The sequence below is a fragment of the Magallana gigas genome, chromosome 1, assembly GCF_963853765.1.
Source record: "Magallana gigas chromosome 1, xbMagGiga1.1, whole genome shotgun sequence".
Classification (NCBI taxonomy): domain Eukaryota; kingdom Metazoa; phylum Mollusca; class Bivalvia; order Ostreida; family Ostreidae; genus Magallana; species Magallana gigas.
The window spans coordinates 11,333,031-11,388,338 of NC_088853.1; the positions used below are offsets into that span (position 1 = coordinate 11,333,031).

General features: G+C 32.1%; 1 protein-coding gene across 9 annotated transcripts; it reads right to left on the reverse strand.

Annotated features, from left to right (window-relative positions):
• Nucleotides 1-1,538: 1,538 nt before the first annotated feature.
• LOC105341257 (chitin synthase chs-2) lies at nucleotides 1,539-49,810 on the reverse strand. 9 transcript variants are annotated; one of them, XM_066082774.1, is made up of 27 exons: nucleotides 49,617-49,810; nucleotides 47,184-47,303; nucleotides 39,760-39,781; nucleotides 37,091-37,475; nucleotides 31,950-32,332; nucleotides 25,791-26,975; nucleotides 24,621-24,866; nucleotides 24,009-24,174; nucleotides 16,588-16,700; nucleotides 16,413-16,509; nucleotides 15,448-15,638; nucleotides 15,071-15,238; nucleotides 14,668-14,923; nucleotides 14,449-14,564; nucleotides 14,209-14,362; nucleotides 13,712-13,909; nucleotides 13,394-13,481; nucleotides 11,322-11,356; nucleotides 10,728-10,769; nucleotides 9,451-9,492; nucleotides 8,742-8,815; nucleotides 8,389-8,556; nucleotides 6,004-6,154; nucleotides 4,901-4,954; nucleotides 3,408-3,566; nucleotides 3,010-3,135; nucleotides 1,539-1,889 (listed from the first exon to the last, which is right to left on the reverse strand). In XM_066082774.1, the coding sequence occupies exons 4-27, from the start codon at nucleotides 37,458-37,460 to the stop codon at nucleotides 1,648-1,650; spliced, it is 4,824 nt and encodes a 1,607-aa protein (XP_065938846.1). In that variant the 5' UTR covers nucleotides 37,461-37,475; nucleotides 39,760-39,781; nucleotides 47,184-47,303; nucleotides 49,617-49,810; the 3' UTR covers nucleotides 1,539-1,647. The 9 variants fall into 9 exon arrangements, 8 of the variants coding, with proteins under 8 accessions (XP_065938846.1, XP_065938851.1, XP_065938837.1 ...); XM_066082779.1 differs by lacking the exon at nucleotides 47,184-47,303; XM_066082765.1 differs by lacking the exon at nucleotides 39,760-39,781.
• Between the last annotated feature and the right edge of the window lie 5,498 nt (nucleotides 49,811-55,308).

A 55,308-nucleotide genomic window follows, 5' to 3' on the forward strand; every position in this document is an offset into this window, starting at 1 on the left:
TTGATATATATCATATTAGCATTCAAAGAATACTATGTTTATAATTATCATATTTTAGAAATGAAGTTTTGAACAATTTGTTGTTAATTAAAAAAAAAACTTTTTATGATAATCATTCAACATCTTCTTTGTAACCTTTACCGTAGCATGTTCATAAATAATTAGAATACTAAAATGTCCTTTCATAAAATCAAATTTGATAATACACAGTAAATAATAGTTGTGTTTGCTCGGAAAATACAATGTAAGAGTTTGATACATTATTTTAAAACCATGAATATACATTAGAAATGGATTAAAAATAAGAGAATAAGTATTTACCAAAAAACTAAAGGTATATGTGGCGTATTTTTAGTGAATAACAATAATAAAATCTGATTATTTGCTTCATTAATTACTGTATTTAAAATAAGACGTTCACATAAATTAGGCTGTATAAGTCAATTGAAAACAAGTTACAAGAAATTAGTAAAATATATATTTTATTTTTTTGTGCCGGCAAAAAGAAAAAAGAAAAAAAAAAGATTAGAATAACCCCGCTTTAAATGGGTCACCTGACATACATCTTAGTCTACCAACAACAATGGCGGCAACGAGGAAGAGGGTGAAACCGCTAGGTATGATTTGGCAATGAGAAAATAGGGACAGACTGACAAGATAGCAACAAAGGGACGATCGCCATCGAAGATCATGTAGATTAATGAAATAGGAGTTAAAGCCGAATTAAACTTTAGTTTCCATCATAAAGTTTCAGGAACTTTGCTAGTCAGGTGCACGTGTTCTGGGTCTTTACTTATTAGTTATAAACCACAAGTTGATTTTCTTGTTGAAGAATTTTTGAATGAAGAATAAATAAACAATCTCAGTACATGCATCCCTCAAAGAGAGGAGTATTTACTCTGTTTACCGTGTCAATGATGCTGAAATTGTGTTTTATCTTTATTACACATATTTAACAATTTATATCGTGCTACATTAATGAATATCGGAATTATATTCATAATGCTAATATGAGAATTATATAAAAAAAAATATATCAAAAAAGTAAACAAACTGTTCTAAATACACCACATACATGTATACCTTAAATTTGAACTTTACAAAACGTGAATTGTGTTTCTTTCATTTTTCTATTTATGGCTACATCTATTGACTCAAAATCTAAATTTACATTTAGTTATGTTCACCAACCATCCTATAAAAAACCACAAAACAATATTTGTTATTGCTTGACACTTCTACATTCTCTATAAACTGTCTACTGACAATGCAATCTAAGAGAAAAAACTTTTAGTTATCTAAAGAGTTTAAAGTTAACTCAAAAATATATTTATTGTTATTTTTTAACTGCTCATCATTTTTAAAAATAACAATAGAAATCAATATAAAAGGTTTCAAATACCATATGCGATTAAACTATTGATAATAGCAAAATGGTACATGTATATACATAGTTACAGTTCAAGTATACGGGAATAGAATGTATGAAATGTGTTTCGAATATTAATTTATAATCATTAAGTGTAAAGACAAATGAATTAAAATTTTAAAAAAAATGTTTATCATATAAACCAACTTGTAAATCTTTTGCTTTTCTTTTTTTTTCTTCTTCCTTTTTTATTGATAACTTTAAGACATCACTATTTCTTAAATACAACTTCTAAATTCTTTCGTGTTTATTGGTTTTGCAATAGTCTTCGAGCTTTGTGAGCAACACTTTCGTTTCTCCTGAATGCAACGATCACATTTAGACTCCCGCTTCTTGGTACTGTCGACCCATCTGTATTGCGCACGCGCAATTAAATGGCATAGCGTGGTGAATCTGTGTATAATCATGCATAGGAACTGGAGAACGAAGATGAATCCAAAAACCACCAGAAATAACAAACCTTGAACAAAAAGATAATTATATTTTTAACAATTAGACACGATCTCGTTGCGAGCAACTAGTAGGTATTCCGTTTGATTATGACTTACTGATAGGGTTGAACTAAGATGATGACATTTGGTACGAGTTACTATATTAACTTCCTTTTAAACTAATATTTGTATACTGCAAAATTAAGATTTCCGGAAAAGGTCATTTATAAACTTCAATATCTCTGCAATGCAGTTTTTAGTTTTGTATGCAGTACAACTTCTGGGCACGACCGAAAGTGACGGACGACCTGATCATATAAAAATTTGATAGGTTTAAAACATATTCTGATAGAAAAAAATGTACTTTTTTAAAACAAAATTTTCCAAAAATTCTGTTTGAGTGGACCGGAAGTGACTGACAATCAAGGTTTCACCTGACCGACCCTAGGAATTAAAAATCTATCATTCCTGAAACTTTTCTATCTTTAGTTGTTTTTTAGAAAAAGGGAAGACAAAATCACTTTTTACAAAAAATAAAACCTAATATATCGACTGACTGAAAGTGATGGTATCAACAAAATTGTACGTAATAAAATACCTTGATAATTTTTATTATTCCTGAAAATTTCATAAAGGTCCGTTGAAGCATATTTGAGATATTTAAGTTTAAAGAGAAAAGTTATATAGAAAAAGAAACTCTAACTTTCTTTAAGGTCCGTGTTTGCTTTGAGTTTTTATCTCGCAATATTAATTTTCAAACAGTTGACAGTTTTTTATCGTAATTGTTCATGATGAATATTTTCAATAAATTAAGCAAAATATAAAATTTAAAAAATAACAAAAAAATGCAAATTCTTATTTCATTATAATAAGTCGATATAAAACCATGTGACTGATAGTAGATAAAAGGAAACGCTTTGGTAATTTTCTTACTACATTATAATTGCGTTTAAAAGCAGTTATATTGACATTCTGGCTGACTTATGTCGACATATAATATTCGCAAAAAGGTTAAATGACTGTTGAATGAAAGGTCTTGAAAGGTAACTGAATGGCACATCGATACAATTAAGAAGCATATCAGTTACCATCAATTTACTCTCAGTCATTTATTAGTACACAGCCCTATTCTGAGGATTGATAACGTACTGAGCGGGTCGGTTTCGGCTATTTTGAGATGGATGCTTCCGCTGAGTGTCATGATGGTGAAAATCCACAGACAGTTGACGATTCCGGAGATCGTCAGCCACCTGTTTCTTAGGCTCTGTAGTTCACCTAACAAAATAAATTTACATATATTAACATAACATTAACATTTGTACAGCCCTATTCTTTGATAAAAAAAGAAGGGGAAAAAATGAGTGAATATATAATGAATACGATAGCTTAAAATATAACAACATTAAAACTGATGAAGAAAGTATTTAAGGCGCACGTATAAACAAATTGCACATACTGTTTTAAGTAACACCAGTTTAATCTGTTATATAATCTATTTATATATCACATATTTACCTATTTATTTATTGTATGTGGCGTTTAGCTACCTTTTAGAATTGTTTCCAAGCTAAAGGCACCAGAACTTGGTTGTAGACAGGCCTGAATAAGATCGTTCCAGAATTTATTTTCTTCTCCATTAATATTTCTCATATCTTTGTCATATTGCTTTCTTATTTGTTCCTGTATTTTTGTAATAATTCTTTCCTCTGAAATTACAAGCAAATTACATCATACTTGAACAATTGCTAGTAGTTTATGAATGAATAAACCAACGTAATGCTTATAAAATACTCTGAAAAAATCACAAAGGTAACCTTATTTGTATTTCTCATTTATTTTTGTTGCTCGCTATATGTGCCGTTTTTTTGCTGTTTATTGCTCTTACTGAGGTTATACGAGTATAATTAAGGAAAATTAGATACTGAGTTCATTTCTTATTATTTTGATTATTCTGTAATTTACTGTACAAATTAAGTGCATTTTTCGTTTAAAAATGATTTTAATCTGTTCAAATTTCAAACATAACGTCATGCGGATTAAAACAGTGTTTGACGTTGTTGCGTTTTCACGTGTCTTGTGACGTGCAAACCAGGTTATACAAATTTAACTAAATTTTTACATCCAATCAAATGTTACAACAAGAAAAATGTATTTAACCAACTAATTTTTCTTTCAAACCAATTAATTTAGAATGTTATTAACGTTCGCCTTTTTACACCAGCAGAATCTCCTTTTAAAGTTAAAAACATTAAGAATAAATAGGAAAAAAATCTGTATGGGCTATGCAAAACAAAAAATCAAACAAACAAACAAATCAAATGCTTCACCGGAGATTTTTGAAAAGGGACTTGTGTGGTTTCTTCTTCGGAATCTTGGGTTTATTCAACCTGCATGTCATGCAATGATTGTCAACAAACCCATTCTGTAATTTTTTATCGTTGGAATATGGCTTTACTCGTTGAATGAAAAGGTACTGCATTGTATATTGTTATAAACATATGTTGCACAACCATTGTTTAAAAGCATACAAAAAAGTGAAATATATAGGACTAAGCATTCTTTTCATTCTAAATACAAAATCTGCTCATTTGTAAAATAAAAAAAAGATTATTATGGTGTCGCATTTTCCCAAATCAAATGATTGGTCGATTGCATTAGGAACAAAATATTACGTTTGAAGGGAATGAGGAAAATTATTTTTTGATTAATTATAATAAAATAGTTATAGCCTTTTGATGTCGTAAAATACCAGTTTTATAGACCTGATAAGAGTATATCAACCTTGGACTTCGTCCTCGGTCGAAGTATATTTTCAACAGGTCAATAAAACCATGTACTGACCTCATCAAAAGGCTATGTTCTTGAACTGTTTGTTTAGTTAAAGAAATTTAAGATTGAATTTATTCCACATTTAAAGTGAAATGTAACATGCATGCATATATACATTGTGATATTATTTTTTTTTTAATGAAGTTATAAATTAAAAGTTTTACAGCAACTTAATTAAGTAAAAAACGATGTTATAAGAAACAGGTTCTACCGTGTGTTGGAATTCGTAGTCGTTTGATAGCGTTAACAATCATTCGTAGGTGACCTGTAAATCAGAACAGAAACAGGCATTATGCGATAGACAAACGGTTCGACTTATGTTTATATGGTGATGATGACAAATACTATGTATCATTGTCAGCTACATCTCATAGACTTGTCCAAATCTAAACTATTTTAAGGTATTCCGCTTCTAAAGTTTTTCTTAAACTATTTTTACAATCGACATGACAACAAAGTAGTGCCTTTAAGCAAACTTGTTCCGGTACTTGCAGAGTGTGTATACATCTATTGGGACATTTGGAATCAGAATGCTCGACATATATTAGAAAAGAGGATTTGCAATTTTAAAGGGACTTGGACACGATTTGAGCTCAAAATTGTTTATATAGAAATTGTAAATGCTTTAACAAAATTTGAAACTCAAAGATCGAGTAAGAAGCGAATTACAGAGGTCAGAATTCTTTGTTTTGTAGACAAAGCTTGAGTCCTGTTAAAGTTTTTATATATTGTTGTATTAGTATAAGTTTCAATCTAATGTTGCTGTTTGTTGTGATAAAATTATTTATGAACCCATTGAATCAGTCTATCATGTTTCCCCAAGTTATTTTGATAAAGAAATGACAATTTCTTTACTTTACAGTAAAGGTAAATAATATAAGACTCGAACTGTGTTAATGTAACAACGACTTCTTTGCTCTGTATATCGCTTGTAACACGACTTTTTACATTCAAACTTCAATGAATCATTCAAAATACAAAAATAATCTATTATATATATATATATATATATATATATATATATATATATATAGAAATCAATAAAATCAATAAAAATCGTATCCATGTCCCTTTCAAAGCAAGTGTCAAAATTGAATTATCATTTAAAGGAGAGAATTTAAATTCCAACTAAAAATAAAAAGAAAATATAATAATATGATAATATGATAAATTACCAATATATTTGATAATAAAATAATAACACTAATGATAAAGGGTCTATTTCATCCTTTTCTCTTATAAGAATGAATCACATTTAAGTTTGATTACTAATTAATATAGATAACATCTATCCTTAAAATTAGTACACCTTACCTGTCTTTTTTATTCCAAGCTCTTTTTTAATATCTTTTTTACTGAAACTCTTTAACGCTTCCATATCTTGCGCCGACTTGATATGGTTTCTTTGGAAATTTGGTTTATAAATTTCCAAACCTAACTTTTGTAACCATTGGTATGGGTCACTCTGGAAGATACACACAGTTTTGAAAGAATATCAAAATCAATGTTCTGAAAGCAATGTCGAGAGTTGATTATTAACCGAGTGAAAAATGTCTGCCCAAGCAACAGGTATTCAGCTACTGTATATATAATGTGACTCACAATTTAGAATTAAACGCATCCGAAGTATTTTGGAGCAACTTCCAATCTTAACAATTTTATATCCATATGAATCCTTTAATTCGCATTAAATACTTATACATATATGTCAGCTTTTATACTGAAAGATTTTAAACATTGCTTTTAAGAACTGTGACATAAAACATAATCTTAGTTTATTCGGGATTCTTTCGCAATTTTCGGGTTTTTCCGAAACTACTTCCGGACTACAATCTGATTTAAAATTAAAACTCCCATGGAACTTCTAATTTTAAAATATGTAAGGATACAGGGTGAAGTTAAGCGCTAGCAATCAACATATACTTTTTATTTTTTTAATTAGCGGGGAAACAGCTTATTGAAGTATGCCGTAGCAATATATACGACTGCATTAAACTAACTCAATTGTTTGTAACGTATCGAATTTGAATAAGTTTAAGTATTTATAAATATGTTTCGTTGTATATAATGCTTCCAGGTGCATCGAATTTATCAATTATTACAAGTATTATATTTTTTCCATAGTTATAATATGATTAGATCCAAACATGGTTCTTTCTTCATTTTGCTAGAATAACTCTCTGAAAATGCTGCTCCGATGAAATTTTTGGGGGAAAAAAATGTGTGGAATAAAAATTTCGGAAAAAAATCGGGCTCAGTATACCAATAATTCAACATGTTCTAATTTTAAATGGCTGCTTGACATGTGGATTTCGTTTGATTCGAGTCATGGTTGTTAACAGAAGGATGCAAATGTCCTCATGCATTAACAGTTAACTTAAAATAAAATGGATTTAAAGGATAGAAATTGGTTTGTTTACTCCTATTAGCATTAACAGTTTTAAAAAAATAGAGCAGTTGTTATTCATAGAAAATGGACAGTGAATTAGATTCGTCTAATATTTTCTAAAATAGCAAAAATACACGCGTTATGATTTTTTTCTTAGCGGGGGGTATAAATTGTGAGCTTACTCACAGTACCTCTAGTTTCATTTTCCTATATATGAATCATGTAGATAACACTAAAGTACCGAAGTACATCCTAAATTCCCAAATGTACAAAATTTGCAGAAAAAAACTTTGAAAGTTTGACATTAAACTATTGTTTTCCAATCAAAGTAGATATATCAAGATAGTAATAACAGTGGAAGCGTGGATTTTTAAATCAAATAAGAGAAAGACAAATTCTGAACAAAGCATGTTTTCCTCATTACACGTACATGTACATGTGTATCATTGTGGGCATCTAATGTATGTATTATTATGCGTATGGTTGTTGTTAATAGTTGCTATTCTATGAAACATTTTAAAGGCAATTTAACTACAAACATTTTGTTTTATAGATAATATATAATGCATTTATCAAAAATATATTTTTTCAGATCTACTTACCTTATATCTACATATTTAGCATAGACTTGTTCCTTTTTAGTTTTCTTCGTGTTTTTTTTATTGATTAAGAAATTGGTCCCAAGATATTTGAAACCATGTAAAATAAAGAAACAGGATCTTTCATACCAAGATTTTTGCAACAATTCAGTTTTTCATTTCATGTTTCAATTTCATTCAATTTCTTTTCTTCAACTCATTTATCACCGAATATTGTTTACATTTTTAGATTTTGTGGGATTTCGTTCACCAGTTTGGCCAAACAATTTCATTTTTAATTTTTAGTTTCATATTAATGTGGATTCCAATAAAAATCATACAAACTTCATCCATGATTATTTTGCTTTTCATTTCCAAACTTTATAACAATTCACTTTCAGAAGAATAAAAAACAGAAATATGTTTACAATATAACAAAAAAGGAGTTCTTTTGGAATCAAACTGATATTTTAAAAATTCTCTAGAAAATAGAGTATTTTACTTCGACGTCAATAATTGTTGAATACTGCCTAGTATTAGTAACAAATGTATGCAGCAAAAAAAATCTTCTCCACTTATTTGGTGTAGAGATCCACTGTATAAATTAAAAAAACCTGTAACGTGTTATCTGGTGTATTTAAATGTATAAAATAATCTATTTTTTTCAGAAATAAAGCTCTTTAACACAAAATAAACTACAATAGATGAGAATTGTTATTTAATAATACTTACTGGTACGCAGACTGGTATTATGAATTTAGGAATATCTTGTATTTTCCGCCATAATATTTCGCGATGCGCCAGCATCTGGATCCCTAAGCTTTTCAAATCTGTTTTTGTCAGCATGCTTAGAAAACGAGTGTTGTCAAAGCCATTGTCCTTAAAAACCCGAGCATAGTTCTGTCGAATAAAATATTCCGCGAGTTTGTATGAATTGATCAGAAAATACAGGCTCATATATATATTCGTGTCCTAATCCTGTAATATTGTATCACATGTTCAATTTTCTCTGTAGTTATATTTCATATATAAATAACTTCACTGTTATACCTCCCTTTTCCCTTTTCCAAGTATCTCTAACTTACCTTCATGTCTTCAGGAAGCCAATTTTCCACCTTGTTTTGACTTTCTTCATCACTATTTTGTGGTTCGGTATAACCTTGAATAAATACATTGTTGCGTACGTAATTCGAGCGTTTTTTTAAATATTTACATTGTAAATTTGATAACTGATCCAATGTACTTAAAGCATAAGTTTCATACATAGGTGTTGTTTCGTGATCAAAAAAAAATCAAGTTATTTTTTTATCCTGTCCTTTTTGCACTGTCTGTTTTCACCATCATTTATCTATCAAGCAATGTTTTCAATGAATTCATTTATAAAAATCCTATAACTTACTCCCGTTGAATTGCATTGGATAAATAGTGATTTTCTTTCAAAAGGTATCCCAAAACCTACCCCTGACATCCGTTTCATTTGATATATTTTGGTGCAAAATTATAACTTCAAGTTAGATTCAGAACAATAATAAATTATAATGTTTATTAAAGTATTTTTTATGTAAATTTACAAAAAAAAATCCTCAATTCTGAAAATAATAAGTCATGATTATTTGATGAAAACAGAAAAGGTGAAACGATTTTGGCTGGTACCTTCCAAATATATCCTGCGTTATGTATCTTTCATATTCTATTACAACTAATTTTACTTCTCTGATATTGGAAATGTTATATCAAAGAAAGTTTCTCTTATAAAGGATTTGCATTAACATCAAACTAATCTTATTTCTATACCTGTATCCTCTCCTATGCTCTCAGAGTTGTCCTGTTGAATTTCTGAAGAAAAAAAACATTAGTTGACAAATTATTTTCGAACAAAAATACAATTTTTTCACCTAATTATTTTTTTACGTTTAAGACACATTTGTTTCAATAGAATTGAAGAAAAGCTTTTTTTTGTTTTACTTCATTATAAATAACATGAAAAAATTTACGACTTTTTTTTTCAAAAATGATTTTGACTTTTGATTTTTATGTCATTTTAATTGGCCAAGGTCAATTTTTGAATTTGAAGTGGTCAGATGTCTTTACTTTGATTGTTGTTAATCTTTAAGCACGATGTAAGAATATTTCAGGGGCATTAATAGCTTTACAGGGTTTGATAGATGTGGCCATTTTTAGACTGCATCGATTTCCATTGGAGGGAGAGCTCTATATACACACTCAGATTTAAAACGTTTAATATATATATTTTTTCCTGACTAATAGATTAAAGCAAAGCAGATCATAACTTAAAATTTTAGGTATTTCTAAGTTTGAAATGTGTTGAGCATTCAGCCACCTTATGGGAGACATTCGGTATCGGGTATGAAGAGATTGCAATAACCTTAAAGGCAACTTAAGGTCATTGCAAGTCTTTTCTTTGTTTAGCGTCCACCCAAAACTCAATAACCTATCTTTCTATCAGGAAAAAAACCCACAAACTTTAGGAAAAAAAACACAACTTTAAAGGTTCAACAAAATAAAATCTGTTATATATTTTGAAGTAATTTCTTCATTTTGTAACAAAAATACAAAAATTACAAATGCCTACTATATGATTTCCATTTTGATTGTATTTCTGATCCGGATTTTAAATTGCGATCCGTCCGCGGACGCTAAACACAGAAAAAACTTGAAATGGCCTAAGATAGTGGTTAGATTACAAGTTTCTTTTTTTTAACTGTTTAAGAGAAATAGTAACAACATGCATTTAGTAAAAGGAGCAATAATTCTCTCTCTCTCTCTCCTTCTCTCTCTCTCTCTCTCTCTCTCTCTCTCTCTCTCTCTCTCTATATATATATATATATATATATCAATTCAGGCTGGGGTGAAGGAAAATATTTTACAAAGTCTTTTGAAATTCTACACCATTCATTAAACGTTTCCTTATAACACAATAAACAAAAGAAATAAGACCTCTGAATAATTTCGATAAGCCAAGGTAGCACTTATGTCCTAGGTGGTCCGATGTAGTGGTATCTTAATCACATGCATTGTTCTTTCTCAACTTGACACTATGTTTTAGTTACCTGATTCAATATCTTCGTCAGAATTGCCTGGTGAAACCGAACCTTTATCAACAATTCAACAACAGTATTAAAAGCCTTGGGAAATCAACAAACATATAGTAAAATTCAACTCTGCATAAAATGATATTTCTGCATAAAACATTATCAAAAACCTAAAGAAAGAAACACACAACTCTCTCTATTACGAAAAAGAGCCCGGACTTATATAAATTAATCGGACACCAATTATCTGCATTGCAAAATTCAGTATTTATTTGCACAGAATTTTTTTTTAACACCCCAGCAGTTCTCCGCTTTAAAGTTGTTCTTTTATCTTTTTCCATGATATTTATTTTTTATACAATGCCATTCTCAACCTTTTCATTGTGTTATAATGTGAAAAATACCAATGTTTAAAGACTAAATTAAGTGGGAAATGTATTAATATTTTTCATGCATGATGGGTTTCGCAAATTTATTATGACATGTTTTTTTTTTCAGTGCAGCACTTGAATTTTTTGCCTAAAATTGCCTATATTCATCCATATGGAATGAAAATTACATGCACAAAGAAGTATCAATATTTTCTACTATTTTCTTCTTTGAAAACCTTACCAGAGTCCTTTGGAGTTTCTTTTCTACCAAAATACCTGAATACAAAAGTCGTATATAACAGTGCACTCAAAAATTTAAAATAGCATACATATTCTCAAATCTGTAATTGTTTATTACAGATTTACATATATAGATATACTGAGATAAAATAAAAATGAAATATATTATCTTAGATATCACGAATGTAATCATATGTACATAAAAATAGGGTAGAGTGACACGTTTCGGACGGTTCAAAGTTTCAGAGTAAAATTCAAAGCAAATACATGTAGACAATCTTGTTACAACTAGCACACAGTCAGAAGTAAATAAAAAAAAGCGTAGAAGCTTCTGCTTTACATAATTGTCACATTAAGAGCCGTCGTTTTTATATAGTAATTGAGAGTTTGGATTGCCAAAATAAAATAACGTGTTTTTTTAAATACATGTATGTATATTGAGGATAAGAGCATTTCGATCACATAAACTATGTCCATGGAGTTTAATTTTTATTTTACAAAGCCTTGGTTATTAGGTGCATATCGAAAACATGGCTGATTGATTTCATTAATCTTTCTAAATAAATGTGCTTTTAATTATTTTACTAGACAGACAAGTTTTGTTAGCTGCTAACAAAATTCGGTCGCTCTCTTACGCGATGTCGACATCAAAAGCATACCGTACCAACAACGATCGATTCATTTGATTTAATACAACAGCTCTATAGTCTTTACAGACATTTCTGTACCATGTTTAGGTTAAGATCTAGTTGATTATTCAAACATGTCTGTTTGGTGCTAGAAAAAAAACTTACGTCATTATTGATTTGATGAAAATTGAACTTTGCAGCTTCAAAAATATATATAGAAATTAAGACGCATTTTTCACAATCTCTATCAAACGACGGAAAAAAGAAATCCCGGTACCTATAACAATTTTTACTTCATTTTCAAGAGGAAGTTAAGACATTGTTTAAAGGGGCATGTTCGCGATTTTAGTCAAATTCTATTTTTCTGATTTATTATTTACAATGCTTTTGGCATGCTTCCCTAATGATCATCTAAGAGCCAGTCATAAAGATAAAAGCAGGATACATATCTTACATTTATTCATGCATTTAAATAAGAATCGTGCCTTGTTTTTGTTTACAGAGGTTCAATTTAGTAGCAAATATTCTGTTTTAAGCTGATTGATTTGTCTTCTTATTCAGTTTAAGCATGTAAAAAGTTCCTAACGGTTAATACATTCATATTAGGTTTAAAATTGTAATTGTCTCTTCACCACAAAGGCCTTGTTTACATGTACACAACAAAACATTTAAATTCTGTAATTCGCTTACTACGAAAGATCCTCACATTTTAATTGCCTATTAAAAATGCCTTACTGAAGCATTGTCAGCATTTTAATAAAGTTTTGACCCGACTCGTAAACATGTCCTTTTAATACCTTTTACTTTCATACTTCTTATACATTGACTGTTGAACCCGTGGTTGTTTTAAAGCATCACTGAAAGGGTTATTTGCTTACGTAAAATTTAGAATAATCAATCCCAGCTTCCAATACTTTAGTACTTTGATTGTGTTTTTCATAATCAATATGATGAGCTATATATAGTTATCACACAATGCCATAGTTGCAGTACTGAAGCTTCAGGAAAAATTTGGACTGATGGACTATGGAGCTATAGTGCCGCCCATACAAAAATGGTATGTTATTGCGCACATGATTAAAAACTGACTACCATGGAACTAGTTTAGGATTGTTTCCCTGTAAAATGTTAATATCTAACATTTAACGAGATTTTGTCTTCATAAAGTGAAATATAGTAAATCTCAAAGGATTTTTTTTAGCATTAACGTTTTTAAAAAATATAGTTTTAAATTCAACGCTGTTTTTCGTAATAACAATAGATATTTTTGTATTAACAGAACTGTAGATCAAAAGCCCGTTAACATGTGGAGCTACAGCTCTGCAGCTGATAATGTCATGGTACGATTCCTTCAGATTGAATATAATATAAAAACTCGTAAGCAAAACTATTCGCTCGTTATGTCTAGGATACTTATACTTTAAAAGATTTTATGTTAACTTACCATGATATCCCTTTAATGAATTTCACAAAGCTTTCATACCAATCGCTTTTCAGTTTTACACTGTTGGGCTTTTTTTCTTCTCGTGTGCCTATATATTTCAGCAAGCAAATAATAACAATAACAATAAAAGTTAAGACAGGTCAATCTATAAAAACATTTCCTAATTACTGTCTGACCAAGTATTAAAAGTAGTCAATATATTCTGGATGATTGACAGATGTACTAAATGTAACGTATACTTAGATATTTCGGAGTTCATTTTTAATGAATGTAAAGAAAAAAAAACCAAACGAAATATAAAAGACATATTTTACTTACCCCACGATGAATCAATAATGTTGATTATGCTATATATATACAGCAACACATATGCGGATGGCAGACAAAAAAGATAAGATAATCCATTCAGCAAACAAGTGAAATCATAGGGATGAAGTAGAGTAGTAATCAGAAATATTGCACACATGACGCCAAGGTACAGCGTTAAAAAGGAAACTGGGAAATGATCGCTTATCACTGTAAAAAAAAAAAGACTCTCAATGTGAGTCTGATATCATTCTGAAATTGCTCTGTATCTGACAACAAAAACGTTTTAATGTATGAATTAATTTTTATATATTTAAAATAAATATATTTTGATTAATTAATTAGCAGTTATATGCATTTATTCTTATATTATTAATAAGCCATTGTATAATGGGCATGCATTAATTTCAAGGTTGTGTGAACTGCTAAATGTAATCTTAATGCATTGTTAATCATATGATGTTCCCATAACATTATTTATGTGTTGGATTAAGTGGTTTTTGTTTTACCTCCCGAAGGAATCGTTGATATTTCTGTACTGTCTGAGAAGTTTTCCCCAATATCAGAGGTAATGCCGATAATCTCCTTCGCTGTCCGTTCTAACAGGCCGATAAACACAGCGGCCATGATGATAGAATACAGGAAAGTAATTATTTTACCAGACTGAACAAAGTAAAGAAAACATACATTGTTTGATATTTTATCGTTGACATAAAATATCATCGTCTTTTTATTGCTGATAATTTTACCTTCATCTCCCATTTTTCGTTTCCGAACAAACATATCCCGGCATAGATAAGACAGACAATAACTTGTAGTATCACTGACACCACAAAATTGATATCCCAAGTGTAAGACAATCCCCCTTTAAAAGACATGAGCAAATTGTAAGTTTTAGCAAATGATATAAGAAGAAAAAAGAAACAACAAAAGCTATAGTGATATTAAAATAGTTGCATCATACTAACCAGCAACAATACATACAACTGTGCTTGGTCCAATAAACGTTGAAGCAAAAAGAATAATCTGATATAAACAAAAGAGAAAGGAGACTTGATAGTTTGAATCTCGAACAAGGTGCCAATGTGTAATTAAAGAATATAAATTAGCTAAAGTTGAAACTATCCAGCGGCGTCTTTGTTTGTAGAATTCCTCGAATTTCTCTGGACAAAAGGTTTCGTTCTCTGATGCGGCACAGTAATCGATTCTCCAGCCATTCTGTATCTGATGGTTTTCGAGTAGTAACCAAAGAGAACGTTATATAAAATATGAATGGCAATTATATGTATTTATCCGGTTTTAGCTTGAATAAAAATGAAAATACAACATATCAAATGAATTACAATTTTGTTATTAAAAAAAAACTTGTACCATTAGTGTGCACAGCCACCTGTCTTCACCCATGTCTTTCATAAGGAAGTCAAACGCTCTTTCAACATTGGATGCATACTCGGGTAAAATTTTCTTTAAAGCTAAACATCTGTACATGCTAAAGCATCCAGGGGCACACAAGACAGACCCTAGTACGTGTTCTGCAGCCTACGATTTCATTAGTACATACACCACTTTTATAATTTCAATTCTTATCTTTTTTTCTTTTTTTTTCTTTTGTTATCATACATTAAAATGTGTTGTTAAATAATAAGACCCGTTTACAAATATAATATAATTTTGAATAATACAGTTTTAACTTTTATAAGTTTTGTATACATAGCATAATATAATGCACATCACACTGTCAGACAAACCTTTTGGAACCAATGGCCAACAGCGTATTCGAATTTCTGATACCACACAACAGGCCCACTACCAAGTGGATAAGTGCGGGCGCACACGGCTCCAACTGAAGTATCCCTTTTCATCAGATCAAGCAGAGCTTCGACGGATTCAGGGGTAAATCGAACATCAGCATCCGTAGTCAAGATGAACTTGTTGGCAACTATTATTCAATATAACAATCTTTTCATTCGTTATGGTGATAATGTACATGCATTCAGAGGCGTAAGTAACAAATGCATTTGCTTAATGCTTCTCTACGACCCAGTGCCGAAATCAGCTTTATCATGTACCCATACGCACAACATTATGTTTATAAAATAATGCTTGGTTATATATTTCTGAAATAATACTTTTATATTAAAAGGCACCATTGAATTTTTTTTTAGAATTTGCAGTTTGTATGTAGTTATATTTGATATCCTTTACGAAGTTCTGGGAAAGGGATTGTCTTTTACGAAATTTTTTTAAATTTTATTTCCTTATATTTGTTTATTATTTTTTTATTTGTTCAGAACTTTGACTAAGTTAGAAAAAAACTCTAAAACGGACATCTTACTGCTTCAATTAATGGTTGAATATCTCTGTAATCAAATATTGGATAAAAACGTGTGCGTTTGATGTTCAATCACATATATTTTCTAATGAAATGCTCATTAAGGCACAGTGTCATATAAAAAAAAAAACTCATCAGAAGATTATAACAAAATAATGTTGATAATTTTCAAACAGCAATTATTTACCTACATGTATTTTATATTTGGTTTAAATGGGAAGTGAAAACCTCCAATATAAAAACTTTCTACATAAAAAGAATATATATAGCATGTAGCATCAGGACTAAATAAATAAATGTCTATACAAAACTTTGATATGTAGTCGTGCTAAGCTCACAATTTTTTTTTAATTGTGACATTCACTGTTGCATTATACCTACCACTGGGATTCACATCGCGGTTGGTGTGTTGCTTGCTTAGGAAATCGAGAATGTACGACATATACATTATCTGACTCCATCTCTTCTTTTTCTTTACCTAGTTATCAAGAAGTTTTAGTTAAAAGTTTGAACACTTACTTGCTCATAGATACTCTACTTTCCTCTTATTTTTTACCTTGGCTGAATCTTTCAGATGAATATACAATTCCATTTTATTTGGACCTGTAAGATCCATTTTAAGCCTCAGTCCATAGGGTGTCCATGTTTTCAGTGCTAATTTGAAATCGCCTTCAATGAAAATACGAAAGATTCCTTTTTAGCTCACCTGAGCTGAAAGCTCAAATGAGCTTTTCTGATCACATTTTGTCCGTCGTCCGTCCGTCTGTCCGTCTGTAAACTTTTTACATTTTGAACTTTTTCTCTAAAACCGCTTATCCAATTTCAACCAAATTTGGCACAAAGCATCCTTATGGGAGGGCGAATATAAATTGCAGAAATAAAAGTCCGATCTGTATTCAAAGCGGAGAAAACCTTGAAACTGTAGAAAAAGGGGGGTGCATTTTTAAAAATCTTCTTCTCAATAACTACCGAAGCAAATTCAATGTAGTTTAGCATAAATTATCCTTATGGGAAGGAAAATATAAATTGCAAAAATTAAGGTGTAATTCTGTTTCAAATGTGAGTTATTACGAAAATAATAATAAAGGAAAGGCGTGTTTCAATCAGTTTAAAAGCTTCGGGTTCGGCATCCGGTAAAATAATTCCATACTTCTAAAACGAGGTTCTTTGTTTAAAGCAGCCATGACATTATGCGAAAAAAGGTCGATCTGACTATGATGAATTTGCTTGTTGTGCAACAGTTCGCGTATAAAGGGAAATTTTGAAACATGCAAAATATATTGGTGCCGATTTTGTGAAGTAAATGACGTTGGTGTTAGCTTGTTCTGATTTTCGTTTCGTTTTCATTATTTATGCTTTGTAACCTGGAAACTATCGTCTGTATTTCGTGATTTAAACGTATCAAATCAAACAGAGACTTCGGTAAATCAAACAGTTAACTGTTTTCCTGCGCAAATTAAGCAAAATCTGATGTAGGGGTACTGAAATACAATTCATTCTATCGGTAATTCGGCATTATCTTTTGCGTAATGGAAGATTAATGCAATAGGTTTTGTTGAGATGCTCGGCATTTTCTCGAGTTTATTCAGTTTAAATAGAGTTTAATATCGCTGACGGAAATATGTAATTTCGAAAAAATAAATTGTGTTCTTTATTTGCTAAACATGTAGTGCATGTTTCTTGTGTTTAATTGTTAAGGTCTTCCGTTTCCAACGGAAGACCTTTCTATTATTGTGCGGGAAAAAAATTAAGATAATTCTTATTTTTCTTTTTTTTTTTTGTTTCCTAGACGCGAACTTTGAGGCTTTATATCTTGCTTATTTCTAAACGGTTTTTGCTCAAATTTTCAGGGCTAATGTACTTTACAAAACACTATCTTAAGCAATTCATAAAATGTAGAATTCCCTTTCCGTTAAAGAGTTATTCCCCTTTTAAATTTTTTTTAGGGCCTTTTGTTTCCAGAAAAAGGCTCCGAGACTATGATAGCAGGGAATGGGAATCCAACGAATTTGAATAACAGAGACATTGTAGTTGTGCACATCTGTTTATGTTTTTAGATTACGTTTTTTATTTAGGAAAAGGTAGGGGGTCAAAAAACAGGATTCAAAAAAGTGCAAAAATTTAGACATGTTTTCCTTTATATCTTTTGAACGAAAAAAATTTTGTAAAGACATGTAGAATAAAAGTTGTGCAAAATAACAAGGGCTTTCATTTGACACCAATAAAAAGGGGCTGGCCCCTTAAATTAAGGGCCAATGGCCCCTAAAAAATTTTGCTTAATAACTCAAAAACGGTTAGGATTTTGATATGGCTGTCGCTGGAAAAGTTGTTTGTTGGGATCTCATGAAGGTCGTTTCAATGTTATTTTGTAAGTGGTTTGTGTAGTATGAGTGTAAAAAGCTTTACATGTTAGCATGTACCTGTTTTTATTTGACAAGTTAACGAAAGACTTTGTGCGTACAACTGGCATGAAGTTACCGCAGAAAGTATGCTGGTTTATACAGGAGGCATTAATTCATAAGAATTTTTTTTTTTTAGAATACATGCTTTTTTTTAGGAGTTTAAGTCGTTGTTAAGTTCTTATAGTGCACAATCCTTAAAAACGGGAATTGGAAAACAAAACATTCTTTTTCTTTTCTAGTAAAACACAAAATATGGAATGAAAAAATATATGCATTACCTTTTTAATATAAACATCATGCATTCAAAATCTACCTTGAATCAGAGCTGTGTGTGTACCATTACGTAAGCTCTCCCTCGCCCGCGGCCGAGAAAGTCGGTCACCGTGGTCGCGGCTGGACTACCTAGCGGTCAGTGGTTATCTAATACACGAGAGTTGCGTCTCTCATATATGAATTTATTTAGCCGCGAACTCAAGAATTGTTTTAGTTTTGATTACACAAAATCTTTTGTGGATTAAACGATTGGATGTCAAGTAAGAAATACATGTAGTTCATTTAATTAATAAAAGCAATGTCATTCTCTAAAGCAATAATAGACATAGATCAATTGTGGGTTTTTAGTTTAAAATAAAGAACTTCTATTTGATAGAGTAAGGTCATTATACTGCAAACTTTTCAAATCTTCCTTGGTTCTGAGCTGTGCGTTTCTGTGCGTTGTACCTTTACGTAATCTATCCTTCGCCCACGGCCGAGGAGATCAGCCACGGCTGCATTACCTAGTGGTAATTAAGCGGGTATTTAATACACAAGATTCGCACACCGCGACTTACACTTGCATGCATATGAACGTGTTTGAGTTAATATAGCCGTATATACAAGAATTGTTTTAATTTTATGTTATAAAGGTTTGTCCTACTTGTATATATTTAATTAAATATTTGAGTGTAAATGAATATTAATGAACGATGTTATATCGGAAAAATCGTTAGACATAAACCAATGGTTGGTTGGTTTATGTAAACTACTTTAAAAACTGTACAATTAATGTTTTAAATCAACACCCCCACCCCACCCCCCTCAAATATTAAACCTTTAAATAATGATCATCCCTCGCACATGGCTGAGGAGATCCGGCGCGAGTGGTTAAGTGATCCGCGGTCGGTTCGTGTTCTTCTACATGTACCTTATGACGCGTTTATGTTTCATATTTTGCAAGGACACAACTTTATTTTATTATGTTTTCAACTATTATATTGGTTTAAGATAAAGTTATTTTACTTTTACAGTTGATTAAGCATTGATTTATACGATAGCGTACAAGGTAGTTTAAAAATAAAATCAAATTATAATCAAAGTTCCATGTTACATGTTTGCGGTAGGTGCTAGCACGATAAAGGAATGCCCTGAATTGAGGCATTCGATGATTATTTTAGAAAATATTCACATGAGTTTAAACAACTTTAGATTAGATTCTATCGGTCACATATTAATCACTTCTGTAGTTTCATTGTGGAAGCGAACTCATTGCTGCCCCCCCCCCCCCCCCACTCCTCCCGCCCCGCTGACAGGTGCTCGCGCTGGATTTTTTTTTAATTGGAGAAAAGATATCAAGATCTGTCGAAAAACATTTTTGGTGGTTTCTTCTTATGTGTAACATTTTGTTTCACTTTCCCACCCCTTTGTTTTTTCGGCCAGTCTGTGTTAATTCAATTGCCGCATGCGATTGAGAATCTTGTGCCGCTTCAGCGCACACAGCTCAGAACATTTATAGCCCCAGGTCATCAATTGTTATGTAATTGAGTAACAGTTGGAAGGGTGATTTTACTACATAAAATAATAAAATCATAATATAATCTATTTTAATTGAGTACCATGCGTATAGATTCCCATAATAATTATTTTTTTTTTTCCTTTCAATGTTTACATTTAATTTTGTTCAAATAATTAATAAATTTTCTATCATTTAAATTGTGTGCTTTATCAAATTCTGATTCCGATTACCTTGAATTCATTAATTTTCCATTGGCTTTTGACAAAAGAGAGACGCCTGACCATCCAATGAAAACAAATACACAGAGTTTGATTGACAGGTTCAGCCAGGTGCAGGTCTCGCCCGATGTCCGAGGTTATGTGTGCTGCTTGTACACAGCCGAATGGTCTCAGTAAGAGTTATCGATGTAAATAGATAATAAAAATACATGCTTATCAAAACATGATCGTGCAAGTTAAAGTTGATTTAGGTTTGTTCCAATAGAAATCATGTTTCGCTAACTGTATTTAATATTTTTTATGTATAGCGAATTTTAATATTGTTTCAGTACTGAAACATCGCATGAAAACGTTAAATATACATGTACTCTGTAACTAGTCGTCGTTTAATACATATACCTTTCTTTTGTTTGTTAAAAATTCGTTCAATTTTGTTAAAGTAATGTAAAACACGCGCGCCAGTTTGAAACAATTAACTTGTCAGAGAGTTCCGAATGAAATCTGATGAACGTTTCAAACGGTTCTCGCACGCTTTGCTCGAAACGATTTACACGCTTTGCCCGAAACGCTAAACGGTTTACATGAAACTCTAAAAGGTTTACACGAAACGTTTCTCGCACGTTGGCCGCACGCTTTTTTGGTGTAGTAGTACGTTTTAGGGTCTGTAAATTTTGTCAGCACGCAATTCTAAACTTGCACATAGTCTTCTAAAATTTAGAAATATTTTAATATAGAAGTTATCTTTGAGAAAAGTTTACGTGTTTTGTAGGCGAGTTCAGTTTAAAAAAGAAATACAATTCCTGACATGAATCATGAGTACATACTGTTTAATGTTTATAGCAATGCTTGCTACCCTTTGAAAATTTAACTCGCCATTAAACATGATCTCATTTTTTAAACAATGTTTGAAACGATTACATAAACTCTGCTCGACAAATAGTTTTCCTAAAATATTTTCTTTCTTTCTTTTTTCAAAACACGTTTTATATACAGACTTTCAATTACAACCCATTTTTATAACAAAAGCAGAACTGAAAGTATAGTCATTATAATCGTAACATATATTTTCAACTCGCAGCAACAACGGAAGACCTACTCGGGGCTTTGCCACGAGCTCTGCTCTAGTTTACAATTTCTATTTACCAACCATATTTGAGTGTTAAGCTTCGAATTATAAGCAAGATAGATAGATTTGCTCACAATTCTATGTTTGTACACAGATCTTAAAAACTAAAGATTAAAAAAGTAAAAAAAAATGTCAATATTCATTAAGAAAATTTTCAAAGTCTGTTATTCCAGAAACCAATTTTAACAACTTATTGTATTGTAAACTTAACACCTTTTTAGCTCACCTGAGGGTGGGGCCACAATGGAGGGTCGAAGTTTTACATAGGAATATATAGAGTAAATGTTTAAAAATCTTTTTCTCAGAAACTAATTGGCAAGGAAAGCTGAAACTTGTGTGGAAGCATCCTCGGGTAGTGTAGATTCAAATTTGTGAAAATCATGACCCTGGGGGTAGGTTTGGGCCACAATGGGAGGTCGATGTTTTACATAGGAATACACAGAGTAAATCTTTAAAAATCTTCTTCTCAGAAACTAATCAGCCAGGAAAGCTGAAACTTGTGTGAAAGCATCCTCAGGTAGTGTAGATTCAAAGTTGTGAAAATCATGATCCCCAGGGGTAGGGTGGGGCCACAATGGGGGGGGGGGGTAAAAGTTTAACAAAGGAATATATAGGGTAAATCTTTAAAAATCTTCTCAGAAAATAATCAGCCAAATGATTCTTAATAATTGTTAAGACTTTGGCCTCCCGAGAAGGTTCAGAAACTGATGTACGTTTATATCCCATATATAAACTATATTGTTAAGGATCTTTTTGAGAACTGCAATACTCAACATATTATATGACTATAAAATCATCCTGTTAGAAAAGGGACTAATGATTATAAACATAAGAATATCCAGGGGAAAATGGATTTTAGTTATACAGGATCTACATGTATTATTGTACATTGTCCAGATAGTTTGTATTATGACTCCATTAAGCTGATTTTATCATACCTATTGTTCCTCAGGTGAGCGATGTGGCCCATGGGCCTCTTGTTTGTTTTAAAATGTTCTTGCATTTTCTTCTTATTAAGTCCAAAGTTTTCTTTCTTCTTTAAGTTATTTCTACAGTCATTTCATGCATATCTTTTATAATTTAATGATATGCAATGGTATGCGATTTTAATGATATGGTATGAGATTTGTATGGTATGCTATGAGATTTGTATGCTATGCTATGAGAAATTAAAATGAAGGGCTTAATGATATGGTATGCTATGCTATGCTATGGTATGCTATGAGATTTGAACAAAAACGCCTCCATACACAGAAGAGTTCCACACATTTCGAAGTGAAATAATAAGAAGCCAAAGTTTACAACAAATCTATCATGTAAACATTTATTTTTTCAAATAAAAACATTTAAAACCGAGTTAAAATAATGTTGTATGCTATGCTATGGTATGCTATGGTATGATATGACGAATGTGATTCTATGAGATTGTATGCTATGCTATGAGATTCCAAGGTTATGCTATGAGATTCCAATGCTATGCTATGAGATTTCAATGCTATGCTATGCTATGCTATGCTGTATGTTGTAAAAGATATGCTTGAACTGACTGTATCTTACATTATCTACTAAATTACCTTTGTTCTACATTTAAGGTAAATCGCGGAACATCATTAGAGTTCATTTGATACTCAACAGCGTATATTTGGATAGCAATTGGGTTCATTGGGAGTGACGATGGGGTTAAACAGGATTTATCTTAGTATTACTGAGTTTCAAACGTGTATCACTGGCGTTCAGTGGGTTTCCTGATTATTATTTGGGTTCATACTGATATATTTTCATCCACCAAGAACATGTTTCATTCCCTCTATTTCGTACGAAAATGATTGTACATTCACTGCTTTCTTGAAACTAAAAGGACTGAACTCAATACGCCCCGATTGTTTTGTTTTGTTTGTTGTTCTTTGTTTTTGTTTTTTTTTTGATTGGTTGAAACCTCCAGCAACCTATGAAAAATCCCGGACTTCGCGAAAATAATCATGCTTCAGACCCAAATTCCTATAGAAGACAATTTAGCTGTGTCTTTTATCTAACGTACTGATGTACGTTAACAGTATTTTAGTTAATTTTTCAATTTTACGAACAATTAATTAATTTTAAAGGAAAAATTGAAATATAAATAATTAAATACTTTCTTTAATGATTAATGAGGATTATGAAGGTAGCGAGTGTTGCAAAAAAAAATTGTTTTTTTTCTGCAGAGTCGCGACCTCCATTTTTTTTTAATGTAAGTAATTCAGGTTTATATCCTTTGTTTTGGTAATCATATCTTTTAATGAAGTATCAACAGATTTTAAAAGCATCAGTAGAGTTTACTTTGGTGAATCATTTTGAGTTCACATAGGTACATGTATTATTTTAAATTCCAATGTCATTTAGGTAATATTTGAAATTATTTTCAATTATCTGTATCATTGTTATATAAGGTAATTTTTTCTGTCTTTATATTTCGGTACTTACGTAAAGTATCATTCAGTAGACCAATTAGCTGTAGAGCAAATTCAGTCATTTCTTTTTCTCTGACAGCTCCGTCCACGAAAATATGAGACACAAAACAGATCTTGTCTGATGTGCTTTGACTGATCTTTTGGATAGACTTTAATAGTTGCTGCATTTCTTCTCTACTCTGAAAATTTGGTTTAAATAAATAACAGTGTCCTGAACAAATAATCTAAATGCGTTTTGCTATCAGACGATGGTCATCGAATTATTATCGGATTAATTAATAATATACATGTACAATGCATAGACCCATATTGAAATAAACTTTATGCTCAACAGAATATTGGAACCGATTCGAACGCTCACATGTTCATATGAATTCCGCTTCAAAATCCAGAATTGTTTTTCTATTAGCCAATTAGTGGACGCTAAAAAAATGGCCCCAAAGGCAGAATTAAGTTTAAAACAGTTTTTAACATCTAAAACAACTGTCAGTCCTCAATCGATTTACCTGCATTTAAGCACAAATAAATTGAGTACATATTTAAATGGCATTGACGATAATACTCTGCAAAGTAGTTCAATTAAATAATTAACTTTTCTGTCTAACATTGAATAAACAAATATTACCTCTCTATACATGGTTGTACATATGTAAACCCATAGCGTTGTCTCGTCACTTTTTGGCGTTGTCTCGTCATTTTTTGGCGTTGTCTCGACACATTTTGGCGTTGTCTCGTCACTTTTCGGCGTTGTCTCGTCCTTTTTCCCAGATTCCTCGTCGTTCCTGTATGCATCTTGTTCTATGTTTATTTTTTTATTGAGAAGCATCCATTGCTCAAGCATCACACTGTTATATGCAGGGTACCAGAAAAGCTAAAAAAAATGTACCAAAAGCATACATATATATATATATATATATATATATATATATATATATATATATATATATATATATATATATATAAAATGAAAGCGCTTAAAGCTGAACACCGCTCGTAAATAGGCACCGTCACACAGATACCTGGTATATAAACCCTTCGATTTCGTTACATCCGATTGCACACCTGAACCTCGTGGCCGACATGTAGTATTCCTTTCGTGGTCTTTAGATTTTATGCATTTTTTTCTTATCTTATGTTCATTTTCTGTTCGTAAATAATGCATTGACCAATTTATTTGATGTTAGTATTCTCCTGGCTTCAAAAAGTGCGTAAAATTTGATAATTTCATCGCGACCGGGTAACACGGCGAGGCAAAATGTACGTCCACACAGGTGAGACCTCTACAGCGAAGTACTTTGAACTGTTTAGAGGTCTGTCCCTTATATAAGGGTTGTAGGGACAGCAGTGATTAAAGAGAAATATGGCGGACAGTGCCTATTTACGAGCAGTGTTCAGCTTTAAGCTATATTGAACGTTTTTCGTGTTTTCTTATTGAATTTATATATATATATATATATATATATATATATATATATATATATATATATATATATATATATATATATATATATATATAGCCAACCACTTTTCCTAGTAATTTAGATTGACTCTCGTAGTAAAGCTTAACATATAGACTCAGGAGGAAAAACTGAACTTAAATGGTTTCAGAAAAGTAAAACATCCCTTCAGGAAAAAGAATGATTACTTGTATAAGGATATCAATCGAATTTTTCTGGTGTGGATGGGGAAAATAACAGCAAGAAATTTAAATGAATTCAAGATAAAGGATCGAGAATGTGTGCATTTAGCCTTTATTTGTGTATAATATGTGGCGATGGTATAAAGTGATTTTTACCTGAGTTTCTTTGAGTAAAACTTCTCCTTTTAGATGCCAGAGTAGTCTTCCATAAACCAAAAAGATCGACAATGTGGTACACACCATGGCCAACACACTGTACTCATTGTTTACTCTGTTTGCACAAAACATTGAAGGTTGGTCTTGAAAAGTAGCATACCACTCACAAGAGTAAGATAACACCATCAAAGTATAGACAACAGGCGATGAGAGTAGAATGGGCACTAAAAACGCTCCTCGATGTATACAAGTATGAAAGGCAAAGACAGCGGTGACGTAGGCAACTAAACTCGTAACAATGTGAGCAATAAACAAACGGTATGATCTGTCACTTGTACTCCAATTCCAGCCTAACATCAATGCATCTTTCAAATCCATTTTTCCCACCGCAAAATCTATAAAAAACGCACTAGTTGCAATAATGCTAAAAAGTATTTTGAAAACAGCAGAAATCAGTTGAATTTTCCAAGCACTGGCATTATCAGGAGGAGTATATTTTCCGTCTTCTTCGCCATTCTCAATTCTAGTAATGCAACAACAAGAGCTTGAGTGAACGGAATCCGATGAATTATTACAGTCAGGGTTGTCTGATCCTGACTTTATTTCAGTACTAAAACAATTTTTGAAAACAGCAATAATTTGTTGAACGTTCCAAGGCCGGTCATTAACAGGGGGTCTGTCGATTCCGTCTGGTGCAACAATCTCAATTTCAGGCATGATACTACAAGGGCTTGCGTGAATGGGATCCGACGGATTAGTACTGTCGGGATTATTTGATCCTGACTGCATATCAACACTGTCTGGATTGTTTGATACTGTCTTTGAATCAGTATAGTCGGTATCACTATCTTTGTTGTTTGTATCTTCAAATATTTTGTTGTTTATATACGGGAACATTGACAGAAAGGCAACAAACACGCCTACCAAAGCCCATACTTCACGTTCCGATTCTTTAATGTAAATAAATATAACCAATCCTGAACCTGCGAGCATGGTGATTATCGACACAAATGATAAGTGTCGAAAATATGGCAAATCATTTTGTCCTTTAATGGTGTAAAATAATATTGGAATAAGGAATCCGATTTGCAGTGCGCTGACACCTGCAATTGCTGATCCCGAGGTCAAAGTTTTGAATAGGACAATGCAGAGACCTACTGATTCCATCGCTGCAGACAAGGCAATCTAATTCAATAAAAAAAAACAACGTCTTTGCATATTAGGCAAAAAAAAAAACCAGGGAGTGTTGTTCTGTTTCATTTTATATTAAGGAATATAGTAAACTATTTATAGTTATCGCGTGATAATTCCCTGATGTGGCTTTGATGTACTACCCGATTTAATTGCACTTACTTAAGAAATTAAGAAATGAAATTAATATGTTTTTTTCTATTGATCGACTTATAAAAGGAAAAATTGACTGGAAAATAATGTAAGCAATGTAAATGAAGCGGCATGTATGCATACAAAACATTAACACCTACAATATTCAAAATGGATGCGCCTTAAACCGATGCCGAGCTATTGAGCTGAATTTGATAAATTAAACACAAAAAAGAAAGTTGAAATTTTATCCGGCTGAATGGAAAACGAAAGAGAAATACATGCGATGGCTCGTAATATATCACTTTGCAGCAAAATGTTTTATAAAGTTGTATTTTGTTTGTTTAAAAGTTAAAAGACACAACCTAACAGTTATTTGGCAGTGTTTATATCGCAAATATGAAAAGTGTTAAATCTGGGACCCGTTTCACACAAAGGCGTAAATTTGGGCCTAAGTTAGTCCGACTAACGAAGTTACGCCAATATTTAGTCGGGTCTAAGTTGTGTTTCTGAAAAAGGCGTAAGTTAGGGTTTAAATGTCGAATAACGTAGACATCCCCGCTGAGTACTAAACATGCGCATATCGTATTTTGTTTTGCTTTGAGGCTATGATTATATGTGGTGGATCAATTTTCCAGTTCATAGTACATGTACCCGAAAGTACTCATGTTATTGTGCATAGGTCAAGTTGCTCATAAAAGTTTATATTAATGAGAGTAGAACAAATGCATATACAATTCATAACATAATGAAATAATTGAAAAAAACCCAGATGAAATAAAAGAGGCAGATAGAAGAGGTTTCAAAAACCATATAAAACAATTACATTTAAACGCATTGTAGACGATATTGAGGTACAATTGTACATTTTTATTGAACGAAACAATGCATAGAAATTAACTCCAATGTTCGTGTAAAATTCAAATATTTATAGAATGCAGGGACAGGGTACATTAGATATGCCCGCATACATCTGCAGAATGATAAGTATGCTTCATATAGTATTTAGACACTTTCAGATGCTTGGATAAGGTTTGATTTTTTTTATCATATTACTATATTATTTATAGAAAATAATATGACCATGAGATAAATAGCAACCAACTGAAATCGAAAACACTCGCATCTACTGTATAAATAACATATACAAGAACCTTATCCATGTCTACAGAAGAAAGAAAAGTTCCATCCTCTGTTCCAATATTGGAAGAATGTGGACAATGACATGGAAACAATTCTTGATTTTTCTGAGATTCAAATGATAATAGTTTTGAAAGATATTGTCAACAATTAACAAGACATGAATTATCAACATTTGAGGCCGGGGTCTCGACAACTCCCTTTCCTGTTTTTGGTTTAATCTATTGATTGTTTTGTTTTGGGTTTTTTTCGGGGGGGGGGGGGATGAAAGTAATATATACTGTATACAGGGGGTTATTTGCCCCCGTTTAATTTTCAATCATTTCACCCTCGTTGTCAGCGGGCGAATTTAATACTTAATTGCTGATTTTCAATGTCTAATATATTAAATTAACTTAAGTAACAACTGTGACTGGTCGAATTTACGACAGAGCGAAACTGTTTGCATTTGTAGAAGGGCGGAAATTACACGGGACGAAAAAAACCTTGTATACTGTATCTTGATTAAAACATAAATATTAAAGCAGTCATCTAAGAACACCCTACCTACTTGAAAAAAGTTTTATAAATAAAATGTTTAATGTAAAAGGCATCTAAAAAAATGCCCTTTCCACCTCCGGATAGACATTTTGCATCTTTGCGGTTTTAACAAGTACATTTTAGTCTTACTTTTTTCTCCCTATTTGCTTTGGGTTATTGAGGTGGGGGGGGGGGGGTATTCAATAGTTTATACAATTAGTATGACAAATGCAAGCTACATGTAGTTAAATTTGTAAATAATGCACACTGTTGTAAAACTGCTAAAACAACGTCTTTTGTATGGCCGGTCAACAACTTCAAAATAAAAAAAAAAACATGATATACTGATATACACACATCGTAAATACAATGAAACAAAACTAACATGAATTCAAGTAATTAAAGATCACTTCAATTAAATGAATACAAATAAACAACACACATGCATATGCACGAAGATCATTGATAGTACATGTAAACCATACCTATTTTAAAAGAATTACAATCGATGTTAAATATAAACGCAATTTATCACTTCATCATTAGAGTTAATAAGATGAATGAATTTGATTTCCGAAAATTTAAAGTATGCACGTGAAATTTAAGAATCTTTAAGAACCTTGACAAACGATTTTCAATAAATCTAAAATTGATACACACTCTGTACACTTCTAAAACATATGTTTAAGTTATATTTTAACAAACAAAAATTGATTGTATTTAAATGCGAGTTCATAAACATTCATAATACATGTAGCATGTTTCTTTCTTACGGTTTTCGTAAAGATACTAGGAGTAAAAAAAAAAATTAAAATGAGAATGCATACGTGTTGTTAATTTGTAAGTAATATAGGTAAGGAACATACAACCACACACAAGGACAAACTACACTCTAAACGTTTTGCGTTGCTCCTATTTAAAGAAGTATTCTCAATATTTTGAAACCAGTTTCGTTTCATAAGTGCAAATTTGATTAAAAACATTAAATTCTAGTCTAATTTGCTTACTTAGTATTGATTTAAAAATCAATAATCTATTCGTAGTTATATACATCTATCTTGTTGGGAATACATGTTTCATTTAGATATATACAGCATCAAGTATTTTTATTTCAGTTATTTATCGGGGTAAATCCATCTTTAATTCTTCATACTTCAGGTAATATTCTTTAACGAGTTGTAATGTATATTAAATACGGTTCATAAAGTACACGTAAGCCCATTATTTATCAAGTGGATTTTATCTTAATTTATTTAGAAATAGGAACAGTTATCGAACGATAGGTATTTTTTTAAGTTAAACATTCATGTACAAATATTTAAAACAAACCAAAAATTAAAATTATCTGTTTATTCTGCCTCAGAAACAAATCACTCGCCATTTTGTGCACAGACTTACGCCTACCCATTAGCAGGCGTAGATTTAAACCCAAATTTAGTCCTGACTAAGTTTTCGCCTTTTTGTGAAACGCAACTTAGTCGGGTTTTGAGGTTTAGTCTCTGATTAAGTCCGGACTAAGCTTACGCCTGGACGTAGGCCTTTTTTGAGAAACGGGCCCCAGGGGCTCGTTTCATAATGGTAGTACGCCCAGACTTAGCGCTGCGCCGTTGTTAATATGGGTCTAGTTCGAATGTTTGCCTTCATTAAAGGGCGCATCTTTACGTCCGACTAAAGTTAAGCCAAAATATTACGTCCACTCATAGGTAGGCGTAAGTTCGGACGTAAACATTAGTAAGCCTATATATTATGAAGAGACAATTGTATTTTTATTTTTAATTTAAAATACATGTATTGTCACATTCAGATACTGAGAAAGAACAATTTATACTTTTAATTCTGGAAAATAATTTAACTTGATTATTACGGGAGTTTCTCCGGAATTAATGTGAACACAGGGGTTTCTCCAGAATGAATGTGCACGAAAGAAAGAGAGAGAGAGAGAGAGAGAGAGAGAGAGAGAGAGAGAGAGAGATCATAAATTATATTAAAAGAGTGCACTAATTTAAATTTTATGTGTTGCATTTTATAAACTTACATAATGATTGTTTTTTTTTGTGAAACCATTTTTTTCTTTCTACAACATTTACCATGAACAAGTTTGCATCACATTTAGTAATACATTACCTTTTAATTTTTTTTTATTAACATTGATTACCGAAAAAACAGCTAATATTTTGTTTTTGTAATTTATACATGCATATTAACAGTATATGTTTATAACCTACGATGTATTTGCCTGTATATGCATTATTATTGAATGCAAATAATAATGAAAATCGAAGCCGATTAAACTCGCTTATACTACTGCACAATCATAAACTTAATTTGTGGTTCTCTTTTTAAAGTGAAGATATGTTATTGATACCGAGTTTTTAACTACAAAAATGATGATATAACAGAGTAATAGAAACAATTTTATGCATGTGCAGTGCAGTGTTGTCAAAGACTAATGCAAAAGCTATAGTCTAAATTTTACGCCTCTAGTTATGCCGCTTTATGAAATGCAAAATACGCCCGACTAAGTTTTGGTGCAAGTCTTCGGACTAGACGAAAGTTAGGCCAAAAATTTAGGCATTTTCATTAAACGAGCTCCTGAACAGTAGAGAAAAGTAGACCTGGCAATATTGAAAAAAAATTATTGATGCCGAATCGAAGAAGTTGTTCGACCAATCAGAAGCGCCAATATCTCGTTAAACTAATAAATCTTAAAGAATATCTATTTCAAAGAATAATTCTAATTATTTGGTCTGATCCAAATCAGTAGTTTAGTATTCCAATTTTGTTAATAACAGTCATTAAAAGACGCTAAATTGCCCATATCCTTCCATAACCAATTCGCGAACAGATAAATTTTCTACTTTGGTTTCATCAATAGTCGTTAAATACCACTTTTCGTGGATTTATTGTTAAGTTGATTTATGAAAATAATGGCCATTGAGTTACAATTCATATAAACATTAATAATGATAGGATCAGAGGCCAAGAGTTTACGTATCTTTGAATATGTGATATTTTCACTCTATCTGCAAACATTGATATTAATGAAACCTCAGTATTTAATCTTAATTCAGATTAACATCTCATATTCCGATGTCACTCGCAACTGTAGAAGGTCACAGTGAAATTAAGAAACGTTTCATGAACATCGATGAAAAATATTGCAGGAAAAAAACGCACCCATCCTACAGCTTTCAGGTCAGGCCAAGGCAAATCAAACCATCCAGTTATGTTCCAAAGGGATCTCAAGAGAGAAATGATGTTTGGTGCCAATAGTAGGACAAAACACATACAATACGTCTGGTAATTGAGAACTGTAGCATCCTTTCCAGCCTTCAAGCCGTTAACAAGACCAAATAGAGTAAGTTTGCTCACAACAAGGCTTGCTAAAAATATCACAAAGGATATTACGGTTATGCCCCATTTAATTAAAACAACTATTTTCAAAGATCCCTGATGTGATGAACTCTTATCTTTAAATTTTTGCTTCACAGTCAAATAGGACAGATCCTGTTGTTGATTCTCTGTTTCAGATTCTTGTCCTGTCATTCTACTTTCATTCCCTGTAAAAAACAATGTGATTTTTTTATGTTTTGGCGCTTACAAAAATTAAAATTATTTAAAATCAAATTGTGTTTAAGACAACAAATTTTAAATAATTTAATTTTATTTAAAGGGCAGTGACCTGACAAAATGAAACGTGAAAATATAAATAAAGAAAACCATGGGATGAAAAAATGAAACAGTTGAATTGCACTTTTTAGGCTGCATTAAAGGTCGTTTATTCAATGAATTACATTTGTATTGTTTTAAAATGAAAACAACAGAGTAAATAATAAAAAATCATTGAATAAATGACAATAATTTTGCAAAGGTGGGGTTAAAAACCGCCACCTCACAAATGAACAGTGTTCATATGAAAATATGGGGAAGAAAAATTCATACTATATCGTATGTTTAAAGGAATGTGGGTGGGTGGGTTAAACAAAGTTCATGAAAATTTCTTGCGTCCAGCAGCCAGAACAGAAAAAATAGTAATGAGATAATATTCACATCTGACATGATATATAACGACAATAATTACATTAAGATATTCGATGCTAGACGTGTTAATTGAACTCTGGTGAAAACATACTTGACACCTAACACTCGATGACCCTGTTGTGCACAAATGCAAATTACAGACTATCAAACAACCTGGGTAACTTGACCATGGGGTGTTAATGGATATACCCCCTGCATGCGTACATCTGCTTATTATACATTTATAATGCCAGCTTGATTTACAAAGAGATATAAAGTTGACACATACATCCCATGAATAATTACAAAATTTGTTCCCAAAAATTTTTTTATTTACAATAAAATTAGTTTTTTGACAACCAAATTTTTCCAGTAAAGGATATCCACCATACACCAGAAAAACCTGTACATTATCATAATCCAATGAGTCCAAGTTTATTTGCAAATTGAACAAGTTATTGCATTAAAGGTCGTTTATTCAATGAATTACATTTGCATTGTTTTAAAATGAAAACAACAGAGTAAATAATAAAAAATCATTGAATAAATGACAATAATTTTGCAAAGGTGGGGTTAAAAACCGCCATGACCAAAAGACCCCCACCCGAGGACTCATTGAAGGAAAAAAGAAAAAAAAAATGAAAAATAAAAGAAAAATAAAATGAACACACAAAACAGAAATTTTGCTTTAACCTATCGTTCGTAAGGTGCGGCAAATATAAACACATCTGAAGATAATAAAGTAGAGCTAACACGTATACGTTATCCATACAAAACTAAACACAATATTGATAATTTTTATAATCATAACCTTGAAAATTTAATTAGAACAAGCCTTGTTGACCTCTAATCAATACAATATACGTGATTAAGTGTACAGTGAAATTTCTGGTAGAGCAAGCCCTGTTGAACTCTAGCAAAAATTCCGAATAAAAAACAGTCAAACATTAATTCAAATTACCTCTAAAAATCTAATAAAAAGCAAGCCTTGTTGACCTTTTTGCAAACTATGTAGACTTTGAAATGACAGAATTTTTGATAGAGCAAGCCTTGTTGAACTCTATCCTATTGCTATGGCATGTATAGGGGTACTATGAGAAAATAAATGTGAACACCTATTGTTAAAAATTGTTCATACGGATGTAGTTTTTAAATGCATTAGATTTCCATCTACCCATTTGTTTGATTACTGTTTGGGGTATGCCTTCAGCTGCAGCACTCGTTGCCGCCCCTATTCTAAAACTATGACCTTTGTATATTTGTGTATTTAAACCAATGAATGTCAAAAGTGATTTTAGTGATGAGCTGAAAAAAGCATAAGAAACTGGTGTACCACATGTAAATTGAAATAGTGGGCCCGCTTTGTGTTTTGATAATGTAAGGTACTTTGTGATAGCATTTACTGGACAGAGTGGATTTTGTTGATTTGTTTTTATAAATATGGATTTTGTCTGCATGTCACTGTGTTTATAATGTGTAATTTTCACTTTCATGCCTGTCGCCCTTTTGCTTTCATAATTCACCACAACATCCTGCACCTGAAGAACTTTGCCTTTTTCACTTCCAGACTTAAGCGCCATTTCGCCGACTCGAAGAAAACAATAGAAAGCCAAGGACATCATAGCTTTTAACAAAAATTGATAAAAGTGACTTTGAATTACAGAAGGTACTGCTGTCATGAGTCTGGACAAAATTTGTTTTGTTATTGGTAACCTGTTATCTACTGACCCTCTTAAATTCTGTGCACCTTTCATGACCTTTTTGACCAAAAATGAATCTGTTGGGTCTGAATAGAAGTTTATTTTGTGCATGTAACTGATAGCTGATACGTATGAGGCTATTGTTGATGGTTGGTAATTTTTGATAAACAAAAATGAGATAAAATGAGCTATCATAATATGGTTGGATGGCAATGCAGGTGAAGATGGAAAATGTTCTTTACAAAACTGGTCATAAGAGCTAAGCATGCGAATGTATGATGCTCTTGTTGACCTAGACAAAGCTGACTGTAGAAGTGTGTTCATTACAGACTCAAGAGATGTTCCGGAACTGAGACTGGTGTTTGGCTTAACCATGGAGCAACCTGCCGAGCCTTCTGAAAGGAAAATCGAGACAGGAAATCAGCAACCACATTTGATTTTCCTGCTATGTGTTTTGCTCTAAAATATATATTGAATTTCATTGATGCCAAAACTAATCTGCGAACTAGCTTCATCAAAACCTTGTCTTTAGAAGTACTTGAATTGATAATTCCTACCACCGCTTCATTGTCTGTCATGAACAAAACTTTGTTGTTTTCTAGAGTCTTGCCCCAAATTTCAATAGCCAAAACTATAGGATATAACTCCTTTATTGTTATATCTAAATCCTTCATGTCTGGAGGCCATTCACCTACAAACCATTTTGACCCAAAAGCAGCTGCAAAGCCCCCATGAACTCCAGCTGCATCTGAATAAAATTTTAGAACATCTGAAGAAATCCATTTTTGAAATAGGAAGCAGGATTTTCCATTGTAGTTACTAACAAAATTGAACCAGGCTTGTAAATCAGCCCTAGCTTCTGAGTTGAGAGTGATTCTGAATTTTGGACAACTGTGACCTTTTGTTAAATCATGAAGTCGTCGCAGGAAAGCCCGACCTGGAACAATAACGCTGAATGCAAAATTCAGTAAACCAATCAGCGATTGTAATTCTCGCAACGTGACCTTTTTCTTTACTTTAAACTCACCAAGCAACCCGACAATTTTATCGATTTTTTTCCTCTGGTAAACGTGCCACCATTTTCCGAGAATCAATTTCTATCCCATAAATAACAATACATGTAGTAGGGGCCTGTGTTTTTTCTGATTTTATGGGAACACCCAAGGAATTTGCCAACTCTAAAAATGTATTCAAGGCATTTGAACACTCATTAGTATTCGCCTTCCCAACAAAAAAGAAATCATCAAGCAGGTGTGATATTCCTCTTATGCCAAACTTTGTATTCAGAATCCACTGTAAGGATGTTGAAAAGGATTCAAATAATTGACAAGATGCTGATGCGCCCATTGGCAATGCAGCATCATAGTAGAATTGCCCATTCCATTCAAACCCCAGGAGTGGATATTCAGAGGCATGTATGGGTATAAGACGAAAGGCATCTTCAATATCCGCTTTGCTCATTAGGCAATTGAAACCGAAATGTTGAACTAATTCAATGACTGTTTCTATATTCTGATAAGAGACCATTGTGTATTCAGGAGGAGTCCAGGAATTTACAGAGTCCCCTTTTGGGAAGGATAAGTCATGTATCAGCCGAAAAGAACCCTTCTCTTTCTTAGGAATGAGACCCAAGGGAGAGCAAATGAAATTATCAAATGGTGGTCTTAAAAATGGGCCTCTAATTCTACCCTTTAAAATTTCTTTCTGAATTTTTTCCGCAACAACCTGTGTGTTTTCCATAGCACTTCTATGGTTTTTTGAGACTTTGCGGTTTTCTCTGCAAATGGTGGAATTAATCTTAAAACCAAATGTAAAGCCTTGAACAAGTTTTTGTCTGAGATGAGGGTCGTAACCATACAGGAAATATTCCAACTTATCTACTTTTATTTGTGTAGGTAGCTTTGTTTCGCTGCCATCCTCTGCATGTGGAAGTGGCATGCCCTTTTCCACTTTTGACACACTGGTGTTTGAGTTTACAATCTGAGAGATTTTGGCAACCCCCCGTTCTGCAGTAGGCCCAGCAGTATCCGGAAGGGAATTGATTTTGGTTTTGCTGGGCCCGCTTTTGAAAGGGAGAGATTGAATTTAGTTTGTTTGTTTTTTGAGGGATAACACCTTGATTGTGGGTAGCATTGACATTCTGATAAAATGCAGAGCGCCATAATTCATCATTAATTATAGCCCAATCAAACCTCATCATTTTGCGCACCTTACGAAAATTTTCGTCATAAGACTTAGCCATGGGAAAACCAAATTGTTTTGACATTGCTCGTATGTTGTAAGCATACTTAATCAACCCTAAGGACGACTCTCGAGATTTCACAATAAACAATGACATAAAGATGTCAAAAGCTGCTGTCCATTGATAAATGGAGAAAAACTGTTTAGATTTGACATTTGTTGAAATTTTCACTGTTTGTGATTTAAACAAAATTTCATCTTCATGTTGATCATTAAAATTTGGCAACAAATGTGTCAAATCTACAAAGTTGTCAGCCCAAATATCTCTTTTTGTTTTTCCACTTACATTAAAACCAAGAGGCAAAGAGTTATTCAATAAGTAGGTTGTTGCATCACCTAGTGGTGAATTGTCAATACCTAGAGACTCTGGGTTTGCTGCTGCCACTGTTGATGAGGAAGGAATATTTGCAGTTGGTCCCGGTACCAAGTTAATGACTTCTTGCAAAGAAGTTGATGCTGGGAGTTGTCCTACATCAGTGGCTCCTCTTAGCTGCGGAATGATTGATGACGCGATTTCATTCGCTGACGGTACTCGTTGGGCTTCATTTTGTGTTGTCAGAGGTAGGACGTCATTCTGTACAGTCAGGGGTTGATTAGGGCTTGAGTTTGATCTCTTTGGTCTTGACCGACGTGTTGAACTGGTTGTCGCAGTGGAGTCTCTAGCTTTCGCAGTGGAGTCTCTAGCTTTCGCAGTGGTGTCTCTAGCTTTCTTCCTTTGTTTTGGCATGTTTCTTTCAATTAACTACAAATAGGGATATAATGAACAATAAATGTTAAATGCCATACCTGATTATCGAATTATGCACTAATAAATAGATGCAAGGATATCTGGTTTTAACATATCAGTGTCTTATTTCTATCTGACAAGACACCATTGTATAATCCTGCAATAATGATGCTTGAACAGCAACACATTAAATAATACCATTATAATTAGAAAAGACCATAATGTCAGTCAAATACCAATATATTTGTACTATGAAATGGTGTGCATGGTGTCTTATGAAAGAACTAAACCGATGAACTTGTTTTTCAAAAATGTGAAGAAGTTATAGAGCATAATGATTGACCTCGACCACAAACTAAAACTTAACCATACCAAACGTATATTATATTAGCATGAATGAACCATAATCAAAATGTGTGCTACAACCATTAAATTGAAATACTTTTAGTAAGGATGCCTAAAGTGAGGATTTGAAAAGCTATATATGAATGATAGCCTTGAAGAGAATGATACAATATGTATTGGTAAATGTGTCTTGTGGCTTATATGTTGTCATCTATAAAGAAACCATATGCATAATGATGCAAAACCAGGTACATGTTGTACCGTGTATGTACATACAAACACACTAATGAGTGTGACCATTAATTATAGAAGACCACATATATGCCCCTGATAAAAGAAATAAAATGTAAATACACAACTGTATGTGTACAATAGGCTTATATGTTGTCAACTATAAATAAACCATATGCATTATGATGCAAAACCAGGTACATGTTGTACCATGTATGTACATACAAACACACTAATGAGTGTGACCATTAAGTATAGAAGACCACATGTATGCCCCTGATAAAAGAATAAAAATGAAATACACCATTGAATGTGTACGGTAGGCTTATATGCTCTCAACTATACTTAAACCATTTGCATAATGATGCAAAACCAGGTACATGTTGTACCGTGTATGTACATACAAACACACTAATGAGTGTTACCATTAAGTATAGAAGACCACATATATGCCCCTGATAAAAGAATAAAAATGAAATACACCATTGAATGTGTACGGTAGGCTTATATGCTCTCAACTATACTTAAACCATTTGCATAATGATGCAAAACCAGGTACATGTTGTACCGTGTATGTACATACAAACACACTAATGAGTGTGACCATTAAGTATAGAAGACCACATGTATGCCCCTGATAAAAGAATAAAAATGAAATACACCATTGAATGTGTTCGGTAGGCTTATATGCTCTCAACTATACTTAAACCATTTGCATAATGATGCAAAACCAGGTACATGTTGTACCGTGTATGATGTTATATAAACACACTATAATGAGTGTGACCATTAGGTATAGATGACAACACATATGCCCCTACTAAAATGAATAGCAGAATAAAAATCTAAAAGCACAACCATCGTGTATGATAGGATCTTATGTTGACCATGTAAACAGTAAAACCATGAACAATATGATTCAGACAGTGTCATGATTGATTGTAACCGAAAATATGTGTTGCTCTGTATGGCTTCCCAACTATATAACTATTAATGGACTACCGTACGAAACACATAGTAACTGAACATCTTGATGAAACATGAATGAAGCATGAAGTCGATACAAACCTCTAACCCGAATTTGTTCTACCTTCTTTTGAACGAACCGACTGCTGCACAAATACTTTTCGTATATATCCGCATACCATCATCATTAAGATGAACTTTATCCGTTAACAAGGACTCAGTGTTTTTCCATAATCCTCGATGCTTCCACAAGAAAATATTGTCTCTACCTTTGAACAATGTTGTCAACTGTTTGTTAGCTTCGATGACCTTGACATTGTAACGAGGTTTTATCCCATCGGAATACCTCGGCAGTAACTGACCAACTATAACATGAGAAACATTATGCGCAACTAGTAAGAATTCTGCAAACGATCTTATATCACGCGCTAATTTTTCCGCATTTTCTTCTCGACACAAATCATTTCCACCACTCTGAAGGAAAACTGAATTTGGTTGATATGAATGAAAAACCTGCATAAATCGTTCCGATTGAATGGATTTTGGACCCGGGCGCAATGTTCCCCCACCGAAACCCGCAAATTGAACCTGAATTTCTGTACCATCAAAGCCTAAATTGTACCAACCAGACCTACGATTTTGAAATTGAAATGACTCTAAACGATGGATAAAAGAGTGACCCACAATTAGTACTCGATAAACCATTGTTATAAATGTAATTTTAAGCAGATAGGTAGACAATATGGGTGGTCTATACCTTCTACGCTTTGAAATTCCTCCTGTAATCCAAGATAATCACGTTCGTAGATTGGGTGAAGTGGAGATCAAAAAGAATAAGATTAAACAAAGTTCATGAAAATTTCTTGCGTCCAGCAGCCAGAACAGAAAAAAATAGTAATGAGATAATATTCACATCTGACATGATATATTACGACAATAATTACATTACGATATTCGATGCTAGACGTGTTAATTGAACTATGTTGAAAACATACTTGACACCTAACACTCGGTGACCCTGTTGTGCACAAATGCAAATTACAGACTTTCAAACAACCTGGGTAACTTGACCATGGGGTGTTAATGGATATTCCCCCTGCATGCGTACATCTGCTTATTATATATTTATAATGCCAGCTTGATTTACAAAGAGATATAAAGTTGACACATACATCCCATGAATAATTACAAAATTTGTTCCCAAAAATGTTTTTATTTACAATAAAATTAGTTTCACTGAAACAAAAGCCAAAAAAAAAAAAAAAGAAAAAGAAGACAACATATTTCATAAAGAAGTGTCATTATGATTTTTTTTTAAGTTCATTAATTAAATGTGACTTTTTATACGGTTTTAAATCAGGGGTATACCAAAATTGATTACGTAATAAAAACTTATGTAAAGTTAGTTTTTAAATGCACTGTATAATTCATATTTATTTATCAAATTTATATTTAAACAAACTATTTAAGAAACGTTTTTTTTTTAAAACCACCCGATTACTATAATGTCTGCTGCAGGGCAAAATCCATCCAGACTCCTTTCTAGCCTTGTATTGAAACTAATAAGTGTAGAGGGGTCGTTTAAACACAGAGATTTTGGAATTTGTTGAATACTTTTGTAAATTGTTAAAACTCTTGGATATTTTTTTATAAATATTGAGTAGCTAAGCGAAATGTGAACTGAGGATATCTTTGGATAGAGTATAATAAATAAGCTGAGTGACGTAAAAGCTATCTGAAAATTGAGAAAAAAGCCCTAATGTTTTAAACTGTCAAATCTGAAAAGTTACCCAATAGCTCGGATGGTTTTTTTTATTCCTTAATGATTTAAAAGGTACCCAAGGTCTGAAAAAATATCTTATTATTGACATTTTCCTTGAAATGATGTGGAATTTTATTTAAGTATCCTGATTACCTTTATATTTGAATTCAAATGGAATGATAAGAAATTTTTTTTTTCTTGATGATTTCTATTAGATCATAACTAATGGGGAAAATATATTTCAAATCAATAATTCACCATTGTGTCTGTGTGTGTGTTTTCGCAGTTTTTGTTGTTTCACATTTGCAGAGGACTGCAGTTAAGTTTTATTTTAAGGTTCAATTGACGTTAGTTAGAAAAGGAAATGAAGTTTGCATGTATAATATCAGGCATTCGGTGAATTCTACTATTTGCTCACACATTATGATTCGCACTACTATGATAACTATGCAGTGACAGCTTTGTGTTTATAAAAAGTTTTATATTTTGATGCATTTTTCTTGAGATTTAAACTTTTATACAGTCACATAATTATTCAATCATACTTAAATGTGTAACAAAAATTAATCGGGAAGTACTCTAGCCTCGCCTTCTACAAAAGTTAAGCTACATGTGTATTCGGAAAACAACAAAACATTGCAAATTATGCTATTTGATGCTTGTTGTAGTTTCGGCATGACATTAACTTATTTCATAATACTTATAGTTCATTACACATGCCAATCATTTCTTTAAAAGGAATACTTTGTTTCTGTACTGTTTGCCGGCAACATTACAATTACAGCGCTTTTGAACTTATGCACATATATGGCACGGAATCCCGATCTCGATTCAGATAAACGTGTGCTAACCTGGTTCCCTGAGCTACCTATTACACACAGGAACCAGGCTAGCTCATGCGCAGGCTGAATTCTCCCGATAGCATCCGGTTTAACCTCGCTCATATATTTTCTGCGTGGACCTCAGGGTCCAAGCAATTATAATACCAATTCGAAGGAATGGGAGGTATAGCGTTTATCTTTGTCTGTCTGTCCGTTTGTTCGTACCAAACTTTTGTCGCATTTCCTCGGCTACTATTAATCTTAGATGTTTTAAATTTTCAAACACTTTTTGTTTGTGTATTCCGTATTTAGGAATTCATTTTTTTACCAAACAGAAGCCAATTTCCTTTGGAATGATGACTTGTGTTTATTTCTAGCCTAAGTTTTGAACATTTTTTTGGTCATATTCTGTATTTAACGCAGATATTTAAATTGTAGACGGGGTCACGTGACCCTGTCTATTGGTTTACTGTCAGCCGAAGTCTTAAACCGGAAGGCACGCGTAGTACACATGAATTGAGTCTACGCGTAAGAAAATAGTGCAGACAGTGTTCATGCATTTCAGTTAATATGTATTATAAAAACACGCATTAAATCTGTTTTAAGTCCTCTGTGTATAAACAAAATTCTATTTAGAAATTAAACAAATAATTTCATAGGTCAAAATATTCTTGCTCAGGTCCAAATGTTGAATGAGTAACGTAACTGAATGCACAGCGCCGTTGACAATTAAGTTTGTGTACGAGCTCATTCATCAATAAAAGAGGTTGATGGTGGAATCGAAATTAAAGTTCCCAAACGGAATGTGCAATTTTTGAAAAGTTGTGAATTTTATTTTGACAATCTTTCACCTTAATACTGCCAAACTTCATGCGCAAGCGGAGTTTAAAATCGGGACGGGTTATACACAAATGTTTTACAAACTAAATAGGTGTTTCATTTGCTTCCAGTCTACTTTCGGTATGACTGCTGATCGTCTCTAAAGGAATTTTGTACACAGAAAATAAAAACAAGTCTGAATTTGCCTTCTCGTTCGTTGGCTCTTTAGTTGATTAAACTGAATTTAAATTTCAAACAATGCATTGTAAGCAAAATCTATAATAGATGATACATTTTGGAAGACTTATACATCATTTAATTTACACAATCTTATCGATTGAAGAACCAAGTTAAATGTTAATGTTCATGTTTTACGGCTAAGTTGGAATCAGGCTTGGGGTGAATTACATTGTAAAATAATGCATTACATTACAATTACTTAATGAATTAGGGCATTAAATTACCATTTCTTAATTTTCTGAAAGTAATGCATTACATTACCATTACATGAGTAAAGTAATGCATTACCATTCCTTTGTGAAAAGTCAATAAGTTTAAAAAAAAGTAATTTAAAAACTAAATAAAGAGTTTTTGTAAAAATTTCATAAATTATGCTAAAAATATTTAGAGGTTCATGTTCATGTACACTATTAGGTTCAAATTTAATGACTTATACAAGATTGCTGTTGCACTTGTAGTTCTCAACTTGGTCCCGTAACATTTACACCTTAATGGCGGAGTTGACAATCTCTGATATTTATGTCTCTGATTTTCGAAGTATGATTTTTAATGAAAGGAACAGTTGTATCGTAATTCGTGTAGGTGATGCACGAGTTTACACAAAAAAGGAGTAAGTGGCGAACGGATTTATTTTTACCTATTAATTTTGCATGAATCGCAAATGAAGAAAATCGTGTCAGATAAGTCGGTATTAAAAATCAAAATGGCGACCCTGACAATATTTTTTTATTGTCAAAGAATGGAATCGTATTTAAAAAAATATTTCTAACGTCAGGTGCTTATGTTTGTTATAGGTTTACAAATCTTCACTTTGTTTGTTGATTCAGCAGTTTTAGAGTTTTCGGGGTATTCATAAAACTTTTATGAAGGATTCCTTCCGACTTGTGGATTTTCCCTTGGATCACAAAATTGAATAAATCAAATTATTAAAACTATCTACTTTGATATAGTTGTTTGATATTCTCGGTTAGTAGTGATTTTTAAAATTTTTCCTTGAGGTCTTATTTTACATAGTATACCGATGTGTCAATTTTCTACAATTATGAAGGCCGGGATTGAGTAAAATTTAGACAAAGTATCAGACAATTGCAAAAAAGCCGAATTAACATAGATTGTAACAACTAATTCAAACTCAAATTTTGGAAGCATATTCGAGGAAATCCAGGACAATTACAAATTCAAATTTCAAGACCCCGTCTTGAAGTACTCTCAGTACTCTGATTTATATTTTCTTTTATATTTCAACTTACTTTTAGTTACCCATGCCATTAAATGGTACCTTTTAACAAATCTGATATCAAATACATGTAAATATTGATTTCTTTCAATGTTTCGTTAAAAAAAAAATGGACACAACCTTATGTCAGAAATTGAATGCTTTTTGAGCAAGTGCTGTTGCCAGAGTGGATTCAATATTTTTGATACACATGTAGTCAATGCAATGTACGAAAATAGATTTAACAGGTCGATCCCATCGACATAACAAAAATATGCAATTATAGTTACAACAAGACTCTTGTTGCTATAGCAAGAAAAAGGTCTTCCGTTCCCCATGTATTAATCTGCACGAAAGATTCATTTATCTTGTAAACAGAAAATGGATATAATTTATACTGTAAAGGAAGTCCCAAGACTTAACAAAACAAAAAGACAAAATGTCAATTTTTGAGTACTTTCTGTAACGATCGGAAGTTACGCCGGATCATACAGAACATAGTAAACATATCTTCAAACATTGTCTTGTCTTTCCTCAAAGTTTGGATGTTCAAGATTTTGTTAGTTATAATATCTCGTTGAGAAATGGTTTTTGTCTCGGGACCGGAAACGAACAAACGGAAGTGATTTAAGAAATTAACAGTACATATTTTAGTACATTTACCTACCATACGTAACTGTTATTCATATTGAGTAAAATGTTTAAAAAAATCTAAAGTTAAAAAACCCCGAAAACTACTTCTTTAACGCTTCGAGTGAAAACCGCAAATGACGTACGACCAAATAAAACCCGTTAAACACATGTTCAATCTAATGTCCATTATCCATACAAGATTTGTGTCATGATCTCTCACGGTTTTTGAGATCTTGTGGGCAGTTTGTTTTTAAAAAAGAAGGCTACCTGAGATATTTGATATGTTTCACCGAAAGTAGAACTTTTTTTGTTTTTTTACCATGTGTATATGACCTTTTGTATTTCTATAGCTAAAATGTTACTTCCATTCTAAATAACCAAAATATTTTCAAAAAATCAAAATTAGGTGTACTTCCTGTGTCGACCGGAAGTTACGCCGGATTAAACAAAATAGTGCTAACATATGTGCATACATAGGTCTATCATCCCACAAAGTTTAGTTGTTTAAGTCGTTACGGTTTTTTGAGATCTCGTCGAAATAAAGTTTTTTGGCTCGGGACAAGAAGCGGGCAAACAAAAGTGCTCAATAAAATAAGATTTATTATTTCTTGCTTACTTGCTTATCTTAGTACGAAATAACTAAAATTATCCAATGAAAACAGTTTAACTACTTGATTTGTTTGAACTCTTACGGTGTGGACCAGAAGTGACGGCGACAAAATAAAACCGTTTAATTATATCTTCAATCAAATGTCTATAATCACTAAAAGTTTCGTGTCGTGATCACTCTCAGTTTCTGAGATCTTGCAGGTACAAAATATGTTTTAAATAAGCTTCCTGAGATAATCGAGATATCTCACCGGAAGTAGAATGTTTTTGTTTATTTAACATTGCATAGATGACATATTAAAAGATTTATACTAATATCTTCTTTCTACGGAAAATAAATTAAATACCTAAAAATAAAAAAAAATTGAAGTGCTTTGAAGTGCTTCCAGTGACGACCAGAAGTTACGCCGAACAAAACAAAAATGTTTAAACACGTCTACAAAGAGAGGTTAATCATCCCTCAAAGTTTGGATGTTCAAGTCTTTATCGTTTCTGTGTTCTTGAGGAGTCAAGGTATTGGGCTCGGGACAGGAAACGGACAAACGGAAGTGCTGAATAAAAATGAAGGTCTGTATTTGTTAAACATAAGACAACAGGACTTTATTGTCTATCAATTAATCAAAAAATGTCAAAGGAAAACAGTTTAACTTATAAACAAGATCGTTTGTTTGAACTCTTCCGGTATGGACCGGAAGTGATGGTCGACAAAAGAAAAGCAATCAAACTCATTTTCAGTCAAATGTCTATCAGCCATGAAAGTTTCGTTTTTTAATCACAAGCAGATTTTTTGATCTCGTGGGAACAAAATTTATTATTAAAAAGCTAACAGGGATAATTGAGATAACTTACCGGAAGAATAATTGTTTTGTTGATTTAACATCGCATAGATGTCCGGTGACAACCGGAAGTCACGACGAAGAAAACAAAATAGTTTAAACATATCTACAACTATAGGTCTATCATACCACAAAGTTTGAATGTCCAAGTGCATGCCGATTCTGAGATCTCGAGGGAACAAGGTTTTTGGACGCGGGAGAGAAAACGGACGACCGGAACTGAATTTTGAAAAAATGAAAAAAAAAAACGCCTCGAGATATTATCATTCTCTATCATCCCTGAAAATTTCATGAAAATCTTTCAAGCCATCTCTGAGAAATTCTGCCGACCAAAAAGGGGTAAAAAAAAAAGAAAGAAAGAAAGAAAAAACATTACAATTACTATAAGGTCTTCCGTTGGAAACGGAAGACCTTAAAAATATTTTAACATCATAACATAAGATATAAATATATATTTTTTTCATGACTACCTTCAAAATACTCGACTTTAAGAGACCCATATCTAGTTTTCATCGTTTTTTTTAAAGCTTTGATTGCATTTACATAATGTATTTGGGGGGAATGGTATGCATATACTGATAAATGGCAGATGACAAAACATTCCTTAACCCTTTTTTCTGACAAGTGCTTTCAATGCTTTTTTTCACGAGAATTGCTAATTGTATCTTACTAGTAAGGACACACGGTCCTCTGAATGAATTCAGCTTATTTCCATTTTTTTTTTTATGGATTTTGCTATTTAATTTAAATCTTGTTAGAATAAAGCTTCAAATTAAATATATGTTTTTTTTATTCTGCTGATAAAAATGAAAGTCATATCCTAGCTTATGGATAAAAACAATATCAGAAAAAAAGAAGAAAATATAATCATAAAATGAGTTGAAATATTAACAAAAATGCTTAAAGTGAGATTGTTTTGGGCAATTCCTCTAACATAACAAAACATCGAAAAAATCAGTAACATGAGAAATGTTAAAGCTAAAGAAGAATAAATAGGACAGCAAGATAAGTAAACTTTAAAATGAAAATAACTACGACAATGACCCTCTAAAATGTTTAAGTTTATATTAACCTTTATTCAACCTTCAAATGCACCAACAATTCCAACTTGTATCTATTGTTTTCTGGAGAGTTATGGAGTACTGACAGCTTATGCTCAATATAAAACAGTAAGATCTAGAACGACTATCGATTTTGTACACTTCTTTATTGAAATATCCTCCCATGGAGTGACACATGTCTTACCTATCAAATTTCGTTGCAACTGTATGGTGTAATATGCCACTGTTTTAAATATATTGCTTTGGTGTGTCCGTGCTCATCTAAATCAATCTCCCGTATCAAGGACGTGATGCTGATGTAAAACTTCAAAATAAAGAGATAAATAATTATTCATCCTAAAGAAGCAAGCGTAAAAAAATAAGAGGGCGTTAACGTTTATTGTTAATCAACACATTTACTGTAGATGATCAAATGGATACCTTGCAAAAAGAAGCATAGCCACCTGAGTCTCAATTCCAGCGCATTTCGAAAAAAAGTAAGATCATTAATTGTGACATTAAAGCTGTGTAAAGTGGATAACAATATCATTAAGACTTTACTGGTTAAAGTTACAAAAGGGACGTCGTTGATAATATCAATCATTATTTTAAAGCACATATCTTTTGTGCGCATCATTCATGGTATGTAGAGGTTCATGCAAAAGGGCGCCTCTACATTCTGTTGGATGGTCTTTGTTCCAACATTGAATAATTAAACCTATCAGGGTTTGATTGGTTAGGACTAAAGAGTGTTCTGAGGTATATTATTTCTTCTTCTTTTTTTAATATTGATTAAAAGTAACACAGTGAAAATTTAAATTCTTTTTTTGTAATTCATTCACAACAAATCAGCATTAAATGCTCTTGATCTATTACATTTATATTTACTTAAGGAATTTGCCGGTTATATTTTTTACGAAAAAGTTATATATTAAGTGATATTAAGGGTGTCAATAGATTGGAACCATGCGACAATTTATGTAATAAGCTAGATTTAATTTTAAATAAACTTTATTCTTTATTGACCAAAGGAGCCATGTGGCTAATAGGTATGTAATACACACAACTAAGAGAACAAACAATTATTTTTTTTATAGGCAAAATAAGTGAAGGTCATTTTTCTTAATCCGACATGAATTCATGAAAACGTTTGGTCACCATATTAGTTCCGAGCGCTCCTGGAACTGCCACTGTAGTACATATACCTGTCGAGAAAGTTTTAATCGGTTGATTTACGATCGCGGAATTTATGTTGTGCGGACAACTAAACGCCTGACCTACACAGTGGACTAAAATGTGTGTAAAATGAATTAAGAAAACTACAATCCATAAAAAAAACCAATATATTTTTATTCTATTAAAAAATTCTAAGCTTTTTTGTATTTTTTGCACAGATAGTGTTGCTTTACTTCGCATGCACATCGAACACATGTGTCGTTTATACAGAGTGCATACCTTTCGCATGTTTTTGAAGACCCGGCGGTACTACATACAAAACAGTAGATAAATCATAGTGAATCCAAGAAAGTAACCACGATACATTGTTTCCATCGGTTTCTACAAAAACGCTTTGTTTCCAAAATCCACGAGGGCTATTGACATTGCTTGATCTGCCACAGTTTGTGGTTTTTGCACGTGTGTGATGTTAAAACATACACAGAAAAACGTTCAAAAATGATCGAGGAATTTTAAAATACTTGTTCCTGGGTCCAGTCTTTCTTGGTTCGTCGTACATTTGATATTCCATTACTAATGCACTAGTTTTCATATTATATTTTCTTCAAATCAAGTTTTTACAAGTCTTTCGTCAAATGTAACGTCTTCAGGTGAATGAATACGACAAAGTATGAATAGAGGTATCAGCCTTATAAAAGGGGTATGTAGCGATGAGCAAAACAATAGAAATCGACAAATAATATGGGGGTAGTCGGAAAAAAGGGGAATAAACCGTAATTATGAATTCAAGTCAACATTTATAAACCACTGATTATAAAATCGCGCTGAATGTTTTAATACACGTATCTCTAAATTAACACGTTTAAAAGATCTACTGCATAGTTCCCCTCCAAACACCAAAATATTTTAACTGAAGATTAGATATATAGATAATGAATATTTATCGGGCCTATAAATTACAGACCAATGGATGTATTGAATATTTATAGATCTATAGATATGAATAGGTTTAGACATGTTTTATATCCGGAAATATGGCATTTTAAATATACTGATAAAACAAATCGATTGTTTAATAATCACAGATATGATTGAATATGTATATAATGAAACGATTTTTTTAAACTTAATTTTCGCTGACAATGTAACTGTAAATGCCTTTAGACATTTATATCATTAAAACAAACTGTAATAAAACGATGATCAATACGTGAAGAAGCCATTGGACTGTCCTTACGTTTAAGTATTTTTTTTTTAAATAAATATAAATAAAAATGGAAAAGTCTTACAAAGGCAGTGATTGTATGTAATCCATTTATGTTCAAGTCAGGGCGGGGCAATTTGTGAGAGGTGGGTTTGGGTAAAAAAAGAAATAAGCATGATTTCACTCTGGCTTAATTTTTAACACAAATTCTATTATCCAAAAATATGCGTTCACTTACAACTTATCTTTCTGACTTACCTCTTTGCTAGCTGGGTAAAATTTCATTTCTTTCATTTACTTTTCATTCCGCAGAAAAAAAACATTGGTACTTGTATCCTCAAACTAGCCTTAACACAATAAGACGTGGAACAAGACTAAAATTTACAATATTTTTATATAATCTTATAAAAGCAAGTTTTGCGAATTTGCCTGTTAATAACGTAGAAGTAAAAGCCGAGTAACAACACTTTTATATTTTACAAATTTAATCATCCTCGTAGATATATAAATCCTTCCTTTTTTCATTATTTATTGGTAACAAAAATATAAGTTTCACATTTCCCTGTTTCTTACAATATATTATTTGTAAACTTTCTACCAGGTCATAATGTTTATAAAAGACAATCAATGAAAACAATAAGGACATATTTGTTCTATGTGCAATATACGCATTTTAAATGTAATGTCAAAGAATTGAATGAAAAGCAATGATATGTTAGCAAATGTGCTAGAAATTCCACTGGTCAATTAAATACTTCCTTTTGTTAAATTTTAAATGTGTAAACCCCTTAGTGTTTCATATATGGATGCAACCACTAAAAATCAATTATTTAAATGAATAAAATAGATTTATAATACCACCTTTAGAATATGCGCATTAATAAATATTTAACATAGACAAAATGTGCAATGAATTGATCATGCATGCATGCGATTGAATAATTATTGGTTTTAAGAAGTGCTTGGACAATTACTTTCCAGTAAACAGTTGTTGTTAGAGTATTGTTTTCTAGATACAGTTGGTTCTAAATTGTCTTGTATTGAAATTAGAGTCTAACATTAAAATGAATAACCCGGGCAAATCGGTATTTTTTCAGGTTGCTGAAGGTTAATACAAATCGAAAATCACACTCAATTTCTATAGGAAACAGAACTAATGAAATAAGTGGATACAAACTATTTATCATTATATTTATTCTATAGGCGTCTTATCGCAAACGGCTTACTTAAGGGTTTTGTTTACTCAGGGGTTGAGTTCTCAAATTTGGATTGTTATAAAGTTCAATTTAATGAGTAAAATTTGTTCCAAACACAAAAAGTATTTTTGAAACGAATAAATATTGACAAAACATTCAATATTTTTATTTTATTATGGAATTAGGCTCAAACAAGAATAGACTTTTAGCCAAACAGAGAAAATTCGGACTAAATTTTGCAAATTTTGTTTTCCACGAAAAAAAAATGGGCGGTACTCTAATATTAAAAGTTAAGATTTTATATTTTAATCTATATCATTTTGCATATATTCTGTTGGTTTTACCTCACTTATTCATTAAAATAATATAATGGCACATATTGCAAAAATATTGAAAATGCCTAAAAATGATGAAAGACGCGCTATCTCAACATTTTAATCATTGACCTCTTATGAATTTTATGCCAACAGAATAAGGTTAATTTAGGTAGTTCAATACTACAAATGTTTTTGTATTATCATCATTCAATTAAAAAAAAAGTGTTAGGAATTTAAAAACCGATAAGGGAAATTCGGACTAAAATTTTTTTTTTATTGTTGCTGAAATCCTAATGGTTTGTACCCATTTAGTGCCACTACCATTCATAAACTTTATTTTTTTTTTTTTAAAGTGTATTGTTATTACAATTAAGGTAGTCCTATACTCGGCACTAAATGGGCTCAATCATTAAATGCTTAGCTTTATATGATAAATATACATTCTAGCAATACATATACAAAAGAAAATATGTATGTTTACATGCTAGTTTGTTTGTTATCACCTCTCAGACGGGTGTACCCCCTTGTGAAAATTATTGACAATTATGAAATTTGACAGACGTCCGTTTTTCCTAAAAATAATTACCAATTTTGGGAAAATTAGAACTGAACATACAAAATAGAGTATAAATATTTATTTAAGCCATATCTCATCAATAATTTTGGCAAATTTTTGTAAGTAAGTACGCTTTATGGACCTGATGTATCAAAATAGAATACAAAAAATGCAATGCAAGTATCGCGTTTGGTAATTTTTTTACTATTTTATGGACTCAAACTTAAATTCATGGTGTTTATTCTATAGATTGACATCTTAGAAAAAAAAGATTTGGTAAAAAAAATTATATTTTGACGGATTACTTTTCACGCTATAAGCTCTAAACCAAGTCAACCCTGACGAAAACATTCGTAAAAATCACATTTTGCTACAGTTTTCTGCCTAGATCTGTCAACAATGTTAGATATCATTTAAACATTAATTAATTGACGATTGATTAAATTCGAAATAGCTTCTGTCTCTAAATTTAAACCGGTTTTAGTAAAAGAAAAGGAAAAATTCGGGGGGGGGGGGTCAAAACAAAGAAGATATAAGCATACCTGAGGTCCTGGTTAATTAGAAACTTCGTTTTTCATTTTACTTTAACAGAATCGAGTTTCTCAACAGTAATCATTTCTATATCTCATATAATACATATATTACCGTTCTAATTGCTTATTATTGCCATTGTTTACAACAGCGATGTAGAGCAAAATCAATACCGGGTATCAAAAACGCTTTGTAAAAGTCGAACCAATATTATAAAATCCGTATTATGACGTAGTGCGATACTCGGACTACTTTAAGAAAATCTCAGTCGTAGTGTAAAATTTATGAGATTTTTTTTTGATTTTTCCAAAAATATTAAATGGCCATCAACTCAAAAAGTAGGTTATAGACCTACTTTTTTGAAAGTGAAAAAAACCCAATACAATCAAAGGTCTGAAACATACAATGCATGGTTTTTCATCATCATCAGTAGATTTTTCTTTTTCATTCTGAGTAAAAGTCATCCTTAAGTGGATGTGAAATACATCTTTGAATTGATTACACAATTGTTTACATTTTTGCTTATCACACATGTATACAAGTCGTTCCTAATTAGTTAACTGGAAAATATGAAACATTTTTGTTATAGGTCGGAATAACCCGAAGTGGCAACACTTCAGTTCGGTTGCTGGATTAAAATTTGGCCCCCTATGCGCAGAATATTACTGTCCATTACTGTCCTAAACGCAAGTGCAGAATAAATGATCAAATATACAGGCTAACATGTAATGTTTTTATTTTTTAAAAAAAGTACTTACAATCAAAAATATTTTTCGTGAAATGAATCCAGAGAATATTGCTCAGAAGTATATCAACCATTCGCCGCTTAATCAAATTCGATGTTGTCCACAATGTATTATGATGACGTCAGTTGACTTAGATGTAACAATTGACAAGAATGGGCGTCGTGTATTTTTTTTATTGCAGCGTCAATAATAAAAATTAAAATATAGCTTGTTTCCAAAATAAAAACATGCGCGATCCTTTCATGTTCCATGTGAGTGAAAAGGTATGTTTTTGTCTGTTACAAATAAAAGAAATTTGATTCGTAAACATCCTTTTATTCTTTACAATTCTATGATGTAAAATGGCTGGCACGGCACGTTTGTATGAGCAAACTATGAGGGCGGAAAGCACAAAAACATTCCGGTTAATTTTGTTAAAATTTAACAAAAAAGGTTTGCTTATACGTTAACCTTCCATTGCTGAAAATTGGAGGAAAATCGTACGTTTGTAATTTTTTACAAATTAAATTAAAAATGGTAACTCCCATTTATTTTTATAATCCGGACAGACGACCAAAATTTGAGCGCGATAAACAGATAAACTATCCACTCAATTCACCTTCTTTTTTACACAGTGTTTAGTCATAAGTCGACCTTTCACTGGTAAAAAATTGAAGAAAATCGTATGTTTGAAACATTCTCTATCGGAATCCTTACTAACAATTTTTTCAAAATAAGAATTACAAATCAAACTGTACAAACTCACAGCAGTATCCAAACATGCGTACAATAGTGTCCTAAATGTGTAGAAATTATCTCCCATTGAGAGTATCCAACACCTCTCATCTCAGTCTATTTGTAGCAAAGTCTCTTAAATGCGTCAACAATATATAAAAAATTATATTTCAATGACACATAACAGGCATCTGTGCCATTTTATCTAATAATCCTACTTTTAATGACATTTTCCCAAATAACCAAATAAATTCATATAGATATATAAAGCAACAGTAGAACACATATCTAATTTTAGATAAATTTGGCACAAATTAAATTTCAAATAGGTTAACTCTTACACATGTGTTGGCACAAATTTTCTTTTCAAAAAAGGATAATCGAAGGAGGGAACTGGTCCTATAACTAAATACAAAACATATGGGTGCATTTGACCCATTATAAAATCAGATAGTTCATAACAAATTTCAGAACACGGGTGAACAAATAAAAATGCAATTTAGTCATCACAGGACAGACTTCCTCTGACTATTTGGGGTTTATCTGCCCCTTAACACAAGATGATTTATATTTCACTATTTTAACATTTAATCTTGAATCTGCTGGGTAATCATTAATTACGGAGGAAAGGGGTAGATATAGTTAACTGGCTTGTAGAGCATGGGGGGGGGGGGGGGGTTCTGGTGGATACTAAGGAGCTTCTGGAACCTTTAGGGTCTATGTTGTCTTTATTTGCATAACTGTGAGATAGAGGGGTCATGATCTGTAATGGGGTTGGTGGTACGTTGTCAGGTTAAGAGAAAAGTTGGTTGACTGACCTTGTGATATGCGACACTTCAATTGGCTCTTTCTCTTCTGACTCGGTGTCACTGCTATACGGCAAATTGAGCGTAGTAAGTAGGGGGGGGGGGGGGGAGATAGCACTGTGATCTTTTCAATTGTATGAAGACTGTTGAATCTGATTAGCGAAAAATGTCCTTATCTGGCACCACTCTTCGTTAGCGGATACAACGAGATACTTTTAACCTATTTCTGTCGTAATATAGGGATACCCAGTCTCCGACTTACACTGAGGAGATAGTGAGTGTTAAGGGCCTAGACCCCTGATTCAGGGTCACCAATTTTACAAATTAGTAGAGCTTTATAGACCCCATACCCATGCATTTTGGTTTGTTTTTCAATATGTGTAGGTAGAATTAATTGAAAAACTTGATTCTTTTTAGACCCTGCCAATGGCGACTTGAGGGTGATATAGTCATTAATATTACAAAAAGAGTAATAATTGACCTTGTAGTTTAAAAAAAGTTACAAATGTTAACTTACTACGTGTAAATAAAGCACAAAGAAGCACGTAGCTTATATTTTCTGTAAAGAAGATTCTGTAAACAAAATACGCGCAATTCTCTTCTCAAGAATAATATCCTTATAGATGTAAAATAAGGAAAGTTTAAATCTACAACAGGAAGAACTGTTGAAAGATGAATTAAAAATATATCGAGGTATTCTAATGCGCATAACATTCAATAAATGGATTTTGTTTAGAAGGAGGAAATGAATAAAAGGAACACAATACTCAAAACCTTCTCGTTTTGTAATGAGGAAATTTTCCTAACCAAACAGGAAGAATAATGGTTATTAAACTACGCCATATTTTTAAAACTAAAATTTTCGTATTTACGCCTTTTAACTTTTGAAATCAAAGTTACAGCAACCAAATATTCAGACACTATATGTAACAGCTTTTCAGGGTAAAAAAGGAGAGACAGAGGATTTGTGGTAGGGTATCAAAAAGATAAATTAAATCAGACTGATTTCATTTTCTGTATTCATCAAGTCACTTGTACCATGACTCACGCAAGTGAACCAATTTTAAAGAAAGTATTGATATTG

Excerpts from the sequence above, each read along its gene's own strand:
- LOC105341257 (XM_066082758.1), bottom strand. The coding sequence starts at position 49,652 with ATGAAAGAAATGAAATTTTACCCAGCTAGCAAAGAG. Across the intron at positions 24,175-24,620 it reads GTACAACCATGTATAGAGAG|AGTAGAGAAGAAATGCAGCA; the intron begins GTAATATTTGTT and ends CCAAATTTTCAG. Across the intron at positions 9,493-10,727 it reads TGACGAAGATATTGAATCAG|AAATTCAACAGGACAACTCT; the intron begins GTAACTAAAACA and ends TTTTTTCTTCAG.